At 40.1% G+C, this 72,089-nt stretch overlaps 2 protein-coding genes across 2 annotated transcripts; both read left to right on the forward strand.

Moving 5' to 3' along the window:
* Nucleotides 1-356: 356 nt before the first annotated feature.
* Nucleotides 357-13,373, forward strand: lrrc8c (leucine rich repeat containing 8 VRAC subunit C). Its single transcript, XM_039811912.1, has 4 exons — nucleotides 357-409; nucleotides 1,074-1,244; nucleotides 7,441-7,583; nucleotides 11,123-13,373. Exons 3-4 carry the CDS (start codon nucleotides 7,446-7,448, stop codon nucleotides 13,361-13,363), a joined length of 2,379 nt encoding a protein of 792 aa, XP_039667846.1. The 5' UTR covers nucleotides 357-409; nucleotides 1,074-1,244; nucleotides 7,441-7,445; the 3' UTR covers nucleotides 13,364-13,373.
* An 8,259-nt stretch (nucleotides 13,374-21,632) lies between these two features.
* On the forward strand, nucleotides 21,633-30,648 carry lrrc8db (leucine rich repeat containing 8 VRAC subunit Db). The gene is made up of 2 exons (XM_039812172.1): nucleotides 21,633-22,133; nucleotides 24,987-30,648. The coding sequence occupies exon 2, from the start codon at nucleotides 24,989-24,991 to the stop codon at nucleotides 27,542-27,544; it is 2,556 nt and encodes an 851-aa protein (XP_039668106.1). The 5' UTR covers nucleotides 21,633-22,133; nucleotides 24,987-24,988; the 3' UTR covers nucleotides 27,545-30,648.
* Nucleotides 30,649-72,089: the final 41,441 nt, after the last annotated feature.

Below are 72,089 nucleotides of genomic sequence, written 5' to 3' on the forward strand. Positions count from 1 at the left end.
AATCACTACCCATATGAAAGAGTTAATTAACGAGGGTAGGATGATTGTGGCTGTTGTATTAGACTGCATTTGTTTTAGCTTGGTGTACTTAATAAACTGCCAACAGAATGTATCCTGGCTATGCAGGCTATACTTTAATATCTTGCCCATACTGGTTCAGAGGCTGCAGAGTGATTCACTGACTGAGACTGCCCATGAACAGAAGGATCTGGATTGTATCAGCATGCATCTGTCCTCCAAGTTCTAGCTACTTGTTTCCCTTAAGCAAAAGGAAATCTTCAAATGTCATACGGTATTAGATCATAATAGTCTGATTGTTCCAAACAGCTGTAAAAGCCGACAGTGCTCAAAACAGCTTCAGCCTTCGTGCAGAGGGAACAAGAGGGCAAAGTGGAGCGTGAAGGAGACAGTAATCCCTACTTTTTTTATAAGATTATTTTCGCGGATGTATTTATGGCGTTTATTACAAAGGAAAACTAAATAACTAACAACATTTACTCAAGTGCTGCAACAAACTACCATTTTCATGTAGCCTACTTTACTTGAGTATTTCCATTTTCAGCTACTTTATACTTTATTACATTTCACATATGATAATGAGCTCATAAAATACAATGCATTGCTAAAGGTTAAACCATATAGGCCTGTATATGTTTATTAACGTTGCTACTTACTTTTGATGCATTTAAGTAGGCCTACATTTATCTGATGAAGTCTGTACTTTTACTTAGGAAGGGTTTTGAACAAAGGACTTTAGCTGTAGGCGGAGTAGGAGTAGCCTACTTTCACACATTGGTAGGCTACTTTTACTTAAATACAGGATGGGAGTTCTTCCACCACTGCATGCCATCAATACACTTTTATTGACTTGCACTAAAAGATACTTTTATTCACCAAGTTGAAAAGGCAAAAGTATAGATATTTTGTAGAGGGCAGCTGTTGTTTGTTTCTGTGAGCATTACTAGCAGAGAATTGCTGCAGTTTTGACCTTCCTCCACTCAGCTGTCATGAAAAAATAAAAATAAAAAAAACGTTCATCACGAACATCAAAGTCTGTGCTTGGGTTTCCTCAGAAGTCCACGCCCATGGCAGTGGCTTGCAGTAGGCTAGGCATGCCTGCATGGTCTGTGCTCGGAGATCCAGGAAGGTCGGCGGACAGAAGAGAAGGGGGACCGCGCATATCATGTTCCTAAATCCCATCGCTTGAAAGCAGACCACAACTCCAGCTCTCATCTAAAAAGAAGGTAAATCACTCACACTTTTTATGATGCAGGGTAGGTTTAAGAGCATACTGGTCCGATGTATAGGCTAGATAGCGTAATTGGCGGTCGGCGTAGCGTCTCGCCAACTAGTTTAGTCTGAGATTACCGTTAGTTTACCTGCTATCTTCAAACAGTCGTGGTGAATAGGACACGCTTTAGTTTGCGTGCACGAGGCTTAAAGCCGCGTTCAAAGCGTTTAACCGCGTTTAACTCTCACCTTTAAATTAATCCCTCATATTCTAACAGGGAACTCAGCTCCTGAACAGATAACTTATTGATGGTTTGTGCTGATAAATCACAGCTGTTCTGACTGTATTCGCACTTCTTTTTTTTTAGGAGCTTCTGTTTCACGATAAAGTCTACAAAAGTGTGCCTCATTAATAACACCCATTCAAGGGCTTTTTTTCTGCAATGCGGGTAGTTTTTTTCCCCCCTCTTTCATAGCTTATATCCTAAACGAGACAAGACTTTTTTTGTATGCCTGGGGCTGGGTGTGTTCCAAACATGTCTGTTTTTAGATATCTGGGATTCAGACAAATTTCCTGTCAGGAAGGGACAAGGATATGGCTTGGTCAGCTCAACTCAATGGCTGACTCATCCAGTGGAAAGACAGGCTTTTTCCTGAAAGTACCTACAGACTACAGACTTCACACACAGAGCCAAAAGCCTCTTTTCTCTGTGCTATTTCTTGGATTTATTTATTTTTTTACGAATCCATCCTGTTATTAAAAAATTTAAAGGACCCTACCCACAATTTTTCTAACGTGCCACTTTTTGATATGTAGCAATGTAAATCACTTTAACCTTAAAGAGGCACACCACATATTTTACAAATGAGGTTCAGTTAACCTCTCACAAGGTGCCCTGATGATGTCACCGGGGTTTTCTCCATGTTACACTTAGTGCATTACGCAGCGCCAATGTTATGAAACGGCTGTCTCCTAAATGGGCGTGGTCTCGTTTGAAAGTGTAGTGAATGTCCTGTGGATGGATGGAAATTTATATTTGCATAATGTCTTCATGTTTTCTTTTGCTAACATTATATATTTGCACAGTTAAAAGCCATATTTAGCAAAACAATTTAAAATGAGTTTTGTTAAGGCATTCAAGTGCTTATCTGTGTTGCCAGATCTCACAAGAGATTGTTCCTGAGACAGAAACAAACAAAAAAATTGATTTGTTTGTCTGAAAAATGCCATTTTAGTGTCAGAATGTCCGGCAGTTATGTGGCTTGTAAAAAACGGGTCCAATATTTACATTGGTGACTATGGGGCAAAATAATCGATCATAACCTGCGTTCACTTCTCCCATTGGAATCAAGAGTCAGGACCTGCCGCTAGTCTAATAAAGAGGCGTGGCAGTGGAGAAACCCATGGGACACAGAAACAGGAAATCATCCCTCCCTGTCAAACCTCTAACTAAAATTGAAATAAAGTAGGTCCTCAGTATGCAAGATAAAAAAAAGTCAATCATCACCACCTTTAAGCATTCAAACAGAGTGTGGTTGAGATGTTACTGAATTGACAATAGAAAAACGATCCACAGTTCGAAAAAGTTTGGGAACCCCTGAATTATTTAGTTTATCTTATGTTTGTGTGTAAAAGCTTAATCTTCAAAGTAACTAGTAGTTATAGCAATGTTGTGGCGTACAAGTATAAAGTACATAGTAAGCAGAAAGTTCATAAAAAATAGAAATACTCAAGTGAAGTTCAGTTGCCTGAAAATTGTACTTAAGTACAGTACTTGTACATCATGCACATATATATATATATATATATATATATATATATATATATATATATATATATATATATATATATATATATATATATATATATATATATATATATAGAAAGGGGTTGAGTCCAGAGTTCTTGGGGGCAGAGGGGAGGGGACGGTGTTGAGCTTCCTGACAGCCTGGGGAATGAAGCTGTTTTCCAGTCTGGTGGAACAGGCTCAAAAAATGGTTCTGACCATTTGAAGCGAACCTCAGTAGATAGTTCGGTGTAAACATCCCTTCAATGGCTCTCTATCCCGCCGGGTGTCATGACCCTGAGATGGGTGAATCAATACAGATCTTAAAATGTAATTGAACTACCAAAAACATGATCTCTCTAAAAGCCTGCATGCTTTTAGTGAACCTATTCAACGTTGCTTTACAGCTAAACTCATTAATAATGAACTATAGCTTGAGTGTAGATGTAATCAGCTAATGCCAGCATCTGTCTCTTAGGCACTGTGGAGCTGCAGATCATAAAACACTGTACATTATGGTCTGGCACCTTTATAGATTATGCATTAAATGATTGATGATATGATTAAAGTTTTGACACATACGGGATATGTTTGTATCTGGATGATATTTTACATTTATTTTGCATTTTTCATTGTTTCCACCAGCCCATTGTGATAGAATTATGCAAAATTAATTTCAAGCTGAGATGTTTTACTACAAAAATCAACAGTGCTTGTACAAAGTTTTTTTTATCGAGTAGACCTTCTAAGTTTGAATGACAATGCAGCCAACTCCACTGCCAGACAGACATTGGAAATAGGACACTTGCAGCTGCAGTAAGCACTTTACAGAAGGTGACCAGAGCACGTGAGCAGAAAAGCTGCATCAGGGACACACCGCTCTCACACACTCTTATTCAAGCTACAGCTGTTAAGCTGCAGGAGGTAGAATAAAAAAAAAAAAGCCAGATCTTAAAGTAGAGGTAGACCTCCTCCTGCAGCTCTCCCTGCCCCCTCTCTGTATAGCCCCTCACATCTGGCAAGCACAGGCATGCGCCATGGATGTATAAAGAGAATTGGATACAGCGTTCAAGGCGGAGCCCTATTTATGAGAGTTGCTCAGTGGCGCATGAAGCCAAAAAAGTTCAACTTCCGGGAATTAAATTACACTTCAAAGCCCAGCAAACTTCCTTGGGGCCTGGCATGCCACCCCACCGGCTTCATACAGTCACCAGTACAAGTACTTTTTTTTTCAACACCTTTTAATGAAAGAAAACATTAAAATATATAACATGTTAGACACATACTCAATATAATGAATCAGAGAAAAAAGAAAATGACTTTAAATAAGTGTATATAAAAATATATAAAAAAATACAAATATTATTTTATAATAAGGGACAAAACATACATTATTCTTCAAACAACATACATTATTCTTCATACAAACACAATACCTTTACTAACCCAATTTTGCTTAGATTTTTTTCCAACAGTAATGTTTCCATTATTCCATATGATGGTTTTGCGTGGGGAAAAGTTATGTATGTAGCATAATTTCCATGCAAGGACGGCCTAACCTGTACGAGTACTAATCACTCATTTCAACCAGATGACATGCTGTTATAGCTGCAGTTCTATTAGAATGACTGTCCTGTTTTCTTTGTAAAGCCCTTTGAGAGGACATACTGTGAACCGAGGTTGTAGTTAGCTACATAAACATGAACTTGAATTAGCTGCAGCTGTTACTTAGAGTTTGCAGAAGGCTAAACTACAGGCTCATCTACCACATTTACGTTGTTCTCTCACACCGACTCTGCCATGTCCTCGCTAGCATGGCAGCAGTAGGCAGTGCCACGGCTTCGGGCTCTGGTCCTTGTATCGGCCTGATGCCATCCGAACGAGGAGACGCCGGAGGCTGTGTGAAAGGAAACGTTATTCTTGCATTGCCAGACCTTTCTCCGCAGCGCTGTGAAGGAGGGTCTGGCTAGTCCACACAGCATTCCAGGATGGGAGAAAAATGTGCTCTGGTTTATTGGCATTTCTTTAAACCAATCGCAATCGTCATGGCCGGCGCTTAACACCCGACAGAGCCACGGTGCCGCTGCAATAGCCTCGGGAAGGAACTTGTTTTGGTTTAACGTGTACGTTTTAAAAGTTGTTTTAGTCGTGCAACAGAAAACTCAGATTGGAGAGTATAGCTAGCTGTCTGGATTTACCCTGCAGAGATCTGAGGAGCAGTACCATAGTCCTCATAAATCCACCGGAGTTTAAAATTCCAAAACAAAGAAAGTGGAAGGAAATGAACATCTGGACAAAAAGAGGTTCATCCGGTAGAATTTCTGGTGGCACCGGAGCAATCCTGGAAGTGGAACGTCATTGGTATAGACTAAGGAAACCTAAACGTGCCAAATATAGTTCCTCAGGCTAAAGGCTAACCCCGGCAGAGCAGCTTGCCTGACTATTTTCACAGCCAATGTCCGCTCCCTGGACAATGAACTGGACTACTTTTTACACAACTTCGTTCCTATATGTACTGTGTATAGATTGAGCACAAAAAAATCTCTTCTCTAGTAGTTTATCCTTAAATTAGCTGATGCCGTTAGCCTTTGGCTACAGTAAACAGAAGGCACCAGCACGCACGTCTGCATCGGCAGAACAGCCAATTGGAAGGCTTTCTCTCTCTCTCTGAAATGACCTGTGATTGGCTGACGTCTCCTGTGACGGTTAGGTCAACTAAAGCCTGAATACAGCGCCAAGGAGGAGGTGCAGAAGTCTTGGCTCAGACGTCTTGAAATACAAGATGCTGAAAGATTATTATTATGGAACTTTTGTCCAACAACGTGTCAAAAATAAACTGCCTGTTTTTAAACAGACTTTTAAGAGATTAACACTGTAACTTGAAGACCATACAGTCTGTGTGTAAACACCGAAAGGCCTGGGTTCTGGTATAATTCAATTTAGTTAGTAATCAAGTTTATTGTGAAGCCACTTTAAAAATATGTGGGCTTCTTGGACTATGAAGTTAATGTCCAAACACAAGCTCTACAAAATGAGTCATTTATTTAGTCTTTTGTGGCCACTGACTTACAAATAGTTACATTAGTAATGTGCGTTTGTATAATGATGGAGCTCCACTAGAGAGCGACTCATCAGTTTAAGGCGCAGTGGCTTGGCTAATTCCAGATTTACACTGTTTTGTTGTCTTTCCTTTTTTAAATCCGAGAGAGTTGTGTAAAATTTCCACTGTAATGTACTGGGTGCTGCATCCCCCCTCATTGGACAGACATGCCTGTGCCACATTATCTAACACACACACACACACACACACACACACACACACACACACACACACACACACACACACACACACACACACACACACAGGTTCATTACCATCCAGAGCCTGCAGTGATTGCTTTAAAATAAATCTTGTAATCCATTTCTCGTCTGTGCACCAAAACACCAAAGCAAAATGTCTTGTATGTGCTTTCAATGTGGCGTCTGTGACGGTTTTCTTTTCCCTTGTCTCCTTGTATTGTTTTTATTGCATGAACTGCTTTGTTGCCTTTGACATCATCTGTGCTTGCTTGTTTGTTCTTGCTCCAATTGTGTGCCACATGTCTGTACGTTTTACTCCCTTTTGCTTAGGCCTGCTGTCATTATAGATATAATGTAATTTATTTAATTTGAATTTTTTAACCAGTATTTTAGGATGCCTATTGTCAACTGGCTGGGGACTACAGCTGGAAATTAGCCATAGAGGCTAAAGCTGCTCCTTTTACTGTATAGTTAATTAAAAAACTTGTATGCATAAAGCTATTGTGCAATAAACTGGATTCTGATTGTGTTTGCTGCTTAATTTTCACGTAGAGTTATTGTAAAATAACATGACACTTTTGGTTGGTTTTCCTTCTGTCCTCCCCAATGTGAGTAACCCGTCGCCACTGGTCTACAGCTATGCTTGCGGCTCTGTGAGGCCGTACTAAGGCACAACTGTAGTTTGAGCTGAATGCTAACATGCTCACAATGACAGTGCTAAAATGCTTATAAAGAAAGTATATACGTTTTACTGTGTTCGCCATCAGCTTGTGTGCTCACGTTTGCTAATTAGCACTAAACACAAATACAGCTGAGGCTGATTGGAATGTGATTAGTTTGTGCAGATATTTGGGCATTAACCAAAGTATTGGACAAATTGAAAATTTGACCTTATGGTGGCGCTCGATGAAAAGTTGAGGATTGAAGTCATTTATCTTGGGGGGGACATGAATGAAGGCTAAAAACCTACAGTATACTGTTGTGAGTTGTTATAAACAGGAATACTCCTTAATGCTGGGAATTGAATAACGCCATTGTTTCATCCCCCGTTATGGCCAAACCATTTGCCCCATTGTATGGACTGAAAGTCATTTGGGATCATTTTCCACTCTTTTGTTACCAGGCATCATGATTCCTGTGATGGAATTCCGGCAGTTCTCTGAACAGCAGCCAGCGTTCAGAGTCCTGAAGCCGTGGTGGGATGTGTTCACCGACTACCTGTCTGTAGTCATGCTCATGATTGGTGTCTTCGGATGCACTCTTCAGGTCAGTAACATTGCCTCGCCATGATATACAGGCTTTGCATTCATGTGTTCCATAAGGTTTTGTAATGCCTTGTGCTGTTTGTGTTTCCATTTTTCTACTGTAATCATTTCTTTGAAAGGGAGTAATTTAGCTAATGTATGCTAATGTAACATGAGTTCAAACTGCAACATGTTTATGAGATAAAAGGAGTTGTCCTACTATTGTTTTCATCACAGTGAAAGGGCAGTAATTTAATTCACTAGAGCGAGCCTATAGGCTCTCTGAAAGAACATTACTGCTCTGCCTCCTCTCTGGCACCAGCTCAAAAGCACTAATTCCCTGCTTTTACAACCTGGACTGGGAGCAGCAAAGGAAGCATTCATCCCAATAGGAGTTTACCAGTGGAAATAGTTACCCACCCAGCCCCTTTCAGTAAACATCAAGATTCCAAACTCTTGGCCCAGCACTTAACTTTGCTCTCTGTGTGGAATAGGACCGTTTTTTGGCTCCTGCAACACTCTGTAGTGTAAATCCTGGAAATGATACCAAAACATTTTTTGAAAAACAGGATATTTATCAGAGTGGGAGCAGCTGTTGATTTCCACTCTCACGATAACAGTGTTTGAACACAATCTAATGGTTAATAAATCGAGTACATCATTTATGTAGTCAAGTTTACTTTATAAGTCAGAACATTATCAACATGCCATTTTGTATAATTACGTAATTGCCTCACACAATATTCGCTGCAGATCAGCTTTTCAGAGACCCCAGCAGACCTGACTTAGCATTTCAGTCTGTGATGTGCTGCAGCACAGCTGCATTGCCCTTAACCATTGTAATAATGTCCTCTTTGGATTCACTCTTCACAAATGTAGTTCTTTTGCATGGTCCGAGTTTGGTATCAGACAGCTAAACAAAGTGCACAAAATGTCTCCCATTTAGGCCTGCCACCATTAAATTAAAGTGCACATTTCCTGTTGTTAGCATTGCAGAGTGAAGCAGCTGTTTTTCGTTATTTTCAGTAAACACTAAAGGCAGGGGTTGTTTACTGATGCCAACTTTCCAAGCCGATATTCAGTATGTTTACATGCTATCCGTAAACCAGGTTACTCAGAGAAATCAGGTTAGACAGGCAGTAAGAAAACTGTTTAAATGCACTGTAATAACAATAGCTTGTTGGCAATGAGTCATTGCTTTATTGCAGATAGGAAGGAGCTTCGGCTGAACCTGCTGTGTTGTGTTGTGTGACTTTCTGGCCTGTGATGGCTTAGGTTGTATTTAGTGGGGGTCTCTGAGGATGGCCCGTACTTTGTTCCTGCAGTGGTGTACAGAGGCTTAATGATGGGGAGACATGAACCAATGTTTAATTATCCTGTTTTTATGCCTCTCTTGAGAGCATTATTTTCACCCTGAGTGGTGTTACCAAACCCACACAGTAATTGCTCAATTTAGGTCAGTGAAACGACTTCTCTTCTACTCGAACCCAATTTTTCAAGCAATACTTACTCATTTTAACAGGTTGATGCAATGATGGTTTATTTATGTTTGTAAGTGTGGGGGTTTACTGTGCTGTATGTGACGGGGCTCAGTGAGAGAACAGGCTCAGCGGCAGGGTGCGAACTACGGGGGAGCTAGGGGGAGCTCGGCTCCCCTTAATAAGACATGGGCTCCCCTGAAAACGTGATTTGTGAAATTTTGGGGGGTCTCTGAAAATACTGACAATGTGTCATTTTGACGTGCAATTTCAGTTTTGTGTAATGTGATCATCGTGGATTATTATGTGTAAAACTGCAAAAATATAATCCATGCATGTCGGCGATTTGAACCTAATTCACGTCAATAAAGATAACTATACATGCTATTCTTGTCATGAGCATCAAGGCGTGGCGGCGCTGCGGTGCAAATTCAACTCATGTTTAGTACATGTTAACCAGAGGTGTATAGTCCAGGTGCCAGAAAGTAGAAATCCTGTCCAGCAGCTGTCCCAACCATCACTAAACCAGCTCCTCTACCAGGTAGATGAGCTCGTTAGTGAAAACACCTGTTCTAGATGTAGAGGCAGATCCAAAAACATGGCAGGATTTTTACTTTCTGGCACCTGGACTATACACGTCTGAATTTCCAGTATTTGTGATGGTAGTTTTGTAAAGTAGATTAGAATTGTATTCTAAAGTACAGTTGCTGATATTTTAATTTGAAAAGTCTGTGTAGTGCATCCATGTCTCGTTTGGAAACTACTGTATACCGTCTAAGATGTGTTGGCTGCTGAACAGAGGTGTATAGTCCAGGTGCCAGAAAGTAAAAATCCTGCCATGTTTTTGGATCTGCCTCTACATCTAGAACAGGTGTTCACTAACGAGCTCATCTACCTGGTAGAGGAGCTGGTTTAGTGATCGTTGGGACAGCTGCTGGACAGGATTTCTACTTTCTGGCACCTGGACTATACACCTCTGATGTTAACTCAAAGATTCGCAGAGAAAATATAAACGTTGGAGGCCATTAATCGGCGCGCAAACTCCTTGAAATCCATTCTGCAGTAAGCATCATATAGCCATGGTAAAAAGAAATCAAGGCAGTTTAATTAATTTTGGTTTTACTAAGAAATTGTGTAGCGATGACGTTAATAGCACGACTAATTCACCTGTTGCAAGACCTGTTAGCACACCTCCCACCGGGTTGACAACGCAAGAAGAAGCTGAAGAAATAATGTCCTCTCTGGCGGAAGATGATCCTAACCCCTCTCGCTCCTCTCTCCCATTAAATTGGAACAGCCAGCAGTGGAGAGACTGGAAGAGCCCATATACATGGCTGTTTGTTAAGGATGGAAGCTTGGGGTGTGTCGCTAAGGTCTAATCGAACGGAGGAATTATGGTATTCTTCAGTAGCCCGAGTAACTTTAACCATTGTTCATGTGAAATCTCAAAAACAGCCTGATGCTTTAATAGACTATTTGTGGCTGGCTGTTTGTTATTTGACCTATCAATTCCTGTCGAAGTATTATAGGGTAAATCCTGTAGTGCATACACTTGTAGCTGTTATGTATCTTTGTAAGTCATTGTAAGTCGCAAGCGCACGCCCCCCCCCCCCTCCCCCCTCGTGGAAAAAAAGTGGGCTCCCCCGAAGGCCACGGTATAGTTCGAACACTGCTCAGTGGGGAGGGCACAGCGTCTCCTTACAGCAATATTGTGTCTGAATTTAACAGTCAAACACTTCTGGAGGCTACTTTGTATTATTTCAGTTTAAGTCTGACTTTGGATGCAATTCTTGTTAATGTGATTTGTGTGGGGATCTCTCCTTTCATCCCACTGCATTGCTGTCACAGTGATACTTTCCCTGTCTCAAGACTTTGTCATGCGCATGCATAGAAGTCGAAAGCCGATTGCATACACAAAAAATTGTGTATGCAGAGAAAATCCATCTGGGGAAATCAGGTATCTCTCAGCAGGCCTTTAAAACCCAAAACATCCCTGCATTGAAGTAATGAAAGGGGCTGCATTGGTGGGATGATGTCCTTTAAGTTTGTCTAATCTTCCTTTTCACCCTACATTTCCTTTTAGGTAATGCAAGATAAGATCATATGCCTTCCTCAGAGAGAGTCTTCAGGGAACACAAGTGAAGTGGAAGTGAAGTCACTGTTACACCTGCAGTCCAATATTTCAGCCGTACCAAGAGAAATGACAGGCCTGAAAACCCAGCTGGATTTTCAACAGTACCTTTTTATCAATCAGATGTGTTATGAGAAAGCTCTGCATTGGTATGCCAAGTTCTTTCCTTATTTGGTTCTTATACACACTCTTATTTTCATGGTGTGTAGCAACTTCTGGTTCAAATTCCCTGGCTCGAGCTCTAAAATAGAGCATTTCATCTCCATGCTCAGCAAGTGCTTCGACTCTCCCTGGACCACACGAGCTTTGTCGGAGGTGTCTGGAGAAAATCCTGAAGAAAAGGATAAAAAGAGTGCCACTTCTAGGTCCAACATTGCTTTGTCTCCCGGAGAAGGAAGTTTGGAGAAGACACAGTCCCTCCGGTCTATCCCAGAAAAGATTGTAGCTGACAAACCATCAGCAAGTGCTCTTGATAAAAAAGAGGGTGAACAAGCTAAAGCTCTTTTTGAAAAGGTGAAGAAATTCCGTTTGCACGTTGAGGAAGGAGACATTCTCTATCTGATGTATGTCCGGCAGACAGTATTCAAGGTGTTTAAATTCCTCCTGATCATTGCCTATAATAGTTCTCTCGTGAATAAAGTGCGAAATAGAGTGAGTTGCCAAGTTGAGATCCAGGACATGACAGGCTACCGTAACTTTCAATGCAACCACACTATGGCTCATCTGTTTTCTAAGCTTTCTTACTGTTACCTGTGTTTAGTGGCTGTCTATGGATTAACAAGCCTCTACACCTCTTACTGGCTGTTTTACCGCTCACTCAAAGAATACTCCTTTGAGTATGTGCGACAGGAAACAGGCATCAATGACATCCCAGACGTCAAAAACGACTTTGCTTTCATGCTACACATGATTGATCAGTATGACCCGCTGTATTCTAAACGATTTGCAGTTTTTCTATCAGAGGTCAGTGAGAACAAACTGAAACAGCTCAACCTGAACAATGATTGGACCGCGGATAAATTGCGTCAGAGACTCCAGACTAACAGCAACAACAGACTTGAACTTCAGCTATTCATGCTCCCTGGGTTACCCGACACTGTCTTTGAGTTGACAGAGCTGCAGTCACTCAAGCTGGAGATCATCAACAATGCCACCATCCCTGGCTCAATCTCTCAGCTAGAAGACCTTCAGGAGCTGTCTCTTTACCAATGCTCTTTAAAGTCGCAAACAACCGCTACCTCCTTCCTCAAAGAGAACCTGAAAGTGCTTCGTGTGAAATTCGATGATAACAGGGAACTTCCAAACTGGATGTATGTCCTGCGCAACTTAGAGGAGCTCTATCTCACTGGGTCTCTAAGCCCTGATGCCTCCAAAAATATAGCTCTTGAGTCACTGCGGGAGATGAAGGGTTTGAAATTGCTCTATCTTAAGAGCAATTTGACCAAGATACCTCAGTCTATAGTGGATGTCTCCAGCCATCTGCAGCGGCTGTACTTACACAATGATGGCACTAAGCTCGTAATGCTCAACAACCTGAAAAAGATGACCAACTTGATCGAGCTGGAGCTAGTGCATTGTGATCTGGAACGCATCCCACATGCAATCTTCAGCCTAACCAATCTGCAAGAGCTTGACCTGAAAGAGAATAACCTTCGCTCAATAGAGGAGATCATCAGCTTCCAACATCTTCGAAAACTCACTTGCCTTAAACTTTGGCACAATGGTATCATGTACATCCCAGAGCATATCAAGAAGCTTGGCAGCCTAGAGCGCCTCTACTTCAGTCACAACAAGATCGAGATATTGCCTTCGCACCTGTTCTTGTGCAACAAGCTGCGCTACCTGGACGTGTCCAACAATGACATCCGATTCATCCCCCCAGAAATTGGAGTTCTTCAGAGTCTACAGTATTTCTCGGTCACCTGTAACAAAATCGAAAATCTACCAGATGAGCTCTTCTTTTGCAAAAAGCTCAAAACACTAAAGCTTGGCAAAAACTCACTGTCCTCACTGTCGCCAAAGATTTCCTACCTAGCTCAACTGACGTACTTGGACCTCAAAGGCAACCACTTTGAGCTTCTGCCCCAAGAGCTCGGTTGCTGTCGTGCATTGAAGCACAGTGGCCTTATAGTGGAAGAGACACTGTTTCAGACATTGCCTCCTGATGTCAGGGACCAAATGAAGGCTGAGTGAGATGCCTTTTTGTAGCCACAGTGCCTGCTGTTTGTTCAGTCTAACAATTCAGAGCATTTGTTTTGTATGAACTCATTACCATACTTACATATTACACTACTGTTAAAAAAGTTATGTTTCCTTGATGGAAGGGAAAATTACTTATTCATATATTGTAACATAAGCCTCTTTCACACAGAGATATTGCAAATTCACCGTTTTCACTTTTCATACTGAACCAAACAACGCCGGCAGAACACAGCCTTAAAGTGCAACAAAATGTGATAATGTAATCATTTGCACCGTGATTATATATATCATTTAGTTTACTTAAAAAAAAATGCTAAACTTGATTACAAGGTAGTTCAGCATTTGTTCCTTTCCTTTTAGGTTTTACACCACAGGATATACGCTGCTTACAACTCAAAACAGCATCAGATAGAACCAAAACGATGTGTTTTTAAAATGAAAAGGTTTTATTTGCGGGAGTTATCTCACAGGAACCTCAGAGATTTTGTGTTGACTGAAATAAACTGAATTACACACAGAGCAAGTAAATATTGCATTAAGTAGCAGTGTGAAATACTTTTTCTAAAATAGCACATTTTACTGTAAGTCATAAGAGTATACCCGTTTTTGTCTGGGTTTAAGCTATTATAGCTGTTTTCACCTGGTATTAAAATCCGTCCTGAGTGAGTCGATCACAAGTAGAAAGCTCTAGGTACACGTGTTTACCCCTGGCAGTAGTATGCGTCTCCAAGCGGCTACCCTTTTACAGGCTACAGTGGGGCACAGAGCTCCGGACAGCCGGGGCATAAGAGCAGGCAGCACCGGGAAAAAAAACCCTGACACATCACTGACAGTATGACAATAAAGTGGTTTCAGTGACATGAGAAATACTTTGAATGAGTACGTAGTTCCGCTCACAGTTGAGTTGACGGTCCTTAATGTGGTCCAGGACACATACGCATACACACTACTAAAAGAATGTGGTCATACATGGCCCAATTTATTTCTGAATGTGGTCTAATGGCGTTTTTCCATTATATGGTACCTGCTCGACTCGCCTCGACTCTACTCGCCTTTTTTGGATTTCCATAATGAAAGAAAGTACCTGGTACCTGCCAACAGGAGGTTCCGAGCGAGCTGAGGAGATACCAAAAGGTGACGTGAAAACCTGCAGACTACTGATTGGTCAGAGAGAATCGTCAACTATTCACTGCTTCATCATTGCTAGCGACAGACGGGGGTGTCCTGAACAAACCCGCCATTTTTAAACGGTTTAGCCAGCTGTGTTTGCTGCCTCCAGCTTCTTTTGAAACTAAATTTGTCTTCTGGCTGTGGCAACAGCCAGATGCCGAATCAAAAACAACACCCCTTCGACGTTCTGTGTGTGTGTCAGGTCATGGCAGTTTCCTACAGCGTTGCTATGACGACCAGCCACGCTTGCCTCACGCATGAGGCAGTACTAAATCTGCAATGGAAAATGGAGGACAGGGCACCGCGGCCGGGTCGAGTCGAGCAGAGCTGGTACCAGCAGTGGGTAAGCACCATATGTGATCGGATCATTCACACCTGCACATGTCAACATGTGATCGGATCACGCAGATTACATTTTAATACCAGGAGAAAACGGGGCTTTAAAATAACTTTCTGCGTGTGTCCTTGCTGCTATAGAAATTAACGCAGTGCTAAAGGGATGGAGATGGGTGATTCTTTAATGGATACAGACGCTCTTGGGCGTCAGACCCTAAAAAGTTAAGCGGTGCCATTGTTAAAGGCGCAACGTTCCTGTCTTTAATAGGCTGTGTGAAAGGGGCTTTAAAGTGTGGCTGTAACAGGAGTGCTTGTTCTGTTATTCACTTCTGACTTATTATCCAGCCACAAATTCTTCTTAAAGGTCCAATGACATGCTGCTTTTTGGATGCTTTTAGATAGGTCTTAGTGGTCCCATAATACTGTATCTGAAGTTTCTTTCCCGAAATTAGGACGTGCCATTTCTGTCTGTAGCTTTAAATGCTATTGAGGAGGAGAGAGGCAGGGCAAGGTGGTGGGTGAGGGTGTGGCCGTGACCAACTGCCATGCTTTGCTCATTTGCAAGCTATGATGTCTCTCTCTTTCTCATGGACGGGCCAAATTCTCTGGCAGGGCAAAGCAGAGAAAGGGGAGGTAACCTTTCCCCTTATGACGACATATAGGGAAGATTCCAGATCGGCAGATTCATTTTCTTAAAGGCGGAGCAGGATACCCAGGGCTTGGTTTACCTCTATCGCCATTTCTAGCCACTGGAGGACCATAGGCAGGCTGGGGAACTCATTAATGTTAAAAAACCTCATAACGTGAAATTTTCATGCCATGGGACCTTTTTAAGGAGTAGTTCATGCTTAGAGTTAGATGAGAAGATTGACATCAATCTCATATCTAAGAGCGGTATCAATATTCTCATGTGACTTGGCAAGAAAGCAAATAAGCCTCGGTTCCAAACACGCACATTTCCTGTCACTGCTATATGAAGTAATTTGATTACTGAATGTGAATCTAAATGGAAGACTTCACTTAAGATAGGCCAGTAGTCATGTGTATGCTATATTGTATTATGTTGCCCTGATTAAGTATTTTATTTTCAAGAGACTGTTAGTTCACATGGACTGCAGCAGAAATGCAAAAAAACAAGAGATATATCTTACATAAGTACACGTAATACCTTGACAATTCTGTATAAAGTGCATTACATTTAAAGGACTTTGTCATACTGGTGTTTTTCTTCAGCTTTTTAAAATGTGCACAATAAGTGTACAGCCTTACATTACAAAAATGTATTTTATAAGCAGTATTTTAATGTTGTTGACCAATAAAAATGGATTTGTTTTCTAAATGTCATTTCTTAGGATGGAATTTCTTAAAGTTCTAACTACACAAAACCCCACTATTTAAAAAAATAATGAATAACATTTTTTTTTTTTAAACAATACAATTTGATCAGATCAAAGCAGTATGGGAAAAGCAATAGTGTTGAATTGACTAATATTGTAGAGAAAAAAATAATCTAAGTTTCTTAATATCATATATTGCATAGCCTACCATACCATCTCCACAGTCTGTCAATGCTTGAGTATGGTCTGGCTACACCGCTTATCACTCTGGGATAGGGGAAAAAACTGCTCTGGCTTGTTTGAATTTCTTTCATCAAAGGCTGTGAAAATGAACATGATGATGATAACGTTAACACAAATTCCTATTTTTTTTAAGATTCTTTTTTTGGCATTTAGGCATTTATTTAGACATTAAAGGGGAAAGAGAGGGGGATTGACATGCAGGAAAGTGCCACAAGTCGGAATCAAACCCGCGGCCTCTGCATCAAGGACTGAGCATCTATATGTGGGTGTGTGCTCTACCACTAGGCCACCCAGGCAACCAACGCAAATTCCTTTTAACGCCACAAATTTTTTTGACGCGCGATTAACGCTCACACAGGCTCAGACTTCCCTTTCTGAGTTGCAGGCTTTATTACTTTCATTTTAATTAAATTAATGATCATTAAAAAGCAGCTCAAGATACTCCCCCAAAAAAGAAACCAACTTCCTTGAGCAGAAATGAATTAAGAAAAGGGTCTTTTGAATGGCAAGTTCTGTTTCAAAACCCTTCCAGATGGTTCTCTTGAAAAGAGTTATTTGCATGTACTGTCGATGTGAATTTACGATTTATTGATAATTATTGAGTTACGTCGAGTCTCAAATACCACTTGAGCATTAAAAACTTAAAATCCCTTTTTTAAAGTACATTTAGAACAGTTAAAAAAATGTGCGATTAATTTGCTATTAATCACGACTTCACTATGAACAATCATGCGATCAATCGTGATGAAATATTTTAATCGCTTGCCAGCCCTACTTTAAACCAATCACAAAACTATCTGGTTGTGAGGGGGCTGCGTGTGTCCTTGCTGCTATAGAGATTAATGCAGAGCTAAAGGGATGGAGATGGGTGATTCTTTAATGGCCCATCTGCGATCACAAAAGGATACAGACGCTCTTGGGCGTCAGACCCTAAAAAGCAAAGTGGTGCTATTGTTAAAGGTGCAACATTCCTGTCTTTAACAGGTTGTGTGAAAGGGGCTTTAAGTGGCTGCAACAGGGGTGCTTGTTCTGTTATTCTCTTTTGACATATTATCCAGCCACAAATTCTTCTTAAGGAGTAGTTCATGCTTAGAGTTAAATGAGAAGATTCAACTTCAAAAGAAGTTATTTGCATGTACTGTCGATGTGAATTGAGTTACCACCGGAGTACATTGAGTCCCAAATACCACTTGAGCATTAAAAGATAGATAGATAGATAGATAGATAGATAGATAGATAGATAGATAGATAGATACTTTATTGATCCCCAAGGGGAAATTCAAGGTCCCAGTAGCTTAAGACGTCACACACAACATTCACATACATCACAAACAGGATAATAAAAAAGCAAATCCACATTAATAGCATGGACAATAAAATAAAAAATACTAAATAAAATAAAAAATCCACATGAATGTACTATGGGATAAGTATAAGCATGAGACACTTGCAGTGACAGGGCAGGAACTGACCCTGTGATTCAGTATGAGAGTGTGTGTCATGGTGGTAGTGCAAATAGGTCCATTAGTGCAAAGATAAAGTCTAGAGACCAGCATTAAATATGGACAATTTAAGAGAATAATGTAAACATAGTAATTAGGGCTGTGAAAATAATGCGTTAATTTCGATTAATTAATCTGACAAAAAATAAGGCGTTAAAAAAAATAACGCAGATTAATCCATTCCATATTGACGTTTGACCCGGAGCCATTCTAGCCACTATTCGACTGTAAAATGAAGGAGGGAGACGAGAATGTGCTGCCTGGATCATTGATTGGAACATTTAGCTACTTGTTACTTCTTCCTGCCAACCCTGGCTACCGAAATCTGGTGCCACTGATATGTCTGCTCTTCTCTCTGATGCTCTGAAACGGACGATACAGGCAACACAAACACCGCTGCACGTGACGCTAGTTAACACTATACTCAACAGCAGCTAACGTTAGCCTACCGCTAGCTAGTAGCTGGATTAAACACTGTTAAAATGCTGACAGCTAACGCTAAACGGTGTAAAGTTTGACTGTGTTTTATTGTAGAGGATTCAACACCGGTATGTAACAATCTGCTAGCCTGACAAGCCAGCTGCCTTTCATTTCATATCATTTAATTTTGACCATATGGCCTTAGCAATAAACAAGCCCTTCTTTAATGTAACCGACTGTTGTTTAGTACCCTTCTTTTTTCTTTTCTTTTTTTACTTTCTTAAAAAGTATCGGTTCAGGCACCGTTAATTATGTATGCGATTAATTTCGATTAATTAATCACAGAGTATGTAATTAATTCGATTACATTTTTTAATCGATTCACAGCCCTAATAGTAATATAAAAACTATAGCAGTGCAAGGATAAAGATTAAAATTAAATATGGGCATTATAAGGGAATAAAGTAGACAGTAGGATAGACACAAATCAACAGTTAATATTAGAGGTTTGAAGTAATAGTGTTACAGCCATTGTTCAAGTATTAAGTTCGACCTCAGTCCATGCTGGGGGAAGGAGGGAGGGAGGGGTTGTGCATATGGGCTAATATAGCCAGTAAACAGTGTAAGCAGTGAACAGTAAACAGTGGGCCAGTGGACAGTCAGTACATAACTGTTATAGGAGGTAGTGGAAGTGGTGGAGAGGGAGGAGAGGCAGACAGACTATGCAGAGAAGTCTCTCTCTCATTTTCCTTTTTGTGAAGAATTGTAGAGGACAAATTACTTTCTCAGTCTGTCAGTTGTGCATGGCAGTGTGCGTAGTCTTGAGCTGATCATGCTCTTCTGCTTTGTGAAAGTGCTCTGGAGTGGATGACCATCATTGTCCAAAATGTTGAGTTTTTTCAGGGTCCTTTGATACTGAAGTGATCCACTCCAAAAACACACATTTAGAACAGTTAAAAAAAAAAGTGCGATTAATTTGCTCTTAATCAAGACTTAACTGAACAATCATGCGATCAATCGTGATGAAATATTTTAATCGCTTGACAGACCTACTTTAAACCAATCACAATGGTTTTGGGCAGTGCTAAGCTCCAGATGCAGCAACAGTGCCCTTGATAGCGAAAGGGGAGGAGAATGTCTGACGTACGGCGCATGAGACTATCTGAAAGGTGTCAATGCACATTGCATGTTCCCAAAGGTGTTGTGGGATTAGATATTTCCAGCTGGCTGGTGAGGATTTATAAGGCAAAGAAGATTAGTCTATTATTATGCGCACATGATGCACCAATGAAAAAATAGTCTATAAGTGTCTAGAACAAAAAAAATTAAAGTTGTTGGGGCAAAATAAATAAGAAGAGCTCATTGCATAATTTTTCCTTCAAAGTTTAAGAGCTTGTGACTGCAACAGGATCAGTCCTAGATTAAATAAAGAATCAAAATCATTATTCACCAAATACATGCACACAAAGAAGAAATGTAAAATTAAGTAATTTCAGATAAAAATGTGTAATAAGTGTAATAAAAAACAACAATGCTAACTGCATAGGAACATATATATATATATATATATATATATATATATATATATATATATATATATATATATATATATATATATATATATATATATATATATATATATATATATATATATATATATATATATATATATATATATATATATCAGTGGCAGCTGCTGGCCATTCAAAGAGGGGAAGCTCATTTTTGGCCTACATCATAAAAATTGTCTATTTATTTATATTAATATTATAATAATATATATAATAATATAATAATAATAATGTAATAATTAAATAATATAATGATAATATAATTATTATAATACTAATTTATAATATCTGTGAGAAGGTTTCATCAAGAGGCATGGCCAGCAGTGCATTTTCTTTGTCACTGTACTTCCAGTCAGCCAGCTAACTTTGTCATACCAGGAGAGCTGAACAGACCTGTTACTTTGCCCTGTCTTTTGCACTAAATAAATCTTAAGTGTTGATCTAACCCTGCTGTTTAACTCTAAGTTTCTCCTCGTAAGGAAGAGTTTCAAACGGCTTTGCCAAAATCAGGTCGACAATATTAGCATTGTCTGCCATCGTGTGCAGTTTGCTAGCTGGCTAGGGCAAACTCACCCCTACAACACTAGCCTAGCCTACTGTATGAATGAATGATCGAACAAACGATGTAACAAAACAATATTAAACTCGTAGGAGGAAATGTGGGAATTAGGTTAAACTGAAACAAGGAATGTGGTGTATAATTGTATGAAATGTATGATGAAAATTGGCTAGCAATTTTGGCAAGCAAATACCAAGAAATAGGTTGCAGCAGTTCGTCTTTCAACTACACTTGCAAAATCCGCGATGGGACTGAGCGGAGCTCTGCTTGAAGTTGAACAGCTTCGGCGAGTTTTTATAGTACAAAATCGCTGTCAATCAAAACTTCGACAGACCCTCCAATCATCACGCAGAAGCCCAGCGTCCAGGCCAGCCTACTGCTCCATTGACCCCCAGAGACGCTGAGCGTCTGTGGGCGGGACATAATCGCAGCATTTATCCAATGACCGTCTAGTTTCGAATCACTGAAAAAAACTGCTCAAAGCAGTCCCATTGAAGTTAACGGACGCTAGGCTTCAACAGGGAAATGCACTGAGACGCTACGGGAGTGTATGAGAAGGACATTGAGTAAGCTAATTCTGAACCAACTCGTCTTCGAGATTAATGTATTCTAACGCATTTAGTCAATAAAATCCAAGTCAAGAAATCGCCACTGATATATATATATATATATATATATATATATATATATATATATATATATATATAGTCCTGCTAAATATATGTTTATTATTTTTTATTTATATATTTTATTTTTTTTACAGGGACAATGCACATTGATCGACACTATTGTAAATATACAATTGTTAGCCATGTGACTAATTTTCCAACTGTTGTCCCTTAGTATGGAGTGTTCACTGTGTGCAAAGATACCAAGAACAGAAACAAAGTGTTTTGAAGTATCTATGACATAAAAGTGACAAAGCTATTACAAAACACCATAATTGGTTCATTGGGTCATAAAGCAATGACACATTGTGCAAAGACGAATAAGACCTGCATTAAAATCAAGGTAATTTGAAGTTTCTCTGTGACAAACAGAGAAATTTAATGTAATATGTAATATTTAAAAACGTAGAATACATATGGCTCTACTAGCCTCTTAAGCGTTTCCTCTAGTGAAAGCTTTCATGTACATCTTTTTTGGTATAACAAAACAAAGCTGTGTATGTAACTTTAAATTACACCCTTTTCACTTTTACGACGGTCCCTAACTTCAGTGGGTCATCTCTCCTACTTTCAATCCTTGCAGGCTTTAAGCTATGTGAAACATATCCTGTGCTACATCAGGAGATATTTATCTACATATATTTACTACAGAACCGTTGCCAATTGATGGTCATGGTGTAACGTAGGCTATAGCAACCTCGGTGAGTGTGGGTAACGTTACACTTCCAGCAGTTGGTGCTGCCGTGCCCGGCTGTACCGCCAGCCACCGGGGGACCCGAGCATCTGAAGCGGAGTGGGGGTAGTCAGCTAAGCTGCTTACAGCCCGGCCAGCAGGCCCACAGTTCAACTGATGCGAAGAAGGGACGGCTTTATCACCGCAGCGAAACATGGCATATAAAGAGAGGTGTTGTTCGGTATTGCTGGCATCGAAATAACTGGATCAGACATCCTGAAGGTGTGTATATCTGTGCGTTTGAGTGCTGGTCTGTTATTTGGGATATTCAAGGTCTACAATAGCCCTAAATGCACCTCTAAATGCTCTGGCCCAGTAGTGGTAGCAGGTTATATATATATATATATATATATATATATAGCGTTGTGAAAAAACAGCGGCTATAAAAATGAACCAGCAGGGCATTTAGTCTTTAGTGCCCTAATGTAATGTAATAATGTGAACGTGTCGTGATTTCTTCTGATGTAACTCCGATATCAGTGCTGTGTTTAAAGGCTTCACGGAATGAGGTCCTTCTGCTGTTTTGTGCCATGGATGCGTCTTGCTGCTATACCGGTCTCAACCAACCTTGTTAAAAATAGTCACCTTCTTTCAACAAACAAAATATTTGTGTCACAAATATTTTTTATATTATTTAATTTAATTAAAAAAATAAATAAATAATACATATATTATGTATTCAATATATTTGTTAGTATGAGAGTATTTACAGGCAACATATACAAAGGTTAATTTTAGGCTACTAAGGCAGTATGATGGGTATATGTGGGTGGTAGTGAGTAGGGATGTAACGTGCATCGAGAATCGGTTAAAAATCGATATACAGTAAATGTGTAAAGATTACAACCGGTTGAGATATAATTAAAAAAAATAAAAATAATGGTGATGCAATTTTTAAACAGCCTAGGGCGTTTCACTTGTTTCACTGCTTCTTTTTTTTATTATAATTTTTGTTATTTAAGATAAAACACAATTTCACTTGCACTTTTGATAAGCGGACACATCTGTTGTTTTGCACAGTTTATATAAATAAGGACTATTTTCAGTCATTTGTCTGCAACATTCTGTTAAACGAATCGTGAGAAAATCGTATTGTGGACTTAAAATCGTGAAATGTATCGAATCATGAGTTGAGTGTATCGTTACATCACTGGCAGTGAGTAGGGGTGGGAATCACCAGAGGCCTCATGATACGATATCATCACGATGCTTATGTCACAATACGATATTATTGCGATTTTAAACATATTGCAATATTCTGCGATATATTGCAATTTATTACCTTTTTTCCCCCAACTTCAAATGTTTCCCAATTTCCAATTATGTCCCCAAAAGGAAACTTTGTCAACATCTGTTTCATCTAAAAAGATACATTACTCTGTTTGTTCATCACATTTCAATTTTATTGCTGCAAAATGGGATTGTCAAGCAGACAAACTGACCAACACATATACAGTATAATAATAGATCGATACTTGGCGTCTGTGTATCGATACAGTATTGCCACAGAAGATATCGCGATACTATGCTGTATAATTTTTCCCCCCAACCCCAAGTAGCGAGTGCTACTGACAGAGCACACTGTAAACTCTGTAGAAGGAGGCTAATATGTAGTAAGGCAGTAGTTAGTTGGCATGCACAGAAAAGCATGTTGCAATGATAAGTCATTTAAAGGGTGCGTTATGGATAATTATGACTACATTTAGGTTTGCAGAATTTGTGTTTGACATGGCATGCACTGTCTCTACAGACGTGTGTGGTGTGTCCCAGTTCGAGGGCAGTGTCATCTCTAAATCCATAACAATCTGACAAGGCTGCTCTCTCTGAGCCACCTGTAACCCTTGTGTGGTCCTTCGGGTCCCAGTGACCCGAAGGACAACACAAGGATTATGTACTTCCCTTTACTTTGTTGAGAATTGCTCTCTAAACCCTGTTTCTTGTAAAGTAAGTAAGTAAAGTTTATTTCTAGAACACATTTAAACACAGTTTAAGCTGACCAAAATGCTGTACAAACAAGAACTAAGGTGCTGTATTAACCCTTGTTTAGAGAGCAATTCTCAACAAAGTAAACGGAAGTACATAATCCTTGTGTTGTCCTTCGGGTCACTGGGACCCGAAGGACAACACAAGGGCTAAATGTGACAGGCAAATGCGGCCTTCCCTAAAAGTGGAGTGAGTGAATCTCTCCAGTCGTCAGTGTCCCAAAATCTATTGTGCACTGGTCACATTGGCTTGTTCTCATCAACTAGTAAAGCCAGGAAATATTTATTTCAACCAGGTGTGATATACAAGTGACCAGAAAAATAGAAACACCTTTACAATGCAAAACAATGTGTATTATCTTACTAAAAATTTATAAAATGAAATAGGCTATTAGAAACACATTACAATTCAGAATGATCCAATACAATAACATGACAACAAAAAATTTATCAATTGTTATATGGATATATTTATCATTAAACTGGTACTTTTTTTTGCAGTTCTTCATCATTTATATAAGTGAAAAATGACCACTCTGTAAACTAAAGTATTATGAAACTTGAAGTTGTATGATGTTTACCACTTGTCACCCATCCAATGAAAATAGTGGTAAACATGGAATTTGTAGGTTTTAAGTTGGCAAGGAATGCCACAACACACCAATAGTTTCACCCTCTGTGAGATGTAGTAAGCTCAGGTAAAAGCTTTGTCCTGCAATAGCACAATATTATTTTCATAAATTCAAGTTTTGAACTTTTACACCCTGTTGGTCACAGCTAAAATATACAGCAATTTCTTGAAAAAATAGAATTGTTAAAACAAAGATAAAAAACCTATTTAGCTTGAATAAAATAATGACAAGGTGCATACATCTGAAAATGTAGCCTTACTCAAAAAGCTGCCAAAGCCTATGTGTGAAAGCAGGGTGGCACAAGGGAAACTCAGTGGGAGGTTATGAGGAAACTATTCAATTAGTCAGTGAAATTAGAAATACAGATTTAAAAAAAATCTACTGGGATGAGAATCGTATTATGTATAGTTTTTGTAATGACAGAAATCAAGCATGATGGTAATTCATATTCTCTTTTGCAGGAATGTTCAGCCTCACAGAAGTAGCCTCCCTGAATGACATCCAGCCGACTTATCGAATACTGAAACCATGGTGGGATGTCTTCATGGATTATCTTGGTATTGTCATGTTGATGTTGGCCATATTTTCTGGAACGATGCAGTTAACTAAGGACCAAGTGGTTTGTCTTCCCATTATGGAACAAACTCCAGAGGGGGCTGGGGGCTTTTTAGGACCCCAACCCCCAGAGATAGTTGATAGTTTATGGAACAAAGAAAGCGCCGTTGGAGAGCAAGCCGCTCCTTTAATGGCTAGAAGGCCTCCTGATAGCATCGCCCCTACAGTTCACTTCACGCAGTCGGGTACTCTTGGGCAGCCTCAGCCTACAGGTGTCAGGACTAAGCTGGATTTTCAGCAGTATGTTTTTGTCAATCAGATGTGCTACCATGTTGCCCTTCCTTGGTATTCCAAATATTTCCCATACCTGGCTCTAATTCACACCATTGTATTAATGGTCAGTAGCAACTTCTGGTTCAAGTACCCAAAGACAAGTTCCAAAATAGAACATTTTGTTTCGATACTGGGAAAATGTTTCGAATCGCCTTGGACTACCAAAGCACTGTCCGAGACTGCCTGCGAGGACTCGGAGGAGAATAAGCAGAGACTGGCTGGGGCCTCCTCCCTCCTGAAGCATCTGTCAACATGCAGCGAGGAGGGGAGTCCAAATCAGTCCGCCCCAATGCTGACTAAACCTGGGCTCACGTTTTCTGCTGAAAAGCTTGTGAGTGAAGTTCCCGCCATGACCATTCTGGACAAGAAAGATGGTGAGCAAGCAAAAGCCCTGTTTGAAAAAGTCCGGAAATTCCGTGCCCATGTGGAAGACAGTGACTTGATTTACAGGCTGTATGCCATTCAGACAGTCATCAAAACAGTTAAGTTCATTTTGATCCTCTGCTACACGATGACTTTTGTTGCCTCTATAGAATTTGACCATGTGTGTGAGCCTGAAATAAAGCATTTGACTGGATACACAAAGTTCCACTGTACACACAACATGGCGTTCATGTTAAAGAAACTCCTTGTTAGTTATATTGCTCTTATATGCGTTTATGGCATAATCTGTATATACACACTGTTCTGGCTTTTTCGGAGACCACTTAAGGAGTATTCCTTTGAAAAAGTCAGAGAGGAGAGCAGCTTCAGTGATATTCCAGATGTTAAGAATGACTTTGCATTCCTCCTCCACATGGTCGATCAGTATGACCAGCTGTATTCAAAGCGTTTTGGTGTTTTTCTCTCTGAGGTGAGTGAGAACAAACTTCGGGAGATCAGCCTGAACCATGAGTGGACCTTTGAGAAGTTGCGGCAGCATGTGACGCGTAATTCTCAAGAAAAGTTGGAACTCCATCTTTTTATGCTCTCCGGGATGCCAGATGCTGTGTTTGATCTCACTGATTTGGAAATCCTTAAACTAGAATTAATCCCAGAGGCCAGGATAACAGCTAAAATCTCACAAATGATAAACCTCCAGGAGCTGCACTTGTATCACTGTCCAGCCAAAGTTGAACAGACTGCTTTCATTTTTCTGCGTGATCATCTCCGGTGCCTTCATGTCAAATTCACAGATGTTGCTGAGATTCCAAGCTGGGTATACTTGTTGAAAAATTTAAGGGAACTGTACTTGGTTGGTAACCTGAACTCTGAAAACAACAAAATGATCGGACTCGAGTCTCTGCGAGACCTCAGGCACTTAAATATTCTGCATCTCAAAAGCAACCTAACAAAGATCCCGACAAACATAACGGATCTGTCTCCACATCTGATCAAGTTGGTCATTCATAATGATGGTACAAAGCTCTTAGTGCTGAATAGTTTGAAGAAAATAATGAATCTCGCCGAACTGGAGCTTCTTAACTGTGAGCTGGAGCGAATCCCCCATGCCATTTTCAGTTTGAACAACCTTCAGGAACTTGATCTAAAATCCAACAACATTCGTACCATTGAGGAGATCATCAGCTTCCAGCACCTTAAGCGACTGACGTGCCTCAAACTTTGGCACAATAAAATCATCTCCATTCCATTGTCAATTAGCCATGTCAAAAACCTTGAGTCGCTCTATCTCTCACACAACAAGCTTGAGTCTCTACCCTCATCGTTATTCACCCTTCCCAAGTTGAGGTACCTCGATGTTAGCCACAACTCTATAGTGGTAATACCACTGGAGGCTGGCTTTCTGCAGAACCTCCAACATTTTGCCATTACCGGCAACAAAGTCGAGGTAGTTCCTAAGCAACTGTTCAAATGCAACAAACTGAGGACCTTATGTCTCGGTCACAACTGTATCTCTTCCATTCCAGAGAAAATTGGCCAACTGTCACAGCTGACACATTTGGAACTGAAGGGAAACTGTCTGGATCGTCTCCCGGCTCAGCTTGGTCAATGCAGCCTCCTGCACAGGAGCTGCCTGATTGTGGAGGATCATCTCTTTGACACGCTCCCCATGGAGGCAAAAGAGAGCATTAATCAGGAATCTAGTGCTTCTTTTCCAAATGGGTGTAAATGTCTAAGTGATGGACGGTAGTCACATCCTACGTGGCATAAAATGTCTGGCATTTCATCTTGGGTGTAAATAAGTCTTTTAAAAATTTGAAACTGTATTTACATGGTACAGTACTGGTGCACTTCATGATGTATTGGTAACTTATGAAATGAACATACCACAACACATACAAGGTCGGTACAACTGGAGAAATTTAGAGGAACTCTAGGATTGATCATGGCTGGTGTCATGTCTACAGTGGATCTATGGACATTTCTATCCTTTTGAAACAACCCTCCTTTTTATCTTTGTGATTTAAATTAATTGTATTTACATTAACTAGATACACCTAATTGACCTCAACTTAAAAGGGACAGTTTACTCAAATTACAAAAACACCTTTCCCGTAATGGTATCTAACCATGCAGTTAGTTCAGAAATTTCTGCCTCCACCCAAATAAAATTGATCTTAGTAGATTTTGGTCTGCACCTCACGGCAACAGGATATCATGTTTGAAATGATTCAACAGCATTATTTCTACATTTTATCAAATATTCTTAGTGAAACCTGTTTACAGCAAGTTTGTTGATTATCCAGAGTGACTGGGTCATTCTGGAAGAAGATGTTGCTGTTGAAATGTTCAAGGATGCACAAAATGCCATTCCCCTCAATTGAATTGGGATGGAGGCAAGAAATCTTAAGTACGGATATTTCAAAACTTGAGGATGATGGCGAGATATAGTAAGCAAATATGTTTCTATGTTATCAAATATGTTGTTTCTGTTCTGTTATTTGGGTGAACTGACCCCTTAAAAAAAAAAAATTCTACTCAAGATCCAATTGCCAGCTTCGCAATTTGGTGATATCAGACCGTCCTCTCAAAGAAAGCCGTATAGGTAGATTGTGCAAGCAGCCTATTATGACCCATATTTATGTTATGTTTATGTCTAGTGGCTATAGTAATCATGGTGGGAGTAAAGGCGAAAATCAGGTGATGTAGTCTAAAAGCCAATTTGTGCTTCTACGTTAAATCAACGCTGTAGCTACGTACGTAGATACCGACCCTACGCCGGACCCTACGCCGTAGCCTGACGTGCACCTCTCAAAAAATGTAACTTCACTGTGACGCTCCGCCGCAGCTTGGTAGCGTTGCATTTCTGTCTACTCATTTCCTGGTTCTCCTTCTCCATAAACAACATGAAATCAAGGAGAAGGTTAACTTTTCCTGCTACAGATTTCCGACTGTGGTCAGAAAGCACACGGGGAGACACTTTGTGTCTCCCACTATGCCTCTAGAGTCGCCACTCGCTCTGAAGCTTATCGCGTCCCTCTCTCACTGGCTCTACCACACGCTCCCCACACACATGCCAGCCCTAAAGAGATCGACGCACACACCAATGCACAAGTATAAAATTCAGGCCACTTACGTAGGCTACGGCGAAAGCTCTGCTTGGAGCCTCCGCACAACCATAAATCAAGCTTAAGAGTGCCAAAGTGGGTTGGGGTGGTGGATGGGTCAAACAAACCCAGGACTCTCACCCAGGAGACAGCTGTTTGTGTGCCACGGGAAACCAAAAGTCAATGTTGACTTTCTTTAGGTAAACCAACTTTGTTACGGATTTACCCAATCCATGATCTTTTCCTAACCCTAACCAAGTAGTTTTTTGCCTAAACTTACCCAAGCAGTTCCGTTTCACAACGTTAAACACGTGTTTACAACTACGACCGTTTCGCAACATTAAATAGAGCTGTCACGTGTTATGGTCACACGATCAAAACTGCCACCCTTGTCTAGGTTAGTGCTGCTGTCAGTGCCCTATGACCAAAAGGCACAGGTAAAAAGACTGGAGGTGGTCCCCGGGTGCCTGTTGCTGCCAACTGCTCCTGTATTGACACATTTAATTTCTCTGTGAATGATAAGAAAAGCACCTTTAAACTTTGAGCACCTTTTAAACAATGACATATGCTGCATAAACAAATTAAAGAACTGTGTAGGTATAACCTAGTATTATTAACCTTATGCACTCTGATTTGAATATACCTTGTACTTTTACGCACCAACATGATGAGGTTCCCATCCAAACCTTGTCACTACTTCTTGAAAAGTCTTGATTCATGTTCATTATCACTCAGCGGTATCATTATTTTTGATACAGTTGATTTTTTCAAAGGAATAGATAGTACATTGTTTCCTTTTTTGTGTACAGCCAACCCACAAGTATGTTTTTTAGTTGTACTTTTGCTCACAATTGTTTTATTCTTGTAAACACTGTATTTTCCATGCATTTTGTGTGTAATTTGTATGTATATATTATCTCATTGACTTTTATCTGTTCTTCTCTTTACACAGCACTTTGTGAACCTGGTTTTAAAATGTGCTAAATGAATCAAAAGCTGCTTTTGCACCAAGAGCATATTTGGAGGTTGTACAGTTAAATCTTGATGCCTGAAATACCCGCCATTTATGTTTAAATTAATTTATCCATTGTTAAACAACAGTGTACATACAATACAATCTTCTTACTTAGTGTTGTTACTGCTTAGAAACACATCACAACTAGGAAACAGGGTTAAGAATGGGGTTTCTAAACATTTTGACCAATATACACATTACATTCAGTGTTTTTTTCAGAACTGATTACATTTTTACAATTTGGTATACAAGTTTGTATTCCAAAAATGACAGATTTGAACAGCTAAACATGCAAATCACTGAATTGTCTCCTGCTGTTTGGTAAAAATAAAATACATGAAGCAGTATAAGACACAGTGCTCCTATACTTCACTTCACCAGTTCATTCAACATACTGCTTATGAATGACATATTTTTTTTTTTTTAACATAGGTGTATGATAACTAGGCCATAGTTACAGTATTTCACAAAATACAAACTATATTCAATTATATATTCAATTCTTCTTTCTTACTGATCGTGTGTGTGTGTGTGTGTGTGTGTGTGTGTGTGTGTGTGTGTGTGTGTGTGTGTGTGTGTGTGTGTGTGTGTGTGTGTGTGTGTGTGTGTGTGTGTGTGTGTGTGTGTGTGTGTGTGTGTGAGAGAGAGAAAAGGCAGATAGTTGTTTGCATATGAACATTGTGAGGCAAATCAACACATTTCACTCAAATAAATATGAATGACTAAAAATAATTATTGGTACTATAATCTTGATTTTATCTTTTTTATCATGACTGACACATTTATTTTAACAAACCCACAATATATTTAGTTCATTCTAAATGCAAAGTATTTTCTTGTGAGTAATACAAACTCTTTTGGATGATACAGAGCTGACAACTAAATTCGCAACACATAACATTCTGTTTCTATTCTTTGGCTGTTCAGAGTGGGTTTGTGATTCTGATGTGGCCTTTTTCATAAGCTACAAACAAGACGTAATACCTATTATGTCATGTATATGACATGAGACTGAAGGGTCTCCACTGACGTTGCAGACAGAGTGACAGTAGGCCCATATTTAAAAGCGATTCCTACAACCTCCCGCTCTGAATTCCACTAACTTACATTACTCCCCATTCCAAGTGGGGTAAAGTGGGGTTAAAATTGGTGAAAGACTGAAGCTGGAGAGAATAGAATATTTCCCAGAGGTCCCTTTAGGCTTGATATAATTATGAAAGGCTGTGCATGTGATAGTGGAGGGCCTTCTTATAAAACTATATGCAGTTCTTGGATAGTGTTGCCCTCTGGTGGAAGTAAATTGTTACTATATTTTATAACAGAGTCAGTTTTTGCTGCTGCTTTGAATTAGCCTGGTTGACACCAGACCCTTCTCAGTTGTAAGCAACTCTCAAATGTGCCAGACGTTCGTCAGGGTTTACCCAGGCTAGCTTTAAATCATATTGAACAGCACTGAGTTGTATACATTGTTTGGGATGTGGGCTAAATTATAGTTTTCATCTACTTACCAGACAATGAGTTTGTCCAGGTAATAGTTCATAATTAATTAACCCACACATTTCTTCTAAATGTGTAACTGTAATTGAAATGAATAGAGTAATTTGTGGGTATTTTCATACACTACCTGCACTTAAAAAAAAAAACTGTGCTACTCACAAACTCTGACAAATTTGAGGCTAAGTTTATACCAAGGAACCATGTCAATTAAAGGCCAGCCATGACATTTTAGAGCATAAAAGCAGCCGGATATGATCATCAGCATGAGTCTCATTATACATAAACCCATGTGCTGAGGCATGAGGCAGGGAAACTACTGCCTGGGGTACAACAGAAACACCATGCAAGAGGCTTTAAATCTTACTCCAGTTGTCCAAACATGCAAGTTAGGTAAACTGGAGACCTTAAACTGCCATAGATTTGAATACAATATGATGGATGGATAAATGACTCGTAAGGATACTGGAATTCAGAGTGTCAAGTGTGCAAACTGGCATTACTTCTTGCTTTTCAATTAGTTGTTTGTCAGTAACAAGTGTTGTATGGAGGCTAAAGAATGCCATATTAAATGTAGAAATTACTTAATTAAAATTAACCACTGAAAAAGTCACAAGACTATTTTAGCATTTATACATAAGTAAATCAAATATAACAAACTATAATGTAGTTTAATGTAGCTATAAGTGTATATTAATGTATTTGTCAACAGCTATAACTCCTCTGAAGCATCAACAACTGCTGTACAAACAGTTATTGAATGTTTTATAACGTAATATAACATAGTTGTAATTTTATTAGATTCGTCACATTTTAACAACACGTTTAAAACAGTTTTAAACCTGCCTGTGAATGATTTGTACACATGTATAAACAGTTCATTAATGCAGGGCTTAAAGTATTCCGGCAACGTGCTGGATCTCCGGCATGCTGCCGTGAGGAAATTTTTATTTTCGGAACTTACATGCGGTTTATTATTTTCGAGTCAATTGATTTCACCTACCAATCATATGAGAGGAACGCAGGGTCTTTGCCGAAATGTGAGAGTGCGGTGCCGGTGTGGTCTCTGTGGTAATGTGGCAAAAAAAAAAAATGGAGGCAAAGTTTATCAAACTTGGAGCATGTAGATACAGCTTTAGTTGAGAAAGTAGTTAAAAACAAATGGCACTGGACATGAATAGAGGACAAGAGGAAAAGGGTGGAGACGGGAAGCTGTTTAGCACTTGGTGCCTCAAATTGAGGGAGCCAGGTGCTTGCTTCTGCAGTGCATGTTCAAGGAAGATACTGTACGGCAGCAGCGGTAAGAAAGTGCTTGCTAGTCACAAAGCTTCGGTCTGTGCACTCTGTCATACGAGTAAGTTACCGGCAACGACAGCTACCGCTACCACTGCGACTGCGCCTTCACTGACCGACCGTGATACAAACAATATGTGCGTGCATCTTCATAGCGGAACATGATTTGTCATTAACGATGGCCACTGTGTAAAAGCTATCTGAAGCCCAAACTGCCTTGACAAAGCTGTTTGGAATTAGCATGGCAGCTAGATATATGAAAAGCTAAACAATGCGACATTTTTAATAAATGTAAATAAAGCAGTGTGTACTAATTCACTTTTTTTTTCAAATTAACAACACAACATCTAGAAAGTTTTGTTTTCACAATGATTCATTGTAGGATTATGATATTATTGCAATATGTAAATCTACATTGACTCTTAATTTAACATATTGAAATATTACACTGTGAAAAAAGGTTTCAGGTTTAGGATTTTTTTTCACTTTAAGCCCTGTTAATGCCACTGTCAGATTTTTCATGTGTGTAACAAAGTTATTATAGTTTGGAATTTTCAATTAGTTTTTACTTTATTAAAATTTTGACTTATATTTTAGTAGTGTTTGCTAGTTTTACTTTAGTTTCAGTTTTTCAGAAAGGTTTAGTTTTTACATATTTAGTTTTAGTTTGTTCTTTTTAGGGGCACATATAATGTCTCAGAAGTATGTAGCTATATAAACATACTAAATACATTGTTGGAGAACTGTGTAGGAATGGCCATGATGTTTATAATGTAATCTTTGTGCTAATATAGTGTCAGATGTAAAGCAGTTGCTCACAGCGCCATCTGCTGGAAGGTCAACCCCGTTCAGTTTCTGTAATAAACTAAAACTGAAATGATTTGCGTTCATTTTTATTTAGTTTTTATTATATTTTTAACCTGGCAATATAGTTTAATTTTATTTTTATTTTGACTTGAAGGTTTTAGTTTTTATTTAGTTCCAGTTTACTTAAAACATCTTCACTGCTCACCAAGCCATAAATAAAGGCTTAGTATTTTTCTAAAAGAGAGTGACTTGGAGTTTCCTTATTGGTTTCTACATCTTCACTGCTTATTTTAGTCTTAATTTATTATAATAACCCTGATGTTTAATCATACAGCTATATTAAAAAGTGTTATCATTTATTAGCTGTATACCAGTTATGGATCTTTCATAAGCAGAGTTATACTTATTAGCAACTCCACTGATGAGCACACTTCATCCTCCATTTAAATGTATTTACCTTTTTAGTACAGTGTTATAAAGTAATCAATGGTTCTGATTTATTGCATTACATTACTTTACATTACATGTCATTTAGCTGATTTTTTTATCCAAAGCAACTTACAATTAAGTGCGTTTAACCTTGAAGGTGCAAACTCCAGCGTAATAAGTGCAAGTACATTAGCTCTAAATAGGTAATACTGCAAAGAGCCATATGAAAGTGCAGCATCAAGATATATATATATATATATATATATATATATACAGTGCCTTGCGAAAGTATTCGGCCCCCTTGAACGTTTCGACCTTTTGCCACATTTCAGGCCTCAAACATAAAGATATAAAACTGTAATTTTTTGTGAAGAATCAACAACAAGTGGGTCCCAATTATGAAGTGGAACGAAATTCATTGGCTATTTCAAACTTTTTTAACAAATAAAAAACTGAAAAAGTGGGCGTGCAAAATTATTCAGCCCCTTTACTTTCAGTGCAGCAAACTCTCCTCAGAAGTTCAGTGAGGATCTCTGAATGATCCAATGTTGACCTAAATGACTAATGATGATAAATAGAATCCAGCTGTGTGTAATCAAGTCTCCGTATAAATGCACCTGCTCTGTGATAGTCTCAGAGGTCCGTGTAAAGCGCAGAGAGCATCATGAAGAACAAGGAACACACCAGGCAGGTCCGGAGATACTGTTGTGGAGAAGTTTAAAGCCGGATTTGGATACAAAAAGATTTCCCAAGCTTTAAACATCCCAAGGAGCACTGTGCAAGCGATAATATTGAAATGGAAGGAGTATCAGACCACTACAAATCTACGAAGACCCGGCCGTCCCTCTAAACTTTCAGCTCATACAATGAGAAGACTGATCAGAGATGCAGCCAAGAGGCCCATGATCACTCTGGATGAACTGCAGAGATCTACAGCTGAGGTGGGAGACTCTGTCCATAGGACAACAATCGGTCGTATACTGCACAAATCTGGCCTTTATGGAAGAGTGGCAAGAAGAAAGCCATTTCTTAAAGATATCCATAAAAAGTGTCGTTTAAAGTTTGCCAAAAGCCACCTGGGAGACACACCAAACATGTGGAAGAAGGTGCTGTGGTCAGATGAAACCAAAATCAAACTTTTTGGCAACAATGCAAAACGTTATGTTTGGCGTAAAAAGCAACACAGCTCATCACCCTGAACACACCATCCCCACTGTCAAACATGGTGGTGGCAGCATCATGGTTTGGGCCTGCTTTTCTTCAGCAGGGACAGGGAAGATGGTTAAAATTGATGGGAAGATGGATGGAGCCAAATACAGGACCATTCTGGAAGAAAACCTGATGGAGTCTGCAAAAGACCTGAGACTGGGACGGAGATTTGTCTTCCAACAAGACAATGATCCAAAACATAAAGCAAAATCTACAATGGAATGGTTCACAAATAAACATATCCAGGTGTTAGAATGGCCAAGTCAAAGTCCAGACCTGAATCCAATCGAGAATCTGTGGAAAGAACTGAAAACTGCTGTTCACAAACGCTCTCCATCCAACCTCACTGAGTTCGAGCTGTTTGGCAAGGAGGAATGGGCAAAAATGTCAGTCTCCGATGTGCAAAACTGATAGAGACATACCCCAAGCGACTTACAGCTGTAATCGCAGCACAAAGGTGGCGCTACAAAGTATTAACTTAAGGGGGGCTGAATAATTTTGCGCCCAATATTTCAGTTTTTTATTTGTTTAAAAGGTTTGAAATATCCAATAAATTTCGTTCCACTTCATGATTGTGTCCCACTTGTTGTTGATTCTTCACAAAAAATTACAGTTTTATATCTTTATGTTTGAGGCCTGAAATGTGGCAAAAGGTCGAAAAGTTCAAGGGGGCCGAATACTTTCGCAAGGCACTGTATATATATATATATATATATATATATATATATATATATATATATATATATATATATATATATATATATTTATTTTTCTTCATTATCCGAGGTGTATACGGAAGAGATGTGTTTTTAGCCTTCGGCGGAAGATGCACAGGTTTTCGGCCATCCTGATGTCAATAGGGAGCTCATTCCATCCATTGCATGCATTTTACCCCAGTGAGCATTCTATTTCAGCCTAGCATGCTAAGCCTATGTTCTGCCTGCCATACACAAATATTTTCTGAATTACATACGTCATCAAACCAGACTTGATTGTCATGATTGTGCCATTTGGTTCCTCGGGCCTGGGCTGGCAGGAATAAACACATGTCGTGAGATCTCTGGATGAGCAGTAGAGAGAGGATGCGTGACTTTAAGCCGGCTTGACACCGGGGTTGTTAGAAGTCTGCCATCAGGTGGATGAAGAAAACACACCGCCTACAGTCCAGCCTTCATTACTTCCTTGGAATCAAGCGATGGCCTTAGCGCTCGTCACAAACACTTAGCGTGCACTCCTCCCTACAGGACTGTACTGCCAGCCATATTTGTATGAAGTGGTCATCATGGAATCAATGGCCCATACTGCAACCTGGGGACAGAGCTAACATGATGTCAATTTAAAAGGTTGACTGGCTCCTCAATCTGTGCATCTCTGTGTTACAGAGCACACAGTTTGACACATTGGCCGGGGAGACAAGTTATTGCTTTAACGACCTGTTGTGCATTCCGCTTTAACGAGTACTGCCTGTATTGTCCTTGGCAGACAACATATTTTTGACAAATGCACGTGTTTATCGCAGCACACCCTCAGACCTAAGCAATATTATAGGTTGATTTCCAAAGACTCCCAAAACGACAAATACAACTGTTGTGTTTACTGTCCCACGGTGGCAGAAGACTCCCAAAATGACACATACGACCGTTCTATTTATTGCCACACAGTGGCAGTTTAATCATGTGAGCGTGATCATGTGACCGTTCTATTTACGCAACGGGCACAATTTTAAACATGAAAACGTTGTAAACGGAACTGGTTAAGTCTAGGAAACACAAATACTTAGGGTTAGAAAAACATGATGGATAGGCTTAAAATCAGTCTAGTCAAACTACTAAAATGAGGACGTAACATGAAGTCCTTGCGTAATGGACTAAGGTCCATAAAACTCATATGTAAAACTTGGTTAATTTCAAAACGCTAGTTGACTTTTGGTTTCACATGGGACTCAAACCCCTGTCTCTTGAGTGAAAATCCTGTGTTTGTTTGACCCTTAACCCATCCCAACCTGCCTCCTTGTGCGGAATTTGGCACCAGACTTTCTCATTTGCTCTCGTGGTAATTCCTACAGCCACAAGAGGTCGCCACCTAACAAGAAAAGTTGGTTGCTGTTCGTTATGAGCTGTTTGCATAATCGACCCATATGGTAGTTTTCTGGTTAAGGATAGGCTGATTTATCAAAGATAAGAAGCGCTCATAAATACTGACAGCAAGAGAAATTCATTTGAATTTGGACTTTTGGTTTTTGAATGTATTGTCTTCCTGGTATCAATGGTAATGAGACATAAGCATTTATTGGGTGTATGTATGGCTGTGCTGTGAACTGGTTCTGTTTGTCTCCGCCGAGGCCCCGAGGAAAGCAACAGATCTTCAGCGACAGCACTTTGTGAGCACTTGCACAGCTGATGAGTTGTAATTATGTTTTAATTATTTCTGTAGGGCATCATACACCCCCACACACACACACACACACAAACCCACCCCCATCCTGCAAATTAAGACATTCAGTATTTTTGAAAACATTTGGTGATGAAACCCTCTTCAGTGAAGTCTACTAATTGCTGCACAGCCTCGTGTCAGCACCCAATGAAGGCAGCTTTGATGTCTACTGCCCAGGATGATAATCAAGGGCACAGATCGCATGTGATAGGCTGTAATTGGGACAAGTTGTTTTAAAAAAAGGGCACCGCATGACTTTGACGGCTGCTTTGCACAGCCACTGCTCCGAGACAGTAACCTCACCCTTCCCCCATCCCATGCCCACGGGTGAGGAAGCCTTGTCACTTATTAAGGAGGCTGTTGCCATGAAGTGACAGATGTCCTGATGTGATCTGTCTGCATCTTTGGCCTCCATCTGTCTTGTTAGTACAAATAGTTAAGGATGGTGTGGGGAGAGAGAGCTGTTGTTCTTTCGTATATGTTAAATGTATTGGAAGCTCTCGTTTCTGGGAGCCGAAACTACCTCCCCTGGCAATCGCTCCGCAACAATCTCCCAGCTCTTCTTTTTAAACCGCAAGGTTTCTCTGCCTCCTCCACCACTTCTACAGGCCCTGATGTTTTAGGGTTCAGTGGCACTGAACCATCTCTGAATCTCCATTTTTGCTCTGCTTTGCTCCCTGCTTGGCAGAGAAAGATTAGGGGCTCGGGTCCTGGGGTGCGTATCCCACCCTCTCTCTGGTCCTCACACCCTCCCTCTCTTCACCCATCCTCTGAGATTCAAATCCTTTTAGCTTCTTCCTCAGGTAAAATTGCCAAGGACCTTATGAGCCCTAGGTTCCCCTGGAGGTAAAATCTATAATGGAGTTTTGATTTGAGCAAGAACAGCCTTGAAAATGGACTTCTTTAACCAGGTAGCTGCTTCGCAGAAGGTCAACAGTACTCCAGGTGGACACAACATGCCACAACTGTGTTAGAAAAAGGCAGAACAAAGGAACAGTTTTACTCCAAAGAAAGTGACCTGTTGACACAGTTGTAAATAAAAAAACTAAGTGATGGGTTACTTTTGTAAAAAAACAGCAACAGAAACTGAATTATTCAGCATGACTTACAAGATCAGCATCAGGTGATACATACATCTCTGTTGACAGAATAATCCCTTATCTACTCTCATTTCCGTCATAGATTTATGACTATAGGCTATGTCATATAAAATGACTCCAAATGAATGAAATTTCCAAGAAACAGTTGATCAGTTTACATTTAATCAATAATGTTATTTTTGCTCCCTAGACTCAAAGATAGAGGGCACCAAAGCCTCAGTTTTGAAACGGCTGCTGTTCAGATCATCATCAGCACAGAGGATTTGAAGTGCTTTGTGTATTCATTGTTTATTGTATTTTATAATTCTATACTAGCCATAACAGGTTTAGGGCTAGGATTAATAAATATTCTATTTGAGATGAAATAGCTCTATGGCATGGCAAAAACCAGGTCACAGTATTAGTAGTTGTAATGGTAATAACAATAATGATAATAAAACTAAAATAATCATTATTAGCTGTAGCAGCAGTTGCAGTAGTAGCATTAATGGTGCTGTTATTATTCCTTTAAGAAAACTGAATTATTTGTGGACACATTTGAAAAGGTGCCATTTAATATGAATCAAATTAACATACAGTAAGCTACATAACACCAGATGTTTTTAGACTGCTAGGAGAGTGACAGAGTTTGAGAATTAGAAATTTCACACAAATATGCTTCATTACCACTTTATTGATGTACCCTCTGCTGACGTTCAATTATTCATCAGCCACTCAAAAAAAAACTGTTTGCTCTGCCTCAATTTATGCTCCGTATCAACACAGAAATCACATCCCTGCTGCAGCTATAATCTTAGTTAATCAGCATCATTTAATGCACTTAGCAGCAGTGTTTCAAATTCAAATGAAACACTTGTGCAAAAGCAATCGCTGTCTGCCCTAGTTCTCATCGATGGTGGGTTTGTCAAAATGATGCAATTGGTCATTACCTCACATCAGACGCCTCTGAGACATAATTCTGCCTGACAGTTGGATTCTAGCTTTGACAGCCTCAAACTTGTTGAGTTTTCTCTAAATACTTGCCATTGCAATGAGTTAAACATCCCCCGGAGGCACCGCAGAGTTTTCCTTTTGAACCAACACCCCAGGGACACCAAGCTGGGACTGCACGAGGAACTGGAGGTCTTACGGAGAGGGCTGTTTGGGTTTATCTAATGGTACAATGGGTAATTTCTTCTGCCACTGCAGAGAGAGGGGAGAAAAGAGGGGATGAAAAGAGAGAAGGGAGTATGTTTAAGAGAGAATCTTTATCTGGGCTTAATATCCCATGCTCAAGCAGAGTGGAGGATTTTTTTGTTGTACAGATCTCTTTTGTCAGATCCTACCTACCCATGGAAGACCCAGGGGCACTCTAAGAACATACGCATCATCTAGATTTGCCTTCCAGCCCACTTCTCTCCAGCGATTGCACCCTCTCCCCGCTGGCTTCTTTGTGTAGAAGAGACGAGCGAGCATTTTGGAAATCAAATCTCAGTTTGTCGGAGTAAAACTGGAGCAGACTTCAATTTGAATAGCTTTATTTCTACATAATTGTTCCGAGCACATACATGCGCAAAACCCTCTTCTTCTGCGCTTTGCCTGGTTGTGATTAAAAAATGGGGCTGAATGGGAGCCACTGTGAAAAATAGAGGTCTACCGATACTGTTTTTTCAGGGCCGATACTGATCGTTAATGAAACCAATTACCGATATTTGGAACCAATATGTATTTACAGTAAAAATTAAAAACATTTTGGAATGGTACAAACTCCAATAAAAAAGTTTGTTGCAATGCTTAAAGCAATTCTTTTTTTTAAACTTACATTTTTAACACAATACACAGTCAAAAGAATTTATAAATAAAAACAAAAATAGCTTTCTGAAGTTTTAACATGCTAACAGTTTGTTTGCAAGTGCTTGCAGAGCTGTAACGAAGCCAAAGTAACGCAATTTCTTTTAATTAATTAACTTTATCGGTTATCTGTCAAATAAAACACTGATACAGATAATCTGCAAATTGCCAAATATCTGCCCCAATAATCGTCCAGGCCGATAACTGGTCAATCGCTGGTGAAAAATACTGTGTGTCACCCTGGCTGCACCATTGACAATCCCTTCAGAAAGGCGAATGTAATCTTCCACCAGATTCAGATTTATATATGTTAAAAACTAAGGATCGGGGCATCTGGGTAGCTCACCTGGTAGAGAGTGCGCCCATACACAGAGGTTTACTCCTCGACACAGTGGCCGCGGGTTTGACTACAACCTGCAGCCCTTTACTGCATGGCATTCCCCCTCTCTCTTCCCTTTCATCTTTTCATCTGTCTTATAAATAAAGGCCTGAAATGCCCAAAAAAAAAAACTAGGGATCGACAGATACTGGTTTTTCAAGGCCGACACCGATTATTAGTAGTTAATAAAACCGATAACTGATATTTGGAACCATTATGCATATATACAGTAATAAAAAGTGCTTTAAGCAATTATTTAATAAATTAGAAACATTTAAAAATAAAACACAGTAAAATATAGTCAGATAGTGTTGTGGGTGGGACATTAAGTCAGACTCAGTGGTGAGTGAAACCAAAGCAGAGGGACAGACAGAACTGTAGTGGAGCCAAAGTAGCGCACTTTTTAATGAATTAACTTTATCGGTTAGCAGGTAACTAAAACGACAATACAGATAATCTCCTAACTGCCAAAAAACGGATTGATAATCGGTCTAGCTCTATTAAAAACTAGCACAATTATACTCTAAAATCTAATTATCTTCACACTGTTATCGTATGCTCATGTCTCCAAACACCCGGAGAGGCCTAAGACCTTGAACGGAGTGTGGCTGGTCTCTGAAGGCCAAGCCACTTTGCAAGGGAGAATTCAGGCACGTACGGTAGTCATCATTGTCAAAAAGGAGTGCACAACACTGCTGGGACAAAGGAAGGCGCTGGTGAAAACACGAGGTGAGGTACAGATAGGAGGGGGGGGGGGCAATGGGAGGGAGGGGATGGGAGGTTGAAGAGAGTCCCAAAGCTCCCTGCCAGTGATGACCAGAGTGTCCATCAGCGAGGTCTCACGGGTGCCCACTGAAACAGCAGCGCTGGCAGAACTAAAAAACACCCACCCTGGGAAAGTGCTTTTTCTCCCGCCAGACGCCGAGTGATGGATTGGGCTGGCCAGTGCACACAATGCATTTGTGAAGAGATACAGAGGGGGTGGAGGAAGGTGGGGCACAAGCTCTGTCAGAAAAACACTTCCACTTTACTCCTAGAATGCACTAAAATATTTAAGAGTTCGATATTTATTTCATTATTCCACACATCCATTGTGAGAATAGACATACACACAAATGGAAGAATACAACAAAATGTTTGAAGTAGCATACTGTTCTGTACTGTACGCTGAAGTAAAGACAAAAAAATGCCCAGATGAATATTTCAACAGGGGTTTTTCTGTACTTTTTAAAGCAAAATCTGAAAATTAGCTACAATTAAACACTTCCACAACTGGGAGCCTTGGAAAGTTGGGAGTAGAATTCCAGTTTGGCCGCGTTGAGGTTTTCTTCCTGAATGATGGAAATGCTTCTACTGAGAGGTACGCACCAACCGCACCTGCCAGCCTCCAGAGTCAACAGTATTGATTAAACCGCCGCATCCTCTCAAATCCATCCCCATTTCCTTTGAAGGCGAAAATCATCCTTGATATCTGCCAACAGCTTACTTACTTAGGGATTTCTTCCTTTCTATCTAGGTTGTATTAATTAATGCACACTTTTCTTAAATTAGCCCTCTGAGGAGCTATAACTCAAATTCCTGTATTTATGAAAGTAATAGGTTGGGAAAAAAATGCTAAACTGAAATAATTATGCAGTCCAACACTTTGCTTTGAGAATAAACTGCAAGAAACCTGATGAAATATAAATGTGCATTGGGTGCAAAGATAATTAAATATTTACAATCCTGTGTTAGTCCACAACCCCAGTAAAGATGCTAGTCAACTGCAATAATTGCTTTACTGCAAAACTTTGCACGTGATTCATGGATTCGCAGGGTGTTATACAAGTTCAGAGTTGTTGTTTTTTTTAAATGTACGCCTATTAAAAAATATATACTTTTGAAACTGCTGGTAACCCCATACAATCCTGTGTACATTCCATTTCTCTACTTAATATAATCAGACAGGTAGTTGCATCTTAAACAGACAATACTGCAGTTAAGATGTTGAGTGAGCCCCCTGAGGGACTGATCTTATATCAGGAGACTGTATATTTCTACGCTAAAGAGGCTATTCAAACCCACCAATGCTTGAATTATTAAAGACACTGTATGTTTTCCAAAGCCTTGATTTAGCTTTTTTTAACGGGCGGGATGTGTGCTGTGTTGGTGGTGGTGTGGCCAGAGGTAGGGGATAGTAGGGAGGGAAGGGGGTGGGGGTGGTGGGGCAGGGCTAGTTGTGGGCCATCAGAGGTTGGATTGTTTCTGTTTTTCACCCCTCCCAACACTGGCCTCGTCTGCTAAAGTGGCCTTTTACTTTCTAAGCATGCTTTTACTGCCTTTGAAGAGTTATTTTTGTTGATGAAAAGGATACACTGCCTCGGTTTAAGCGAACCCCAGCTATTCACAAGGTTGTTTAATACTTTCCCCTCCGTTTGGCTTATAAATTTATCATCAGTAAAGTATACCAGTGGTCTCACGGCGTAGTACAGGCTTCAAGCTAAGTGGCTAAGGTTGAGTGAGTGAACGAAGGACAGAGTGAGAGAGATAAACAAAAAAACACAGAGAAAGAAAGAAAGAAAACGGTTTAACAGTGGTTGATCCCGTTCTGGAGTGGAGGAGTGTGTACTCAAGGTTTTAAGACATTAAAAGTCTCAAATTGGCTTTATCGATGACTCTCTTGATTCCTAGATACAGTACAGAGGCCTCACTTGTTAACAACTTGTATGTTAATGACTTGTATTAGAAGTGATCAATCTACTTTGGATGCAAGCGTTTCCCATCGCTTTGAAGTGAACGCATTGATTGGTGAGAATATAACAGAATTAAACAATCGCTCCTCCTAAGTGCTGAGTGCAGCTGTCTGCTAGTAAGCCTGCTTTGCTTTCTATTAATAGATTGAAAAACAACATGGCTAGTAGAACACAGATAATCATGTTAAAGGGCAACTATTATATATCATTTTCAGGATAAAACTTGCATTTTGTGTTTGTACTAGAACATGTCTACATGCTTTAATGTTAAAAAAAAAAAAAACACTTTATTTTTCTCATACTGCCCATGGCTGCTGCACCTGTATTCACCCTCTGTATGAGACGCTCTGTAGGAACGCATGTCTCTTTAATCTCTTCTCCCGAAAAAGCCCAGTCTGCTCTGATTGGCCAGCGTGTTTCCTTGAATCTCCAGTGCTCTCTAGTTTTATTTCACTAGCTAGTTAAAGCTGGAGCTACTGCAATGGCGTATATAGCAGGACTTTGTACTGTGAAAATAATAAAGGCTTCTAAACCAAATATTACACAACCGGACATGTCCTAGCAGTAAAGTGACCGGAATGCGGTGAGAAACGACCAGCATTGGCCGCCAAGATTACAGCTATGTCACGTTAGCGTGCAGCTACTTAATAGTTAGCAGTATAACGTTAGATTGTGGCTGAACGAAGCAGCACCTTCTACCATCAAAAATTGCAGATAAAGGCTTCTGAAGCAAACATTACCCAATCGGACATGTTTCAGCAGTAATGCGACCTGGAATTGGGGAGAATTTAAGAACACTAGCAGCCAAGGTGACATTGTTTACTGCCGTTAGCGTGTAGTTGTTACATGCAACAATGTTAACACCGCAGTGGCTTAAAAAAAACACTACAGTCCTGCCTACCTGGAGCAGATGACGAATTATAGAAGGCTGGCTTAGAGTTGCGTAACACTTAGCCGAGAGTAGAAAAAACTGTTGAAACCGGAGCGTTCAGAACAGTTGGGAATCTGAACGATTTAGCTCACAGGGATTTCTCTAAAGTACGTTTACCACATTACGCTGTAGCCTACACTACCTGGCCAGCACCAAACAAAAGCAAATGGACAGATATAAACTAGCTAGTGAACATAGTGGATCATTAGTAGCTAAAGAGCCAGATATTTCACTCAGGAGTTGTGAAAATCAAAATAGATCTAAAAGGGGAGCAAACACTGTACTTACTTTTCTCAGATTGCCTGAAACAGGACTTGAAGTGAATGCCAATTTTGCTCTGTGTCTGTAAGGGGCTAAGCGAGCATCTGGAAAACGTACTTCCAATGGGGAGTTTCTGAGGCTAACAAGCCATCACCTGCCGCTAGCATTCCATTGACTGCCATTCATTTTGGGATCACTTTGACAGTGAATAACTTTACATCTGAAGCATTTAAAGACTCTATTTGTCCATTGTTTATTTCTAAAGAAACACGACAATATATAAAAGTCACCATTACCTTGTATCTCACGAGTAGTAGACGTTTTTATAAAAATAGGCTAACGATTGTGTCATAACCATGCGACTTTCTGTCGCATAGTAGACAAATTACCGTATAGTCAGGAGAAGCTCGCAGGCAGTTTGACTTACATTAGCTGTTTAAGTTTAATTACTAATTTTAACTAGCATTTTAGTTAGCAATAATTAGCCTGTGTTCATGTTATCTCCTTACATATACCTACGCTCTCTGTCTCTGCAAGATTCGTAATGATTGCGATTTCTCTTGGCACAGCTACAAGAAGACTTACAACTTTCAGACAGGTTGCGCACGTCACATCTACGTAATCAAGCTCAGTTTGAGGCTGCACAGCAACGCTCAGCCATCACCGGAAAAGTGCTTCTAATTGACTTCACTGGTCTCTGTGGAAGTCTACGGCGTTGCTTTGTCCATTCTTTTACTGTCTATGTGTGTCTGCTGTATGTGTACATAGCCTATTGCTTGCTAACACATTAGCCATTTCAACTGCATGACAATCAATGTTGTGCATATAGCTTGTTTCTGTTGCCCCCATGTGGTCACAGAAATGAATTAATCCAGGTTTAAAGGCTCTAAACACCCACACAGATGTTTCCAGTTAAGGAATGTTCAGCCCCGACAAAACATAGCAACATGTTTATTTAAACTGAAACCGGGGTGCATTGAACACCCTGTTGTGTTCGCAAGCGCACTGCCTTTTTATTACCACAAGGTTGCATACATGTTGCTGCTGATTTTTAAGATTTCCATTAACTGGCACTAAGGGGCCAAGCACAAACCATGAAAAAAAAGCCCCACAGAAAAATATTGAGGTTTCCACATATTTTTGACCACACAGTCTATGAAAATATGTTCATGTCATACCTGATTGCTCTCCTCAAGACATCCCATCGCTTTCACATACAGATTTTCAAGATCTTAGTTGTTATTTAGAACCTGCTATAAGTGGTGATAAAATCACATCCTTTACATCAATGCATAGAACCTCCAATGAAGAGATGCTGTTTATGGATGCTATTCCAGGTGGAACATTGCTGATGCATTGCCCACCCAACATATGCCTCTCCTGAATTAGTTACCTCAGGATCCTCCCTGCATACCAACTCAGGGGAAACATACAAGTTGTGCACAATTTTGATTTATTCATCCAGTCCATGCTTAGATAGAATGCAAATCAGTGGTATTTATCACATCTTCACGATATACAGTATATAGTATACAGTATGGCTATAGCAGTTTGATGCTTCATTGATTTGGGTCCTACAAGGATATCATAAATAAATAAATGATACAGCCTTGAATTAAAGGTGCTGCTGCTGTATCTGACACCATCAGATTGGGATTGATATGGCCGCTCTCTCTCTGAGCTCCCAAACAAAAAATGCAGGTTGCAGTTGTATTGCAGTGGCATGGCGAGGTAGTTTAGACTTGTTCTCCGTTCGATCATGGTTAGATCACTATTAAAGTGGGAGGGCATGAAAACAAGTGGAACTCATGATATCATACCCTCTCCTCCTCTTCCTCCTCCTCTTCCTCCCCCTCCTTTAGCCGACCACACAGCCCAGCCTTTCTTTATTGATAGAGGAATGCTTGACAAAGCAGGGTAATTAAAGCAATAGTGCCGGTTGGGTTTTCATTGATAAAGATTGGAGCCGATGCACCTCTCTGTGGTGTGTCAGTAGCAGAGAGCTCCCGTCCCCTGGATCCCTCATTCGCCTTTCATCTCCCCCTCTCAGCCATGAAAAATTCATCCAAGACCTCCAGAAATATTTATTGTAAAATCTTAGGGAGAAGTGGTAGCACTGAAAAATTCATGGCCTTATTCGCCTCCCAACAGCTGTGGACCCCTTAATTAATTTGATTGCTCACATTACACAATAAATTCATTTATACAATATTTATCTGTCCTTTTCCTCAACTTGGTCTAATCAAACAGACACGCATACAAGCTACAGTGTGTTTTTCTATTCTTTTTTTTCACATACAGCACAGTACATATTTCTGTTTTTTATTTGGTTATCCTGCCAATATTTTTTCTTTCACACAATACCACTGTGTGGAAGACTAGTGTAGATGTGATATACAGTATGTGGAACAGCTTTGGCTATTTCATCAAGATCATAAGATGCCACTCGATAATAATGTTTTTTATCACATTTTTATCTTTGTAAAGACTTAATTTCTAAAATAATCTGTAGTGCCTTAGTCTTCTGATATAGAGACAGTTTATTGTGCTGGTATTAAAATAATAACAATAATTACAATGTTCAATGTTCATGTTTGTATGAGGTGATAAAACAGTCTACAGCCATGCTAGCAGCTCTGTGAGGCTGTTCTAAAGCACAGCGCCGTCCTTTGAGCTAAATACTTATGTCAGCATGCTAACATGCTCACAATGACAATGCTAACAGGGGTATAATAACGGATATAAACCAAGTTCACCAGAAGTCTATGGAAAAATGACTCTTTTTCTCACTTGATTTATTTACCTCCATAAACATTTTCATAATGAGTCTCAACTGCTAGTTTCAAGTCTTCTTCAATACAGCATAATGTTCCCATTTATTTAAAAAATAGATGATAAAACAGGGGATGGTTTAGGGAAGTGGCTACATGCCAACCGGTCAATCAGGACAGAGGCTTCCATAGCCCTGTGTACATTAAATAGATGTGAACTTGTTTTTGGGTCTTGTCCATGTTTTTGTCTTAAAACTTTGACCCTCTCACTGTATGTTTTTACTTCATGTAAGTTAATTAGAGCATTGTGATCGCAGGTTGAAAATTGGCGACTATCCCTCTTTAGCTTAGCGTAGCACCATTGAAACCATACACAACACTGGCTTAGCCACGTCATCTTCCCCAGCCCTCTTATCCAAATATGGTCACTTCTGCAAATACCAAGATGACGACTGACGTAAAATCCGTTTCCAAACGCGATTACCACAAAAAAAAAAGGGGCGCCCCTTTTCTTCTTCTTTTTTTTTTTTCCGTTTTCGTTGTCCAGTATGCTAACATTTGTTAATTAGAACTAAACACAAAGTACAGCTCAGGCTGATAGGAAAGTCGTTAGTGTTTCAGGTATTTAGTATTTGACAAATTCAAAGTTTTACCCCCTTGAGGGTTTTACATGAAAAGTCAGTGGATCACTAAAATCAGCCTGTCGGCCTGTTTTTCGCTAGCCAAAATGAATTACAGATGCACCTTGCTAACCAAGCTAGCTTGCTACCACTAGCGTTAGCTGATAATGATAACTTAGTGTTCCTCCCCAGCTCCACTCTCTCGTCCAAATATGGTCACTTCTGGCTCCTAAGAAAAAAGATGGCGATGGCCAAAATGCCAAACTCGTGGCTTCAAAACGTCAACAAACCAATGAGTAATGTCACAGTGACTATGTCCGCTTCTTGTCTATGGTCTGGATGCTAGCACAACTTAAGTAGTCTATTCATGAGATAACTGAAACATTACAATAGTTTTTATAATTTAAATATAATTTAACATTTTTTGACAGATTGTTACATGAATTGTAGTAATAACCATCTGTGCTCTATGCTACTGTCTACTGGAATGTCTATTATTTTGCATTGTTTGATGTGTATTTTCCTTCTTTCACATGTAAAGCTTGACACACATCAGTGGGGCTGCTGTTTATAATGGTGACTGGTGACAGTCATGTTGCTCTGTTAGTGTTCAAATGTGTCACCACGACTAATTTAATGCTGATATATACTGCAGGTCAATCCTTTTTCTTCTCATCTCCAGCACCACGCAGCAACAAAACAGCTTCACCCAAAAACTCAGACTTGGAATGGAAATGAATCACCATGTAGCTCCAAATAAAAATTCTGAATCATTTTCCAGAGTCTGTAATTATTTTTGCCTCCTTATGTAGCGTTTTGTTTCTGAAATTGGAATTTGGGCATACACAAACACAAAAATTACACACTTTAAAATTAGGTTTGTCATTTTTTCCACGCATTCATATGAGCAGCAACCAATCTGTAGGAAGCTTTGACAGCTAGTAACAGCTCCCTGTGACAGGTGTCTTCCTCCGCTATGTAATCACAGTGTGGGGAACCATGCTGTGCAAAACAGACAACAGTTTCTATAATGATGGAATATCTACAGTGTGCAGACTTAAAACGAGGACTCTTGAAAATGCTTCAGATGCACTTTTGAATTTTTAAGTCACCGGCAGCGGTATGAGAAGCACAACCCTGCTAATAACACACTGTCTCCTAAAGGTTGAATTTAGAATTTAGTTAGTGAGTCGGAGTAGATGAGAGATAATAGGGCCTATCAGACAATTCATTACCTGTGGACTCAGGTATTCAGTCTTGCTGCCCACTGAGATTTGGTACCAGTCCAGTCCTGCACCAGATGTAAGCTGGAGGGGAGTGCTGGGTCAGGGTTAATGGCTATACCATAGTATCATGTTCTGCTCTGTTGAATTCCAGCCTCTCACCCTGCCAAAAGGGCTCCGAGGTCAGCAGGGACATTAGTCTCAGCCCTATTCTTCATTAGCCTTGCTAATTACAGGGCTCCTCTACGGGGATGGCAGCTCATGCCTGGGCCGAGCCTCATGCTCTTCTGCCTCCTGTCTCTACTTTATGCCACCATGGGCCCTGCCATATGCTGAGCTTCAGTTAGCGCCTATAATAGAGGCGGCTATTCTTAACGCAGTGCTTCTCCAGTCAGTTTAGACATATGTCAAATCAACACATGTCCACACCCAAGATCACTTGCTGGACTACACTTTCTGACATCAAGCCCTAGAATTTTGCACGCTGACAGGCCCTATTTTCTGCTATGAGAAAGCTCTCTTACAGGTCCTTTGCACTGTTATCGATGGAGGGGTGGCCTATGACATTGCCTTTGGCCTGTATCGTCTGTTGTTGTTATGTGTAAGACAGCTCCTCTAGCACTGGCGGTGCCCTGAGGAGCAGCGCTGCTTGCTGGGCGAGGTGTCAGAATGATGATTGCTTTCTGACCTTGGCCGGCTCTCCATTACATCCATAATGAAAGCTGCACTTCCTCTACAGCTGCCTCTAAATGGTAAAAGGTGCCTCGCTGTATGTCTTCGTCTTTGATTTCACATGGTTTGCAGGCATTTGATCCTTAACGTGTTTCCTCTTTTGGTGACAATGCACCTCTGGGACCTGTCATGATGGCACAGTAGTTGGGTACCTTCATTCTTTCATTCATCTGTGGCCCTGTATGCAGCTCTTTGATTACATTCTTTGAACAAGTAGGAGGAACCTTTAAGTCGCCCTCATCTTTTAGGACATAGAGCAAGCCTGTGACTCTAATGTGGAAAACTAACCTCACTATAATTCAAAGAAGCTATTCTCTCACTTTAAAGAGACTATAAAAATGTAGTCTATATCCACTTTGTTCCACTTCTGGGATTGCTCCGGTGCCGTCGAAAATTCAGCCGGATGTCACTCTTTTCAGCTGGGTGTCCGTTCTGCTTTCTTTGTGTTGGAATTTTAAACTATGGTCAACTTTTGAGGACTATGGTTAACTGCTCCTCAGATCTCTGCAGGGTAAATCCAACAACTAGCTAGACTATCTGTCCAATCTGAGTTTTCTGTTGCACGACTAAAACAACTTTTGAACGTGCACACGTTCCACCACAACAAGTTCCTTCCTGAGGCTATTTTGCTGAATGCGCCGTGGCTCCATCCGGCACTTAGTGCTTAGTGCTATGATTATTGTGATTGGTTTAAAGAAATACCAAGAAACCAGAGCACGTTTTTCTCCCATCCCGGAATGCTGTGTGGACTAGACCCTGTGTGGCCAGACCCTCCTCCGCAGCGCTGTGGAGGAAGGTCTTGCAAAGCGAGGATAATAAAAATGTTACTTGGTGTTGGTTGTGCTGAATGATTTTGTGAAAATATCTACAGTAGTTCTGATTAATATTACAATTCATTTCTATAAATAACATTCAGGTCTGTACTGGTGGTACAGTATATAGAGCATGAATCAAAATAAATTTGTAGCAAGCATTTTTATGTGTACAACATGAAATGATGCATTCACTTGATGTTGACGTAGGCTGCTGAAAGTTTTTATTTTACCAGTCCATTGGAGTGAATTTACACATGAATTGACTAATTTCTTTTATAGAAAAAAAAACTACCTTTTAGCATTTGGTAAGATTAACATTACTTATTAGCTAATTCTACTAACTACTTATTTAACAGGGACAAAGCACATTAATAAACATTGGTGTAAATGTGCCAGAGCTCGTCAAAATGCTAGTCCCTGGACAGAGATACAGTATATAGGCTAGTTACCGTGAAAAACAGTTGTGTAGTTGTCCACTTGTGGTGATAATGACAAACCGCTGTTAAAGACTACGGACCCTATTTTAACGATCTGAAACGCAAGTATCAAACGTGAAACGCAAGTAGCTTTGTGGGCGGATCTCGGGCGCTGTTGCTATTATACCGGCGGGATAAATGAGTCTTGCGCCCGATGCAAATCTAAAATGGGTTGGTCTGAAGTAGCTAGGTGTGGTTTGGGCGTAAAGTGCAATAAACCAATCAGAGCGTCATCTCACATTCCTTTAAGAGCAGGCACGGTTGTTCCATGGCAGATTGCTATTATGACGGCGGATTTGCCTGGCGCACACCAGCCGGAGCTGAAACGGGATGCGGCAAAGTAATAAATGCCCGTCTTGGCCGGGTGGCTATGTTGCTGCGGCCTCTCGGACGCATCTCCTCAAGTCTGGAGAGGATTGCTGCAGCCATGGAGCGTGGGCCTCCAAACACACCACCTGCTCCTGTTGTGCCCGTTTCTCACACTACATTACGGCCAAGCATGCACCCCTAAAATAGCATCTGAATAATGTGCCACTGACTTTAGACTTTTCCCAGTCTGTGGTGGAATTGTTTTCTGAAACTGCAAAATAGCACCAGGGAACGTTTGCGCCTGAAAACGCCTCCTCTTTTCGCTGAACCGCCCCCGGGAGCGCAAATACATTCCCTAATTTACCGACATGCGTCTGTAGAGGGAAAAGTCTGCTGTGCGTCGGGTGCAAAATAGGAATGATACAAAGGCATCGGTGTACAAAGGCAATTGCGCTGGGTGCAAGATAGGGCCCTACATGTTAAAGGCTTTGCAAACCAAGTCCGTATTTTTGTCCGAAATTGTCGCACATTTTAAGAATAAATACGACTTCATGTTGTGTCAATCACATTTACACACTGACTCTGAAACCTTCGTCCGCCAATAAGGTTTTTTAGAACAGTTTTTGACTTTCTGTGTTTTTTCACATCCATCAAAAGCCTTTAGAGAGTTGTTTGACCACTCAGAGCCACTGTACTTGCAAACGTCATCATCCAAAATGGCATCTGATAAGCTGATTAATTTCTCCCAGCACGAAGAATATATGAGTAAATAATATATACTGTAGATGCTGAATTAAAGATAGATTGTGGCAGGTGATTGCAGAACAGCTTGGAATCAAAGATGGTACTGATTGCAAAACAAAGGATTTCCATTGCACCCACGTAATTAATTCAGTTCCTAAAAGGTTTTTACTTTCAATAGAATGCACCCACAAACTCCATTTTGCCTCATTTTGCGAATTTCCGCAACGAATAGAGTAATACAAAGCATGAGAATAAATGTGCAAGGTTTCTGTGCGTAACGATTTTTATCGGATGATGTATTAAAAAAACACTGAAGCGTTTCATTTTGTAGTTTGTCTAGCTCACAGAATGTGAATGTGAACTAGCTACAGCTGACTAAATTTGCCTGGTGACAATTGTCTTTATACCCGGTATAATTGACCAACTATACTTTGACTAAAGGTTTTTACAGTTTGTCTGGACATCATAAATATAATTATGTGATCAAAATGGCATCTCTTGCGATTTGACATTTTTTGATATTGAAAAGATGAATCATTCAGCCCTATTTTTCACCCTCCACCAGAGCAGTAACATTTGCTTGTTCTAATTAATCTCTTTTTGAAAACTCTGCCAGTGGGCAGCAGGTCACTTTCCAAAGCTGTATGTGTATGTTGCCAACCTGTGCTTTTGGAGACAAAAGAAAAAAAGAGATGAGTGGTTATTATTATTAACAAGTGAGAAAGTGGGAAGGGGAGCTTTTGAGCAGCACCGAGGTACCATTCCATAACTTCTCTCCACATAGGCCTGTCTGAAAAGTCCCATTGATCAGCTCCGAGTCTCTTGTTCAGCACTAACCGCTATCCCTCATCCCAAACTGTCACAAAGCCATCAAGATCAAATCCCGCTTCTACATGACAGGCCTGAGAGAGCGTTTCCCTCTGATACCATACAACCCCAATAGACAGGGGAGCAATAAAAAAGAGCCCAGTAGAAAACTAGAACTGCTGCCACATCTTTGGCAACCATTACTGCCTTTTTTTGTGACACGGTTTTTGATATGTCACCTTCTGATCTGATGCGGGTTTCTGCTGGTCTCGCCTCAAGGGGTCGGGGGGTAGGCTGTGCTTGCAGAAAAGTCGGCGAGAAAACGAGCACTTTGCATTCAATTGCTCCCCGTTTGGTACTTCTTTCCCCACCGCATCTGAGAAAGAGAGCAGACAAACAGATATCCAGAGGAGCTTTCTCTCCTTTTTCATCCCCATTGTCAAGTTAATTTACAGCAGAATCTTCCTGGATGCAGGATGCCATGTGAGTTATTGATTATTTTCCTCCCGCTCTCAGAGCCATCATCCTGAGCCTTGATGGAACAATGAGGGAGGGTTGGGCCCCAGAGGAGTGGTATGTACAACTCTGTACACGCCACTTTACACTTGTAGTCACTGTTGGGAGCATACAGCAGAATTCAATTTACACCGCTTTTAGACAAATGTAAACACACCGCATGCAGGCGTAAGTGCAAATCTCAGTAGTCTGGGGTCATCAGACGCAAGCAGGCAGAAATGGGATTTGACTTCAACTAAAGAATGTGTAAATTATTAAGGAAAAGATATGTTTTATGAAAAGTAAATTCTCAAAACAATAGCTGTGAAAACACGTTTTACTGGTTGGAATATATTTACTGTAAGAAAAAAAAAAATTGATAACAACAATATGACAACAAAAAAAAAAAACTGGCATGCATTATTAGACTATCAACACATTGATGCGGAAGCAGTGCAGAGCTTTCTTTGAATTGTTGTTAATTTGAAGATAAGCAAATGGATTTGCTCCCTAGAGAATGACTGCAAGAGTATCTCGGGAAGAGCTGAAGCTGAGATTCAGGATGAAAAGTGAGACAGGAGTGACCTGGTGGAGCACTGTCAGAATGTCAAAAAGCCTCCCTGACTAAACTAATCCCCTCGCCTATGAAGTACTCCCTCCTGTGATTAACTGTCTAATGAACATGCACAAAGACAGCAAGGAAAGAGGTCAGAATAATGCTTCTTAGGCAATTTGATAAAGTATTTGTCCTCTGATGTTATACAGATTATAAATTCTTTGGTGATATCCCCAGAGCCAAATATTTAACCAAAAGGCAAATAAAAACACTTGGCCTCCAATCCTTAATCGCTAACATTTCAGCTTTTACCTGAAAACAACTGGACGAAAACACAGTTTTTGTTTTGTTCAGATGAACAACATGGTGAATTATGTCCCATGACTATATAGTACCTACTGTATAGGACTTCTCATTCTGTGGTTCAGTGTTTGCTAACAGTTGGTTCAATTGGATTTATACTGTGTCATCAAAAGAAAATCAAACAGAAGGATTGTTGCTGTTGATGTGAACAGATTAAACCATCAAAGATTTTAATTGTTTCTAAAACGCTTTCAGATCTTTATTATTCCCTTTGCTGAGACTGTCTTCCATCTGTCTCCCGAACGCTGTACCATGAAGGGGGGTGGGGATACAACGCACACATAAGCACACACCCACACACAAACAGACTTAGTGTAAGGCTCAGATAATTATGCACTACTCATTCTAGGGTCAAAGTTCTGGTTTTCCAATTAATTTCTGAACTCTGAGAATTAATTATATTTTTAAAAAAAAAAAAAAAAAAAATTTTTTTTTTTTTTTTTTTTTAAAAACAAAAAAAAAAATAAAATAAAAAAAAAAAAAACCCCAACAATTTTTTTTTTTTTTTTATAAAAAAAAAAAAAATTTTTTTTATTTATTATAAAAAAAAAAAAAAATTTATAAAAAAAAAGAATAAAAATGTATTCTGATATACACAAAGAAGTTGTTTTGCATACAGTAAGGGCCTCGAATGAATGAATAGTTGGTAAATACTGAAAGTAAAATGAAAAGACTGATATGTAAAGAGCTTGAGCCAGGATGTGATTAGCCTAGCTTAGCATAGGCTGGAGTTAGGGGAAACACCTAGCCTAACTAAGAATAGCTCCAACATGTAACTGCCCCTAAAATCATAAATTGTTATTTTCATTAATTTATGGTCATGCAATGCTAAACAAACCAAAACCAAAATATTGTATACATTTTATAGTTTAGTTGTTGGTAGGCATACCTTTTTTTTTTTTTTAAGATTATTTTTTGGGCATTTTAGAACTTTATTTATATAGGACAGCTGAAGACATGAGAGGAGAGAGAGAGGGGGAACGACACCCAGCAAAGGGCTGCAGGTTGGAGCCGAACCCACGGCCGCTGCCTCGAGGAGTAAACCCGTGTATATGGGTGCACGCTCTACCAGGTGAGCTACCCAGGCGCCCCGGTAGGCATACTTTTAAACCTTCCCAGATCCACGCTAGTTGTTTCCCATTTCTAGTCTTTATGCTAAGCTAGGCTAAACACATTCAAACTCCAGCTCTTACTCAAAGGAAACTGTGGTCCATGACAATTGTGTTTATTTTAATGGCTCCAGCCATCTGTTATATTGGTTATGATGATAACATTGCACTCACCACTCTCAGAATGTGGCAACATTGCTAAAACAGTTTGGCCCAGATTAGGCACATTATTTGTGGACCACATTATGTGGATGTGAAACCAAAAGAGAGCACTGTAATGTCACTAATAGTCCCTCACTGCACAGGAATACCATCCTGTAAGTCACAAGGTTAAAATATTATAGTTATTTTATCTTAGTTTTGACTTCTGGGTTTCATTTTAGTTCCTTTTCAGAGTGTGTTTGCTAGTTTTAGTTTCAGTTTTTCAGAAAGATTTAGTTTTAGTAGTTTTTTTTTATAGGGCCAGGTATACTGTCTCAGAAGTATGTAGCTGTACAAAATACATGATTGGGGGATAGCCATGATGTTTAATGTTTTGCTACTTTAGTGTCCAATGTGAAGCAACTACATCACAGTGCCACCTCATGTCAAGTTTGTTCAATTTCTGTGGTTCAATGTCATGACAGTTGACGGAAATTCATGCTGTGTCCTTTTTTCAGTAGAGGTCTATTATAGCTAAAAACTAAAACTAACATAATTTACCTTCATTTTTATTTCATTTCAATTAGCTCTTTAACCTGGCAATTTTTTTTCAGTTCAGTTTTAGTTTTTCTTGAAGGATTTAGTTTGTATTTAGATTTTCAGTTTACTAACAATTTTTTTCACTGCTTGTTTTATTTCGGAACTGAAACTGGGTCGTCGCACCCAGTTGAATGCGATCCATTTACAAGTCATATTTTCATTGTTTTTATTAGCTCTAGCCAGGTTAGCCAATACCAGTTTTTTTTTTTGTGCATACAAACAGATTAACAGTTAAAAGATGGACAGCACTGTCTGTATGACTAATTTAGTGAGACACAAATGAGACAGAAGTGCTTATAACTGTATGTTAATTCAGCTTTCACAACTGTTGATGCACGGAGCAGCCACGTTGAATTTTAGCTCGGGGTACTCTGTGGTTGTCCGAGTTCCACTATTAGTCAAAGTACAACCAGGAAGTCAGTAAACTGTGACGAGCTGTGTTCCTAAATACTAACTCTACAGTGTGTGCTATATTCCAATCTTTATAGTACAATGCTTTTGCTATTAGTATACAGGAAATCAGCATACTATATTATATATGTATATATATATATATATATATATATATATATATATATATATATATATATATATATATATTCCTTTAGGATGAAACATAATCTCACTATGATTATTACACTTTCCCCACCTCAAGAAATAAGAGCCAAATTGGGGCAATTAGGAAGGTAAAAGTTGCTGGAGTGGTAGAAGAGCCCAAACTTTGTGCTGGCAGTAATCTCGGCTCCACAGCAGGTCTTGGCCCCGGCTTCAACCTCTGTCTTTTATCTTCCCTTTGTTGGCGTGGCTGCGTTGAAACAGAGGTTCAACGCATCTCCTCCCCTCCTCGGCTGTGGCTCCACAAAGATGATTGCCTTCTAGTAACAAGCCTCTGCCCCGCATCACCGCTACCATCACTACTATACCTCACCCCACCTCTCCCCCCTTTTCTCCTTTCTCCCTGCTCCCTTGTTCCCTAGCTCTATGCTTAGCAAACATCAAAGGGACCTATCATACCCCGATGGTTTAAATCTTTTAACAGGGAATAACAGCCGGAGTACATCCAGACCCCTCACGTCCCACAGTCATGTCACCATGTGTTCCTGCAATGATCGCCAGGGGAGAGGCTCTGGTCGGGTGGAGAGCCTTTCTGCTGGTGCGTGTTTTCTCTGCAGGACTGTGAGGGGGGCCCCGGTACTGTGATCAGGGGCCAGGCCAAATTCTGTTTGAAATGTGAATGGGCTAATTTTCATCAGCCTCCCTCATGCTAGGGGAGGTCCCAGGTGCCACAGCATGCCAAGGGTCATCATTAGAAGACGACTGCCTTCAAAAAAAAAAGGAAAAAAAAGAAAAAAATTAAAAAAGCAGGCACGCCACTGCATCTTGTGGCAGTGTTTCTCTTTTATTCTTTTATCATGTCTCTGTTAAATTCATAAACAGTAATGAACAAAATTTATACAACCCACATGCTCCTCCTGCGAGGCTCCCGCATTGTCACTTTTTCTTTATCTGATTTCTTTTCTTTCTTTGTATTTCACCCTCTTTTTTTCCTTGGCTGATGTATAAACAAACAAAATAGTGACTGAAAATGTGGAGACGACCTAGCTCGAGATATGGGGGGGGGAGGGGGTTCATATCTGATTTGAAATTCAGACGGATTCCATGATCAAAGTCGGCTCAATATCTCTCAGCTGTTCAAAGGGACTCGTATAAAACAAATGTGATGTGACCAAGTGTAGAGAAGCACTCATTAAGAGCTAAAGCAGATAATGACAGGTAAGATGAGGATATGGCGCCGTGCTCTAATTCTCTCCCCCCACTGAACAGGCATTTGTTTGCTTTTGCGTGTGTTTTTTTGTGTCTTCCTCACGCCTGCGTTTTTGTTGCTTTTGATATTGATTAGGGAGGGAATAGGAGAAGAGGTACACGAGGGTTTCAGACACCGCTATCCTGCTCCCTTTTGTCAGAGACAGCCCTTGAGTTTCTGCTGTTGTTCTCTGCCATGCGCCAGCGCGGGGAGTTTGGGTTGCTTTGCACACAAAGTCACAAGGAGCTAAACGCCTCCCTTTAGGGTCTGCAGGGTATAAACCACCCCATTGTTTTCTCTTTTGTGTTGTTAGGAGAAGTGAGCGAACGTGATTTTTACACCCACCTTGTCAAGGCTTTCTAATTTAAAGCGCAACTTTATGCATTTACAACTAGAAGAAAAACAAATCAATCTAATGAACCTGCTCCGGAGAGAATGGGAGTCTCAGGTGATGTGTTGTTCAAAAATAATACACACACTAGATGTTCTAAGCTCATAATCTACGCCAATAGAGACACAATATGCAAAAACAAAAGGATATTATTAGGCATTAGATATATGTTTGATGTTCGGCCCTGCCTCTCTCATTTTCGAGTCTTGACCTTCAGCGAGCACACGGCTCCAAATGAGCCAGGCCAGTTTTGTAGTCTTTTTGTGCTTGAAGGAGCCATGAAATATTCAGGCTTAGTGCTTCCCTGAGACCAGGCTGGTGGCTGTGGCTTTGTTAGCATGCCTCGCCTTGCACTCCTGTCCAGTGTGTCTACTCCTGCACCTTGAACCATTGTCTTGAGGGGGTGATCTCGGGAGTCCACTCCCTCCAAAAATAATGTCCCGTTTTCTGCTCATCTTCACCGAAGGTTTTTCCTGCACTACTCAACGATAATTCTCCATGCCGTCATGCGATTCCTCCCACCTCATTGCTTGATAGTAGCAAATCTGATGTATGGCTATTTCCAGCAGGTAAGGGTGTGGGATATAGCTCTATGTGGACTTTGTCAATTCATGACCAATGGCGAGGTCCTGCATTATACACTAAGCTGAGCAGGAGAGCAGGTTTGTTTTATTCACAACCTTGTGGATTCAAACAGATTGCTCAGACTGGGGAATTGAAGCAGATACTATCATACAGGTCCAAGACATGGAGAGAGAACAGGTAGGAATAAACTATGTATAAAAGCACTGGTAAGCTTTGGCCCCAGGCAAAGCTACATGGGCTACAATGTTACCCTCCCCAAAGCCACAATCAATTCTTGGCTTCACGGTTTTCCAAATGTTTATTTTTTGCTCGGCTGAAATATAATGACAAGTCGTTCTGAGATACAATTGTACCCTTGGCAAGCATTGGTATTACAGAGCGCCTTGATCAGATTTACCTCGGCTTGGGATGAGTTCAGAGCAAATCTAATCAAGTTCTAAACACTGACAGTTTGAGTCTTCGCTGTTCATTATAAATCGAGAAATGTGAAGGATTCAGATGATTTATTTTGCCTATCGTAGAATTGAGCACATGCATTGCATCTCTAGATAAGTTAACACCAACCAATTTCAACAATTCAAATCACTCCAGATTCCAAATCCTGCATGTCGGAAGTAACAGCTGTAACATATTACTGCTCTATCCCTCCTCTATAAAATAATGCCACCATCACATCCACAAAATATTATCATCTCATTCAAATTCACAACACTGATGGCTTTCAAGCATCATCTATATAATCCTGGAATAATTTCCCCATGCGTATGTTCATATCTGGAGTCATAAATAACTGTTCTGTGGGAAAATCCTTTGTAAAAGGGCAGCATGTATGTGTCGGTGTGGCTGCGGTGTGTCCGTCCTGTGTGATATATAAACTCGGCTATCTGCTCCGTCTAGCCTGACATGCTCTTAATCCACCCTGACGAAGGGATGCGTTCTGTCGGTTAGCGGGGGCTTCACCAAGGCGGCGGGCGGCACCTCCACCCCAGATCCCACCTCCACCCCAATCTTTCCCTCAGCCTCAGACACACTACATCCATAAGTATTCCATTAACCCCAGTCCGACCTGTCTGAAGAGCTGAACATGGCTAAATCAATGACTTTGTATATGTGTCGGCCCATATGAGCTTTGTCTGTTGTCTTTGTCTATGTTAATGCATCACACCTGTTACAAATGTGACTGTATCTCTACCTGCCCACCCGTCTTTTCACCATTGTGCATTATTGCTGCTGGCTCCTTGTCAGCATCGCTGTAAACAAGGTCTTTTTTGTTTATTAAAGTGCTCATTGGGTGTGGATAAGCCCCTACATCTTTGCTCCTTTACTGCAGGGCCCTGTAGGTCCTTTGCAGGCTGCAGTCCCCCAGCAAAACAACATGGGGTCCCATGCTAGGGGTGGTTGGGGGATTCACCTGCTTGGAGCTGGTGTTACCTTAGGGATTTGAATATAAAGGAATAAATCACACATACTACTGTACACAAACAAGTGGACAGGAAGGTAAACAGAGCACCATGTTTGAAATTGTATTGAGTTTCATTCATTCCTTGGATTCTTAGTGAAACCTAATGCTAACTCTAACCCTAACCCTAATGTGGCCATAACCCAAACACTAACCCCAGCTGAGTTTAACTGCAGTGAAAAAAATTTTTGGGTTAACAAATGGCCCCCACTCAACTGGTTTGAATTCAAAAATGCTTTTCATTTGTTGCATTGTTCAGGAAAACACACAGACAGACACACACACACACACACACACACACACACACACACACACACACACACACACACACACACACACACACACACACACACACACAAACAACAATTTTGGATAATCATGCATTTACCTAAAACTATGCATTCCATGGATCTCTAAGTACAGCACAGCAGAGGCAAGCACTGATTTATGACTGTAATACTTCACATTCACACCAGGGGGCAGTATGTGACTTAAAAACATGAACTGAAGAAGCCAATGCCTTGACAGGCCCATGTGTGCGCTCCAAAAATGTAATGAAAATTTAAAGTCAAATTGATGTTGTCCTCTATAAAAGCAATCCTCACAGCACACATCAGCAATATTCCTATGAGCCATGTATATTGCGTGCGAATTCAACAGCCTCTAAATAATCATATGTTCTGTAATGAGGCTCCATACATGGGAGTTATTTCAAAATGAAGCAAAGCACATGCTAGCAGGATTAGTTCCAAGTCCCTTGTTTTCACTGCATAGTTTTACAGATTCACTATTGTGTTTTTTCTATCTATCTATCTATCTATCTATCTATCTATCTATCTATCTATCTATCTATCTATCTATCTATCTATCTATCTATCTATCTATCTATCTATCTATCTATCTATCTATCTATCTATCTATCTATCAATATATCTATCTATCTATCTATCTATCAGAAAGGTTGTTGTCTTTGAGAGTTGCAGGCTACACACAATGAAGCTGTGTTACAGAAAGAAAATCTTTTTAGATTTTAAGACTAGCTATGTCGGTTTACAATAATGTATTTAGATGCAGACAAATGTGAATGCTTATTTTTTTTTATTAATTTAAAATGAGTCGGGAGGATGACATTGGTTTTACGTACACTGTTGCTTAGAGGCCCACCCAGTGCATCCAAGAAATCCCTTTTACTTTACCTTATGTGGTAAAAGTCTAATGTAAAATGCTTTCATTTTGAGGAGTTCTATCTTTTACTGTAACATAACTAGCCTACATTGAGATAATTTACTCGGCTAATTTACACCATCATGTACAATTAGATCCGCTTGAATTGTTACAGGAAACAAATGATGAACGGCACAAAACATCCGTTTATGTTCCCATTTAAAATGCAGGTGGGCATGACCACAGCGCTGACACATGCACCGGTCTATGAACAGAGTCAATTAGAAGCGGCTGCAGATTATTTCTTAATTAAATAGGGGCTACCTTAACCACAAAGGTACAGGAGCTCACACCTCACAGTGCAACACTAACAGCTGCCAGGCCTTGTTCTGCCGAAAGAGAGGGGGGCTGTTCATTAAGCAGCGCTATCTCTCCTGGGCTTGTCCACCTGCCTTGATCACGTTTGCATTAATAATGCATCGCCGAGTGCAGTAATACAACCATTACATTCGCTGCTCTTCTCAGCCTCTCGCTGGCAGCTCTGCCACCACAACATGGGGGAAAAAGTATTTTTTACTTTTTTTATTTTTTTTTTTTTTTTTGATTAAGTTCACTACACTTTGAAAACAATACAGTAGATATGGCTTCCTACAGATGAAAGTTGACCATTTGGAGTCACAGTCTGAAGAATGTTCATTCCTCCGCAATTCCTTATCTGGTATGATATATATTGCAGTAACTTAAGAACAAGAGTGTTTGTTTCTCAGAGAGAGAGAGAGCGAGAGCGAGAGCGAGAGAGAGAGAGAGAGTGAGAGAGAGAGTGAGAGAGAGAGTAAGAGAGAAGTGCAGACTGATAGGATTCACAGCCGCAGACATGCCTTTCAAGGTGACCATGAATTTTAATGGTAGCAGGAATTGTTTGGGAAGATTTCCTTCAATTATTGGGCTCCCCTGATAAGAATAGATTGGGGGAGATTTGCATAGATTTCAAACACCTGTAATTAAATCTAAATGTGACACGGCCTCTCTCAAACAGTGGGCTTTACATGCAAGAGGTCCAAAAGCCTGGAGAAAAAGTCACCATTTGCAGGGATCACATTCTTGTTAAATTCATAGAATAATTGCCTTTGTATATGAGAACAGTATATCCAAACAGTCAATAGGAGAAATGGAACGAGTTGCGGAGCAGGCGTGACTGCTTGCTGGTAGGGTAAATATTACTTATTATTTTCTAATGTAACACTCCTAAGCCTGAGCTCAGATTTCCATTTGGAAGCAAACATTAAGGAGATTCAGGAACCATCCAAATGGCCATGTAATTAATGTTACCACGCACGCCCAAGATATTAGAATGTTAACAGTGTTGGAGCCATGTGATTCCGAATACAGAGTGAGGGCTTTATTACTACGGCCCAGACAGGGGGTGACATCCCTCCTAATTGGGGACATCAGAGTTCCTGCTGCTGCGTCTTATCCTCAGTTCAGATTGCTTCTTTTTTTAATTTATTCACTTTCCCTTCTCCCCCCTTTCTTTCTCCCTCTCTCTCGCTCCTTATCACTGGGATCTGCTCTCATTAGCAGTCGGCTGCGGCCCCCCTCGTTTGCATTTCAAGTGGCGGCGCTGTGCAGGAGCAGCCCCGCGTTAACGTCAGGCAGGGAGGAAAGAGAGAAAGAGAGAGAGAGGAGGCGAGAGAAGGAGCCGTCGCACACAGTTGATGCTTCATCACGGCACCGCATCCCGACATCTGGGGCCGTCTTTTTTCCCATGAGCACCAGTGTGTCATTAACAGGATTAATCTGGGCCCTAATTTCCTAATGATCGCTGTTTTAATGTATGTGAACGAGTGCAGTCTCTTGACTCATTACCGCCAATTTGCCTGAGACACACATAATCAGACTCTCTAACAACCCACCAACATTTATTTTTGCTAATATGATTTTTTTCTCACTGTGGATAGAGCAAACAGAGTTTAGTTCTGGCTGAGTGGATTCCCAATCAGTGCTTATTATACACTTTACCAACACTGAATGAGAAAAAAATCTAATTTTTCTCTGGATGTGTGGCCTTCTGTTAATGTATTACAGCCCAACAGAGGTTGCTTAATGTCTTTCCTTACATTATTTGACGTCATGACATAACAGCACTGTGCAGCTGTAGGACAAAAACTATGACATGAACCCCTGCAAGAACGTTTTAGTGTCAACAAAACTCTTACTAGCAGGTAAAAACATAGCTAATAGTAAGAGTTTGAACACTATGTGGTGGAAAACCAGTAAGCCCACTTAAACATTACCATCAAGTGAACCATTGACTGGGGAAATGGTTGGGGTTTTGTGGCTAGTGGTGCCACACCATCCAATAAACACACAGATGTATTCAAGCCCCGGGGCAGCTGCAGGGCAGACCTGTGAAACCTGGCCATGGTGTCTTGGTTTAAGGGAAACGACTCAAGGATCTTCACCCAGGAGGATCCTCTGTGGCTTCTGTGACAGTTGACCTTTAACCCCCCCCCCAGCCTCCTGGCAGTTAAAAAAAGTGGTTCAAGTCGCATCTTTGCAGGTCAGCGGCCCCTGTGTGATTTCATAAAGCTGAGCCTCAACAGAAAGTGAGGATGACACAATCTTTAATATTAATGTTTGACGTATACAACACTGTCCATAAAGAATGGTTTTGAGCTAAGTATTTAACAACTTGGCATTGTGTATAGATACCAGTAAATTACAAATACTACATGATATCAATCAGTTGTGTTTTATAGTCCATTGGGCTCAGCACAAATATATATATATATATATAAACCGGGAGGTATCCTTTCTGAAGAAAAAAGGCTTTGTTTATGTGCTTTTCATGTTTTATTGCTTATTATATGATTATTTAAGGCTGACAAATTTTAATGAATTGCCCTTTGGATTTAAAAACAAACAAACAAAGTTCTTTGTTTGCCATGTAATAAAGTTATGTTCTTGTCAGGCAAATATTAAACCACTGCAACTGTATTTTCTGCTACCTTATAACCCATGGGGGAAGAAGGTTCCGATCCTTTACTGAAGTGAAACTAGAAATACCACAACAATAAGTAAGTCATGCATTCAGAATTTCACTTAAATTAAAGGAGAGAAGTTTGTACTTAAATGTACTCAAGTACTTAGTAATATGCCGAATGTTCATTTTCCAGAATATCATGTTATTATATAGACTATATTATTGTATTCTAATATGTAATAGTAATATGCTGCTTCCACATTGTTGTTGTAGGTGGTCGAAGTGGAGATAAATTTATATGGTTGGATTATTTTAATCCATAAAAATGTATCATAGATAAATGTATTATAAGCAAATTGGGGGTTTTGTATGTAAAATCTGGAACTGCTAAATTGCTATCATAGCTGTGAAATGAATGCATTTGAGTAGAAAGTCCAATATTTGCTTCTGAAATGTAGTAGGGTGAAAGCATAAAGCAGCATAATAATAAAAAAACTGACTAAAAATAATGAATAAATGACAAAACCAAAGGATATTTTTCGACATTAAATCGTCAAGTTGCTCTTATCCATTTGTCTAACACTGTCATGCCAATTGGTCATTTGGGTCATTCAATATGCATTGTATGCGGATGGACTGATGAACAGCAGCTGCCGTGTGAAATCCTTAAAGTGGTATTAAATCTCAGTCATAAAATACTGCCATACCCTAAGCGATTTCATCCTTTATTATCTAAAAGGAACACAGAGTTACACATTATGATAAACAATAGATAACTAATGCATGAATTGAAAGAAACTGAGAGATGTCCTGGCCAGAAAAGTGATACAGCCTAAATATATTGATCCAATACATATATAATATATATTATCCATGTAATATAATACAGCATGTAACAACTGTATTACTGCGTCACTGTATGCACACAGAATGTGTGCAAATGTGAGGTGTCAACACAGGAAGCTAAATCTCACAGCTACCAATAATGCAACACTCGGGACCCCAATATTTGAAAACTCGTGTGAAAGGCATTTAGACATAACTGATATCTGATTTCGTCTCTGACGAAATATTAATTAAAGTCCTTTAAATGCCAGCCTGCTAATTGGTTTGCACCTGCATACGAGGAGCAGATTTCATGATTAATATTACCCCCAACTCACCCCTCTATCCCCGGTAAAAACTCCTGGTACAAGTAGAGGAGTGCAGGGTAAATATTGAATCTGGGACTAAACTCCTGCCGCACACAGCAGAGCAGGGGAAGGAGATGTGTGAGAGTTGAGAAGCTGTCCTAATTAAGTAGCTATAATCAGGCTTGGAGCTAGGGGGTAACTCCCTGGGTGTCATTTGTGATATTAAACCATGCTGTCCTCCTCCTTCTGTTTGTTGTGCTTCACTGGCTGGAGCTAATCCTTTTTAATATAGCCGCAAATATGCAAATGGCCGTTTCAATATACCAAACCTCCGATAGCTATCCTCTTTTAATTCAACAAAAGTTAGGAGCAGGACCTTGTCAGTCAAACTCCCTTTCCCCTCATAACAATACTAATGTTTTCCCATTATGCACACTCCAGCTAATTAAGGGAAAGTTTGTGTGGAGAAGGATTTCTGGCTCCCAGGAGAATGCAGGACATGGCTTTTTTCACTTCTCAGGGCTGGCCTCAGGCACATCTGAAAGTTGTTTGCTTACACTCTTCAAATCTTTATGAAATAATGCAAAACAGGAAATGCACATAACAAACGGCTCAAGTCCGGTCTAGACCAGCTCCCCTGGCAGATGTAATACTCTCAACACGAGCAGTCGCGGAATGAAAAGCTCAGCATCACTGTCTGTGAATAGATGGCGCAGTTTGTGAGCGGGGTTCGAAAGGCCAAGTACCCCACAATGAGATAGCAGCATTTATATCCTTGCGACACAATTCATAAATAATGGATGAATCTGTAGATCTCTAACACCCTGTGCATCTACATGTCACAAGTGACTCAATGATGATACCATAAAGCAGAGCTAAAGTGGTTTAAGGTCTATTCTGTGGAAGTCTCAGGATAAAGAGGGCTAAGAGAACCAAGGGACATACTTCCTCTAGTATTCCCCTGCCGCCTGTGGGGAATACTAGAGGAAGAAAAACTCTGCTCTCAGCTGCTTAACCTCCAGACTAAAAGCAACACAAGAACACTGTTACTGCTAGCTGATGGAGGAAGTTTCATAATCACAGGCTGGCTTGCTGCTGGATTCTTGCCTTATTTCAGTATTGAAATCACAATAAGGGATGAAATATTATCATATTATTATTTATTTCGATCACACAGATACACAGTGAGACCAGTTACTCTAATCTGACCACTTTTTTCAGTAACGAGTAATCTAACGCGTTACTATTTCCAAACCAATATCATCAGATTAAAGTTACTTATCCAAGTCACAGTGCGTTACTATTTTTGTCATTTTCCTTAGTCTCGGGGAGTGAAGTCACGTATGCGACAAGTCACGTTTTCAGCATGAGGACAGGTCACGTTTTCAGCAGGAGGACAGCTCACATGTACCACGCTTCTTATATACTGTTGGTGCGTTCTTTTTGTCCACCAAAGTCGATTTACGAGTTGTTTTCCGGAGTTACGAACCGGAAGTTGCAAAAAGAACGCCCCTGAGGTCGTATTTACGACTCGTCAAGTCGTCTGAACTCAGAGGACCCCGAGCTCACTTTCAAAGATGGGCATCACACGTAGTAAACATTGTGGTTTTCTACAATTTTAAGCACTTTTGTCGTTGTTGTAACCAAATGAAGAAGTCATACACATAGCGCTGTATACTGCTACCTATAGGCATGTCGCTACAGTCTTATTATGAGTTAAATACCGCCTAATTAGTTATTTTGTAGTTTGTGCAGCTGAAATTGGCTAGAGACGCTCGGTTGCTATATGACAACAATGGCTTTAAGCCGAGTCTTGAGCAGAAAGCAGAGCAGTAGCCTAACGTTAACGTTAATCAAAACGTAATTTTCATTACATTCCCATTCATATACACATTGCCATACATGCCTCACTTTTATATTAGTTAAGCAACTTCTTTTTTAGTATTTCTTTAAAAATCTTTGTAGCGTGTTACACATTTTCATTTCCTCATCTAAAAGAATCCATGTTCACTCCTTTTGCCGATATACATCTTTGTTTTACATTTGTTCTAATCTTTATCTTTGTTAACATGCACATTCCTCTTAGTTCATACGTTTCTCTTTATTAACTTCTCAAAGCATTTTAAAGCAAATTGATCAGTCCTGAGCTGCAAGTACAGCACCATTTAGGAAGTAGCTTGGATATGTCCTGTGTACAGTGGCCCAGAGAGCTCAACACATTGATGCCTACGTAATCAAATGAAGAAAAGATCTTCACTACTGTGACAACACAGCACATCATTTAGAAGAAAAAAAATCTGCATGGAAAGAAAACAATGACAAATAAAAAATAAAAACACATACACCCCAACCACAGAAATGCATTAAAGCTGATTACCGTGTTGCAAGCTAGCAATGTAAGTTTTAAAGTGTCTGGAGAGTGGAGATTTCTGCATCACAAAATTTAAACTGGTTGCACCACAGAAACTAGTTCTTACCAAGAGATTAGTTGTTATTTAATATTTACACCCATTAACTGCCACTAGTAACTAACTGAACCAACTGACAAAATTGTTAGCTTGCTCACATATGACCCACTTAGAGTAAAGATTAAGAGGTAATGGAGTATGATTGACATATCTGACCTGAAACTTGATAAATACTGTTAAATATGAAGTTATTTAACAGTATTTATCAAGTTCCAGGGTGTGGCGAGGATTACCAATCATCAAAAAGCAGCATGACAACATGGTAAAAGTATGCTTGCTCGGCAGAGCAAAAATAGATATAGAATTTTCAAAATTTACAAACGGGGAAATAAGCAGTAAAACAAAAGGTAGAAAAGAACAGTTATGTGTCCAGTCTGATTTTCCTCTGTGTGGGAAATGTGAAAACGCGCATTATGTCAAATTGTGTAATCTTCTAGTTTTGCGTTTGTGCAAAGTAGTTGTTGCCCCAACATTTTGTCACCAATAAACGTCACTAAACAAACCTCACATTACAAAACATTATGCCAATAACACTTTATTAATGAGTAAATAACATCAGCCAGGTTAGCATCATTGGATATTTACCTCTCATTTTCTGTATTTGGTTAAGTTTTATGTGTTTGGTTGTGTTGTGTGTATTTGATTGTATAGTCCATTAGCAGCACACTTCTGTATTTGATTGTGTTTTCTGTGTTCACATGTATTGTCAAATTGGTAAAGTTGTTGTCTTTATATACGGAGGAATGAGCGCCAGTGTTTGTCAGGCTGCTTCGAGCACTTCAGAAAAGTGCTGGTGTTGTCAAAGACAGTACAGCCCATTTGTGGGAGCACATTGGCCGGACACTGAACGTTGCCGTTGGGTGTTTATCACCGTACGTATTGTTAGCTTGTTGTTAGCTGTGTAGTCAACCCCTTTGTTAATGCAGAGTGAAGTTAGCTGCCTAGCTAATGTTAATGCGATGATAGAAACCAAACCCATGTGCAGCACTTCAAATCGCTGCGCTGAAAAGTGCTCCCCAGCACCCTGCCAGTGCTTTTCTGCCAGAAAAAAAATGCTATATGGACACAACCTGTTCTCACTCCCAACTCGTCAATTAAGGACGCTTGGGATCTCAGCGTCAGATACGACTCAAAAAGCACCCTTCAGCGTATGTATGCAACGCACCGGGCAGAGCAGCAGCTCCACAGGATGACGTACTATTAACAGCAACAATGGTAGTAAGTAGTATGACAGCCCAAAATGCCACGTAAGGAGGGTGGTTCGGGTGGTGGATAGGTCAACTAACACAGGACTTTCACCCAGGAGACCGGATTTTGTGTCATGTTGTTGTCCCACATTTCGCATGTCACTGAAACATACATTTAATAACCCCACCCACGAACTGTCCCGTCCTTGTGCCGCATGTCAGTTAAACATGGGTCTCGACCCAGAGCGCCACAAGTGATACCAAGAGACCCGAACAAGCATGTTAGATAGGATGCTAAAGGAGACCTTTAATGTCAATAACAAGCGTGTTTCAATAACAACGCCAAAGGCACATGCCCAAGCCTCTGTATTTTACGTGATGGGAGGGTGAGAATGTGTTGATGGACACAGGCCCTAAATTGCACTGTGCATTCAGCACATAATTGAAGATTTAATCTGATAATGGGGTAATTACTGTTATAATACTTGTGTTTGTTTAATTACTTGTAAAAAGTATTACATAGCTATAAAGCCTGACTGAATTCACAGTTAGCTTCAATCACTGTGATATGTTAATAGGCATCATGCCTGGCTTGACAGTTGCTTGAAGGTGTTACCTCTAACAGAGTGCAATGCTGGGCTATGACCTGTTGTTAATAGTCAGATGCATCTCTATAGGCGCAAATGAGGTGAAAATGAGAATTGGATAGAAACGGCTGAGACCATGTGTATATGTTTATGTGGCATGAGCTGCTCTAAACAGATTTTGTGGATTAGGCTCAATACAGAAAAAAAAACACCCCCCCAACCCCCTCCCCCTTATTCAGCTGCTGTATTCAGTCTGGCAAAGTATTTTAACTTGCTGGGTAAACTCAGCCACCCTATGCCCCTTCAAATAGCTGTGGAAAAAGCTCCTTCAGTGGCTGTTCAATTATTGATTGACAGTAAAAAGCTTGTGGGTTCATTAAGATCATAGATGTGCTGGGGGTAATGCTCCAAAACTGGGGTAACTGCACAGCACTTAGTCACAGATGGCCCGGTAACAGTGCTCAATAGCTGGGAGGAAGGAGCGCAGACAGGAGCCTCAGTAGCACACTGAACCTGGTATTGGTGTACCATTAAACACTGAGCCAGACTGTTTCTGCTAAGGATCTGTGTATCTGCTTGAGGGGAGCTCAAAGCAACAACCACAGACAGCCTTCTCAAGGATGCCTTATAAAGTCACCCCTTACGCTTGTTCGAACGAACCCTCTATCTCGCGATGCTGAGTATGAATTAAGTCTGTCGTCTGCTAAAGCACATGAATATCCATATGGGTGATCGAATCAAAGCCAAATTCTTTCTGAGAAGGCTGAATGGGGATATGCCATGGCCAACACACTTCTACCCATATTTATCCTGAGCAGCAACAGCACTGAATGCCATTATCTGACAATCTTGTCTGATAGGGGCAGACACTGTACCTCGCGGATGATTTATTGGGGAGTTTACATTTCGGGGAGTGAGGGTGAAGGCTGGCTGTGACACGGTGAAGCCAGGTAATGGGTCTCTCAACGGAAGCAAGCGGAATATGAAACAAGAGACTACTTCATTAAAAAACCTGCTATCTAGGTCACATGAACTAACTGCATAAAGATCACTGAATTATTAACTATAATTGGGGCACCTAGTTAAAAAAAAGATTGAATCAAATGAAGAAACCTTTAATGGTAGGTTCATAAAAAGGATTCCGCAAAATACGTAAACAATATAATAAGCCACAGAAATACATCAAATTATGTCTGGTGACAACATACATATAAATAGCATAATCACTGTTGTTTTCTGTGGCTGCACGCAATAATCAAAATGTTAATATGAAAAGATTTCCTTGACTTGCAGTACTGTATGTTCATAATTAAGTCAGAGAGAGGACATCTCCATTCCCCCTGAGGTAGACCAGGTTAAATTGAGTTGAAAATGAGATTTTAGCATCCCCTGCAATAATAGCGGGGAGCTGAACTTGGGTATGATCCCTGTTAATAGAGTGAGAGCACAAGAGAATTTGGTGTTATGCTGTGAATAGAGGCAGAACAGGTGGAAACCAGGATCCTTTTCATGAACAGGCATGAAGTCAATTAGACAGGAGTGAGGGAGTGTGAAGAGTGGTGGGAGGAACATGTGCATGTAGGCACGAGGAATCTGGAGCCTGTTTCGGTAGACGTCACATGACAAGGATAAAGCAGACTTAGCCCTGTAAGAGTAAACTTATTCTGCTACAACAAATACAAGTTCAATTTCAATTATTGGAGACGAACACCCTGTGACCAGTAATGAGTAACATAGCTCAAGCACGGCGTTT

The sequence above is a fragment of the Perca fluviatilis genome, chromosome 9, assembly GCF_010015445.1.
Source record: "Perca fluviatilis chromosome 9, GENO_Pfluv_1.0, whole genome shotgun sequence".
NCBI lineage: Eukaryota > Metazoa > Chordata > Actinopteri > Perciformes > Percidae > Perca > Perca fluviatilis.

What these genes read in the sequence shown, in the direction of transcription:
- lrrc8c (XM_039811912.1), top strand. Translation starts at nt 7,446, where the DNA reads ATGATTCCTGTGATGGAATTCCGGCAGTTCTCTGAACAGCAGCCAGCG. An exon ending in TCTTCGGATGCACTCTTCAG is followed by an intron (nt 7,584 to 11,122) that starts GTCAGTAACATT and finishes ATTTCCTTTTAG; the next exon opens with GTAATGCAAGATAAGATCAT.
- lrrc8db (XM_039812172.1), top strand. Translation starts at nt 24,989, where the DNA reads ATGTTCAGCCTCACAGAAGTAGCCTCCCTGAATGACATCCAGCCGACT.